The following is a 52,623-nucleotide window of genomic DNA, read 5'->3' as shown; positions in this document are numbered from 1 at the left end:
AACTACTAATACTACTTACCTATAGTCCTGCAAATATGACAACGGAGTAGCATTCCCTTTTTGTGTTGTGCGCATGCGCGCACATGCTCAGAAACAACGGGTAGGATGGTTTACGGGGTAGGAGAAATTCCCAGAACACCGGACTTTTTAAAAATCAGCTTTGGTGTAAAGTGAAACGCTGTTTACAACATAAAGTTATAAATCCAGAGGGGTGAATTTAGGCAAAGTCAGCAACATGTTTACATCAGTGAACAGCTGCAAAGAGAACGTAAGCTAACGTTGGTAAGCTAGTTAACATACCGCTCTCTATGAGCCCCCGCTAGATGCGCTACTTCTTCTGATAACTGAACTGAGCATGAACTAGTTGAAGGAATGCTGGAGGAGTTTTGTTTTTGTTTTGATCTTTAAAACAATTTCAGGCTCTACTTTTCCCTTTGTTTAATAATCATGTCGCTCACTGTTTACATGCTTTTGCCGTCCACCATGGTGGACCCACGTGATTATGTGACATCGGAGCAAAGGGTCAATAAGTTCATAGTGTTAGGAGCTAAAGTTTAGTCACATAAACTAGTTTTTGGGAGAAACCCCACCTATTCCAAGGTTGCATTTGAGTTCTTGAAAAGGCCAAAACACAGGTCTTTTTTCCATCTGAAACAATCAGAAGTGATGCTTTAACCTTCATGTTAGTGTTCTGAAACACCTCAGTGGTGCTGCAACCGCTGTGTTTCCAATAAAAGCAAAATCTATGCTGAAATGTTTTGTGCAATGTTAAAGTGCATGTATTGAAAGCAGTTTCAGTAGAGTGTAAACACATCAATCACATATTAAACAGTCTGATAATGACATGCACACGATTGCTGGTTGCACTTCCTGCTTTAATACATCACAAACAGCACGGGGAATTCATCTTCCTGGGAATCTATTCAGACTTTGGAAGAATTTTGATGCAGTTCAATCCAAAATGATGCAATAACTGTATAAAGACATTTTTACACACACACACACACCCGCACACGCGCACACACACACACACACACACAGACATGCTCGCTCATGAAAATAGCACCATATAGCAAGACATACTGTGTTGTTGAGTGTATATATAGAGTCTAATTACATTGTGAGCAGTGGTGATAAATCACTGGAGTCTTAATCAAAGCACTACAACAAAGAGAGTCATCAATCACCTCAAACAGCACAACACAACATCAGCCTGTAGCTTCTCCTTTCCTTGTGGCCAGCAGCGCTGCTCTGCTCCAAACATGAGCCATATCACTGCTGTGACACATTATCATCAGTGCAATCAGTGCCACTTTAAAGTCCTGACAGGAAGCCATCAGAAGGCAAGTGGATATTAAGACGTATGGGACAGAGAAGCCGATAAACCCTGATTCTGCATGACAATGAATAAAAGTGAGATTGCAATATTTTGTTGAACTCTAGGAGCTTGCTTTAGGTCATTTTCCCACTGATGAGGCTCCAGTCTTTTAGTCTGATCTAGAAACGTCTGAGTTTTCTGTCTCTGTGCACTTTAACTGCAGTTGATGGATAGGTGGGTCACTTCAAAGACACAGTGGTGACATTCAGAATGTCTCAACTCAAGATAGGTGGATGACAGATGGCATTTGAGCAGAATCTATAAAAATGTGTCAAACAGGAAGAGTTTTGACATCCAGTCCTCTCCAGTAGTGCCCTACTTTCCACACAACACTCCTTCAAATTATCATCTAGCAACTCGTGAAAAAAAAACTTTGGTAAAATATGAGCAATTTGCAGATTCTGCTTTTCATTTATTTTTTTTAATGAAATGTCATCACTTCCATGTTCTGCTGAGCATGATCATGTAGCTGAGGTTAAATGAAAGCGGACGGCACACATAAGAGAGCAGGCAGTCATCTATGAAGGACACAGCAAGTTATTTGCAAGTTATTTTTAGTTATCATACACTGTCATTTCATCTCATTAAAATACTGACAAAAAGTCTAATCACTATAATTCTGATTATATTAAAAAAATATGTGGAGCCCAGAATACACAAGCCTTCCAATGTCAAATTATTAAGTCAGTCAGCTGTCTGTACATACATTAGCACACTTTCTGGTGACCTCTGCAAAAGATAGCAACTCCACAGTTCCTTTAATAACAGAGGAGGTGTGGACAGACAGATTAATTATCCTCATGCACCCATATGAAGGGACGCCCTTCACTGGTTTATTAATCATTTTGAATTGAGAGATTAAACACAGATTCACTAACTCAATATGGACTCAGTAAATCAGCTGGTCTCCTTAAGGAGGAAGTCCTCTCTGTTAGGTCATTAAACATAATTTTGTGTCTTATTTAAGCTCAGTACATCCTGCAGTTAATTAATTTATTACTCAAAGCAAAAGCTAGGATAATTGTGTGATTGTAGCACATCGAAACAATACTCGAGGCTCAGGTTTAACAGGTTTAATTAAATCTCACTCTCCCAAAGTCCTTCCAGTTGTATTAGAAGTGTTTAGCTAGCAGATAAACCAACAAACACACACGAAAAAATACAACTTTTCACCTATACAGATCAGGTTTCCTTTCCTATTTATGATCATTTGAATTAAACATTGAGATTACTTGAAACTGTCTAAATATGTGTTATGGAGTGATTAGACCCCACTTTGCTTCAATCATGAATAAACTCGACCTGCTGAAATTACCCTAAAAATATTTTCTAAAGAAATTGTAAACTCGTGAACCACAGGGCTGATGAACCTGACACTTGTTCCAAAAGATAAAACTGAAATATCCAATCTGTAACACACATTAAACTAACAAATTAGATTAAAAAAGTATCACCAATGTACTATGGAAGAGGATTATGGCCACTGAAAAGAAAAAAGGAAAAGAAAAGAAAGAGAATTCTGACTTTAATCTCAGATTTCTGAATTTTTTCCTCAGAATTCTGACTTTAATCTCAGAATTTTGACTTTTCCCCTCAGAATTTGGACATTTTTCTCAAAATTCTAAGTTTTTTTCAGAATTCTGATTTTTTTTCTTCAGAATTCTTAAATGCTGATGAATTCCTAGATTAAAGTCAGAATTCTCTCGTTTTCTTTTCAGTGGCCGTGGCCCTAATCCTCTTCCGTAATTGTACAAGTGGAAGAAAGTTTTTTTTTTTCCTGGTCAGTGTGCCCTCCCTCTCTTGCAAGAATGACAGCAAGACATATGAAAAGCTTCTTGTTTTTTGCGGATAATTCTGCCCTCTCTCGGTCTCTTTTTGTAACTACAGCTTGTAAATCCCGCTAATGCTGCTTTCATGAAACTAGGGATTTTGGCTTCTTCAACTCACGCAAATACTAAACTACTGCGTCTCGCGTTTATATCGACTGCGGCAAAAATAAAATAAAATAAATAAACCATCAGATTTTGTTTTACTAACATTAAATTTAGGACTAGTCTCAAATTTCCGTTCACCATGATTTTTGTTCCATCAAGTATTTGTGTTTACCACTGCCAACTTGCGAATTTGAAGTAACACAAACATGGCGGAGATGGATGAGCCGTAAGTAATCGCTGAAGGAGCAAGCACGAAACCGCGAAAGATGCTTTAAAGTCTTGTCAGCCTTTTAAAACACCGCATGACTCAAAATTCGTTTATTCTCTCTTTGTAGGGAGAAGAAAAGAACGAGAGTAGTGGAGCTGACCGAGAAGTTAGTGTTCATTTGGTAGAAGTAGTTTGAGGTTTACAGGAAGAAGGAAGGTTAGCTAGAAGAGAAAACTGAAAGCTGGTTGTAAATAAAGGATACGAATGACTAGTGTAGGTTGTAATGTCTAAGCTTTATTTATTTATTTTAAAGCTCCAAATAGCTGTACATTATTGGCTGGCCATATGTCTTAAAATACGTTTTTAATATTTACAGAAAGCTAATGTTAATGTTTCCAGGAAGAAGAGACGAGGGGTCATTTGTTACATATGTATCACCTAGGCGGTTCTAAACTGAACAAGTATGAGGAGATGGCTCTCATACGCTTGTTTTTTTGTATGACGCCCGAAAACGTTGAGGCTTTCTGTCATTACAAATCTGAAGTTGCCATTTATTCAAACTACCTGTTGATCTGTTTATGATAAAAGCTAAAGGTGCGTTTTGTCTTCAGGATGGTGGTGGAAGGAGGCTGTGGGGGTAGCTGTGAGTGGGAAGGCCGATGGAACCACATCAAAAAGTTCCTGGAGAGATCAGGACCATTCACACATCCTGACTTTGAGCCCGGCACTGAGGTAGCAACTCATGCAAATGATGTGAAGTCAGTGTGTGTGTGCTGACTTTAAGCATTTATCTTTTTCTTTCAACACAGTCCTTGCAGTTTTTGTTACAAACCTGCAGAGTCCTGGTCATCGGTGCTGGTGGACTGGGTTGTGAGCTTCTGAAGGACTTGGTACTTGCATTACTTTTAGAAACATGTCATCAATTTTAAAAACTGTTTAATATTATAGTGGGGTCTAAGCATGACTTTGCTTTCTAATCTCAGGCATTGTCAGGCTTTGGAAAGATTGATGTAGTTGACATGGACACCATTGATGTTTCCAACCTGAATCGTCAGTTTCTCTTCAGGTTAGTTTACCATGTGGTATCATTTCCTGCCAGCTTTAATGTTAATATAAAATGTTAAACAATTCTTTAATATGTTTTTGTTTTTCACAAGGCCAAAGGATGTAGGACGGCCCAAGGCAGACGTTGCAGCTGATTTTATTAACAGTCGTGTACCAGGATGCCACGTGATCCCGTATCCTTCTGAACATGCATGAGTTTTTTAATCCCTGAAAACATAGTTTCAGATAGTAGACAAAGACCACGTGTTTAACCCTCCCACTGTCTTTATAGGTGTAACCCCGCAAGGAAAGTTGACAATTGAGCAGGAATGAGGTCCATGTGGCAGGGGTGAGGTGGTGCTCACTTCTCACCCCTGCCACATGGACCCAAGGCTCCTCACCCCTGCCACGTGGACCTCAAGGGATAAACCATCAATCCTGCTCAATGGTTAACTTTCCTTGCGGGGTCACACCCATTAGGACAGTGGGAGAGTTAAGACAGTACAAGTAGATGAGCATTCTATTTACAGTGTTCTTTTTCTTAATAATTTGTAAGACATTTTAAGAAAATTCAAGATTTGGATGAAAGATTCTACAGACGTAAGTATCTTTGGCCCTTTTAGTTGATACTGTATATACTGTTTATTTATTTTTTTGCATGCCTGGATCCTGTTTAAAATGTTGCTTCAGTTTGGATGACTAAACACTCCATGTTTACTTTTATCTAGAATTCCATATAATAGTCTGTGGACTTGACTCCATAGTTGCCAGGAGGTGGATGAATGGCATGCTGGTAAGCTGTTTCTCTTCCCTGACATACTTTCGATAACAAAGCTGCATCATTCTGATCAACTGGAACGTGTCTTGTAAACATGTTGTTCTGTGCAGCTGTCTTTGCTGGTGTATGAAGACGGCGAAGTGGATCAAACATCTGTTATTCCTCTCATCGACGGTGGGACTGAAGGCTTTAAAGGCAATGCTAGGGTCATTCTCCCTGGCGTGACCGCCTGTATTGACTGTACGCTTGAACTCTACCCTCCCCAAGTAAGTTAGCTCTGTTTTCATTGTTAACTTCTATGAGTAGCTTTTTTGAGTGGGAGGCTAACATCCACCTGTTCTTACAGATCAACTTCCCCATGTGCACAATAGCATCGATGCCTCGTTTACCAGAACATTGCATTGAATATGTTAGGATACTGCAGTGGCCTAAAGAGATGCCATTTGGAGGTAAACAAACGGCCACACTGCACCTAATTTATGACTCTTTTTTTCAAAATGATGGTTAAGTATGACATGTTTTTTGTTGTTTACTCGTGTGAATGTGGAGTAGATGGTGTAGCCCTGGATGGAGATGACCCAGAGCACATCCAGTGGGTTTTCCAGAGATCTCTAAAGAGGGCAGCTGAGTTTAACATAACTGGAGTCACTTACAGACTTACACAGGGTGAGCAACCGGAATGTCTGAATGTCGGGAAACTAAGATTTTAGCATGTTTGGGGACAGCAGAAGCTCAGGAGGCAGAGTGGGTTGTCCATTAATAGGAAGGTTGCAGGTTGAGTCCCGGCTCCCACCAGAGCATGCTGCTGTTGTGTCTTTGGGCAAGACACTTAAGTAAGTGAATGGGTCCAACTAACATTGTGAATAAAAACATCCTTAAAATCTCTCAATAGTGATCACAATTCTGCTTGGTGACCTAAATAATCAGACTGACTGCAAGTGAAAATAATTAGTAACATAAAGGAATCACAGGCGCCATTTTAGACTCGGGACTACTTTATGACAAAGCACAGCTGTAAGCCTCCTCTGAGAGGTGCAAGGCAGCCACAACGACACCTGCTTCTGTAAACACATATGCACACTTTGTTAGCAAACTGGCATAGAAACACACACGCGTGCACTCGCGCACGTAATGCAGCTCAAAGTTTCTTTATTTTTTTTTAAAGATTTCTGATAAAATGTGTTAAACAGCAACACCTCTGTTTCATTTTAAAAACGTGATTAGTTCAATTTCACGCATGACACGCATGCAATGAGAGCCTGGGCAAACACAAATGCTTCACCCAAAAATAAACAAAAACCCACTCAGTCTCATAACGCTTGAATGTTTTTGAAATAATGTCCAACAGAAAGTCAGGGATTTAACATGAGTGAGTAAAAAGATGAAAACTACTACTGCTAATAACAACAACTAATAATAACAGTAATACATTTAGGCAGCTGCATCATCCTGTAACGTTGCTAGTTTTTAAGAACACTTGGTGTTTTATTTTTTGTGAGCAAGACATATCTTTTTCAATTCCAGGTGTTGTTAAAAGGATAATTCCAGCTGTAGCGTCTACAAATGCTGTCATTGCTGGTAAGTAGTTAAAAACAGACTTATTCTGTAGAAACAAGGAAGCCTATAGGAGTAATCTTCTCTAAAATAGTGTTTACCTGGATTCATTTGTTTTGCTGTGCTCCTTTTGGCTTTAGCTGCTTGCACAACCGAGGTTTTCAAATTAGCAACGAGGTACGTTTGATGTCTCTTTTGCAACAGTACCACAACGCAGAATTGTTTGCAAACTCTTAATTCCTGTGGTGCCACCTTTTCCCTGCAGTGCCTATGTGCCTCTCAGTAACTACATGGTGTTCAATGATGTTGACGGTCTGTACACCTACACTTTTGAGGCAGAACGGAAGGTTTGTTCTTAAAGTTTAACCTCTAGGTTGCAGTTGTTTAGGGGGGGTTGAGTTGTATTTTGTTCCTCCTGCTGTAGGAAAACTGCTCAGCTTGCAGCCAAGTACCGGTGGACCTGCACTTTCCTCCATCTTCCAAGTTTCAGCAGGTGTTGGAGTACCTGACTGAGAGTACCTCTTTGTATGTTTGCGTACCTTTTTATGGTTTGTTTTCACCAGCCTGCTGGTTCATGCTCACATATATATATTTTTTTCAGACAAATGAAATCCCCTGCTGTAACAGCAACAGTTGAAGGAAAGAGCAAAACTTTATATTTACAGGTAAATTTTGACGTATTTTTGTATTACTGATAAATATTTGTGCAAAAGGTTTTAGTGGGAGATCTTACAGGTTTTGGTTTCACCTTAAGCATGTTTTTTTTTCTCAGTCTGTTGCATCAATTGAACAGAGGACACGCCCAAATCTGTCCAAATCCTTGAAAGGTAAGGTGCATCAGTCGGTAAATTGTTGCTTCACAATATGATGCATTTTGATCGCGCTCCTTCACTTGTGTTATGATCATGTTTATTCCAGAGTTGGGGCTGACTGATGGACAAGAACTGGCTGTAGCTGATGTCACCACACCTCAAACCATGCTGTTCAGGCTTTGCTTTACCTCATAAGACAAACTCAGGCACTTCAACATCCCACGATAATAATGAAATCCCAGTTTACGCCACATCTGTTTAAACTGTCAATCATTATAACCCGTTTAACCGGTTTAATGCAATTATGGACTTAAGTGGAAACAGTGCACTGAAAAAAATGTGTCATATTTTAATGATCTGCTAATGATGGGAATTTTTGAGTAAATGTTTATTACTACGATGTGTGTTATGCACAAACAATATGAGAAAAAAAGGCTTCTCTTTAAAAGATACTTTTTTGGAATGTGCATATTTATTTATTAGTTTCTTGTATAGCTGATTTTGGTCTCTGAATCTGTGTTGGAAATATGAAATAAACAGCTTTAAAAAGTATATTTTTTTTACTATTCAAAGTCATGTGACCTATAACACATTTTTGTATAAAATCATTTTGGTTCTATGCATTTCAGTGCAAAATTGAATAAGTTTTAATGTCGAGCAAACATTTAGGATATTTGCTTTCTTGGTTAAAGCAAATAGTATTTTTATATCTGAACAAAGAACAACTAATTTGTTAAATTGGGATTGGTTGATTTTTGGAATTCTCTTCATGTACCTCGCAAATTGCTCCAAAGCAATGAAATAGTTCAGTTGAATGTTTGTTTTTGAATATAATGAAACGCAGAAGACATATGTTTTAAAGAAAAACGTATCCGATACACAGAAGAGTAAAGGCGACCATTTTAATTGTTTATTTAAACGTTAAAATGAACAAATTACGATTTTTAAGTTATCCGGCGACATTCCGGATCATGACGTCATTGCGCTACGTGGAAGGAAGTAGTGAGCAAGCTAATGCTAGCAGCTAATTGTCAAGAAGGATCAAAACAAACGATGATGGCCGAGCGACGGAGCTGTAGAAAGCTCGGGATAGAAATGGGAATGTTTTAATTTGATGTTTGTGATAGGCTATTGCCGAAACTTCATTTTAAATGACTGGCTTTACAGTGAGTATCTTATTTTGAGGACCAGTTGAGCAATTTTTTGTTAAAAACTCCACAAACGTCGGCTAAGGACAACGTCCAAGTTGTTAAGCTATCCCTGTAGTAGCGACTTAGTTGCAAAGTGATAAAGGGCAGGTCAATTTGTCAACAGGTTAACGTGGGGAAATCAAAACAATGCAGAGGCAGATTATGTGACACAATTGTACTTTGACAGTGTAGCTAACTAGTTAGCCTCAGGATGAGTTGGTTCAACGCCTCTCACCTGTCCACATTCGCTAAACAAGCTTTAACAACTGCGCAGAAGTCTATCGACCGTGTTCTGGACATCAAAGAAGAGGAGCAATGGGGAGACACCGTTGTAATGCCCTATGACGGTAAGCATGTCGGGTGACACCATATGTAATAAGATAAGCTCTATCAAACACATTCTTTAATGCTTTTTCTGTTTTGTCTTCAGATAAAACGCCCGGAAACATTTCATTAAGTGGAGGATGGGGAATGACGCAGTGGGAAGCTCCTGCTGAAGAAAAGGCTTCCACCACTCCTCCCTCTTCAGAGGCCATCACTACTCCTGTCACTCGTACTGTCCTTGAGGAGTCAGAGAACTTTTTCAGTGCCTTCCTATCGCCTGGAGATGTGCAGTCTGTGACCAAAACCAAGGTTGTGTCTGTTCCTCCTGCTAAGTCTCAAATACGGCCCCAGGAGAAGGAGAAAACAGGCGAAACACATGTGCTTGATGGCCAAACGGATGACCAGGGTCTAATACTGATAGGACTTGCAGATGAGATCCCCGAGAGTCAGACGGTGGACGAGAGCCAGTCTGAGGAGATCAAGCCCTCACCAGCATCTTCTTTCACTGACACCATTCTCCTTCAACCAGTTTCTCCAGTTTCTCCTTCTAGTGAGCTTCCTTTTAACACTGATGGAAAAACAAGCTCAGAAACTGATGTGGATTCGTCCGTTTCTGTAGAGTCTAAAAGCGATGAGTTAGAAGCGCCATCCGAACACCAGCTTGAGAAGGATACCATAAATTCTTCTAAACAAACTTCTTCTGAAGCGAAGACCTCTACCCCTGCAGATCACCTGACTTCCAATTCCTCCAAGGAAGCACTCCCAGGTCAAAAAGACTCAAAGGTGGAGGATCGTCAGAATGACACACCCTCTCCTCCAGTCAGCGCTTTCTCCTCAGGAACCTCCACAACTAGTGACATTGAAGTGCTTGACCATGAGAGTGTGTTGAGTGAGAGCTCAGCCAGCTCTAGACAGGAAACAAGTGAGAGCAAAACTGGCCTTCATTTAATGCAGGGCTCCTTCCAGCTCCTCACTGCCTCCACCTGTGGAGATTTCCCCCGACTAGAGGACTACCCCAAACTCACAGAGAGCTGTGGTTCCTCTTCGGATGCGTTTGAGAGAATTGATTCTTTTAGCGTTCAGTCACTGGATAGCCGCAGTGTCAGTGAGGTCAACTCGGATGACGACATCCCTGGGAGTCAAACTCTGGCATCTGTCACTGCAGAGCCTGCTAATTTGACCGTAACTTGTCAGAAGCAGGAGGACAACTTGACAGAGAATGAAGAAAACGAGGAGGAGGCGTACATCGAGACGGCAAGGGAGCAATCAGTGGATGAAATGGAGGAAAGTGGACGGAGTGCAACACCTGTGAACAGTGAGCAGCCTGAAGAGCTGGTGGAACTGGGATGCGATGACGACGTCACCCAGTTTGATCCTGCCTCCGAAGCGGAGGGAAAAAGTGTTGCACCAATTACAGAGGAGATGAAAAGTGTCTCAACTGTCCAGATATTGGAGTTTCAAAAGGTAACTGCAGGCAGCTTCTAAAAGCTGGAACTATTTATTTAATGCACATATTTTTCTTTGCCTATTTTGCAAATGGGTGCATGTACTAATTCTGTTTAGCAAAAGCTTACAAAGCTTTATTTATTCTGCTTAGTGCACAAGAGTTCATTTATAGCATTTTTGGGAAATGGGACAAAGGGCAACTTTAAATATTTTCAAGCTTGTCATTTGCGTTTGAGGACATTTATTGTGTCCTTTTTCAAGTAGCTGTACCATTAATAAAATTGGATTTTCAGTATTTTTTAAAAATGTTGGCTCCAAATAATCACAAAAACAACATATAACAGCCGAATGGTTTTGGGTGAAATAATTTTGTTACATTCTGCTTTGCTAAAATGCCATCCTCTAGTCACGCCTTCAGACTGACAAATGCTTTCGGCCTTACCAAAGTTTTAACTCACAAGCGTTTTGTAGTGGTGATTCAGAATTAGAGTAAATATGTCTGACAAGGTCAATGTGCACAGATGATAAAAGATGCATATAAAAACCACACCTCCATTATATTTAGTAAAAGCAGTGGAACACTGAAAAAACAATTTTATTGATATTTCTGATTATAATCAGTCACTGAGTTTTTCATGCAGGCTGAACATTAAAATAGTCTCCTACACCTATCTCCTGCATTAGGAGTCAGCAGAGAACGTTTTGGCTAGTAGAAGCTAACCGTTAGCTTTAGCAACTCCACCACACAGCAGAACTCCTCCAAGTTTGTGTTATTTGTGGAGATAAAACTTCAACGTTTCAAAGCAAGCAAGGTCAGGTAGTGTCATGTTGCTGTTATCCAATCAGAGGCGAGATGTCCAAATGCCAGGAAATAAGAGTTTTAATCCTGTCATCTCAAGCTCAGCTTTGATGTGGCTCACATCTAGTTCCTGAAAATGGTGCACCAGAGCTTTGTTTCCCTAGACTACAACTTAAGACATTTATTCCTGCTAAAGACCACTGCAAATGTAATGATTAAATGAGTGAACGACGCCTTTAAAGCATCACATGCTGTGTGCCACGGCATCCAGAGATATTTTCTATATAGTTCAGTTTATAAATATTGACTGTGCTAAAAAACACATTTTCATGCAGACTTACACCATGTCACACCTTAGACATTCTGGGTCCTTCTGTGATTGTCTCTGCTTGGGAATCCTAAATCATGTTAGCTTTCCACTGGCTAATTAGTCACCGCTCAGAAGTCCTCGCTTTTCAAAGTCTGATGTTGACCATGGAGCGTTTCTCACATTTTAAACACAAAATTAGGGTTGGTGTGGCCTAAAACTAATAGTATATTTTGCTGTCTTTATCATGGTGAACATTATGTACCACAGTATTTTAAAATCCACCTTTAGCCACTAAATAAATGTTTAATTCAGTTGTACAATCTTGAGTTGGAAATATGGCAAAAATAGAAAATCACAAGTAAAAATTAATCAGTTTTTGACAGATTTTTAACTCAATTGTTTATATATTTTTTCTTAATTAGCAAAAGTCTGCAAATGTGTCCTCTGTTAAAATAAAATAGAAATGATATCAAGTGCAGTTTTGCAATGGATGCTTTTTAGATGAGCTTTGGTAGATTAGTTCTAATCCTTCACCTGCCATTATTGTCCAATCGCCCAATACAACTCTGTTTTTTATCCGACTGTATTTTCTGTAGTACTGAGCCACAGTTTATGATGAACATGTTATAGGTCATTGATGATCTGTCGAGTCGTCTAGAAAAGAGAGAGTCCCAGCTGCTGGGTGTGAGCAAAGACAAGGCCAAGTTAGAGGAAGAGTGTGACAATTTAAAAGAGTGAGTATGCATCTCACACACTCTCATCACTTTAGGTGCTCATAACAAGTCATTCAATACACTATTACAGTGGCTTTTAATATTACTACTAAAATAGTGTTTATACCATGTTCTTGCTCTTAAATGCCTAAATTGTCCAGACAGGGTTTATGTGATGTCACATTAATGACCCTGTTTGTTGTTCAGTGAATTAATACGTTTGAAAGAGGAGAGCTCCACCGTGCAGTCCTTAAAGGACGAGTTCACTCAGCGCATAGCAGACGCTGAGAGGAAAGCTCAGCTAGCCTGCAAAGAGAGAGACATAGCCAAGAAGGTAACCTTAATACTGACTTTCCTCGCTGCTTTTTTAAATACATCGTTTTGGAAGGCCACATAAGCAAATGTGTTTTCTATTATGATGCAGGAAATAAAGGGCTTACGAGAAGAGCTGTCTACTAGATTAAACTCTAGTGATACAATGGAGCTCATCAGAGAGAAGGAGGAACAGATCAGAGGTCTGCTGGATGAAGGTAACGCCTGTTTTCCTTTACCCCAGCAGTCCCAGCCCACCTCCCAACATGGATTCCACAAAAATAAAGATTAATCCGTTAATATGTAATATGTATATAAAAGCTAACAGATTATATATTTTATCACTAGAAATATACATAAAAGAAAACAGGCATGACAGAGACGCCTGTAATCTACAAAATAGAAAATGACTGTGTGAATAACGTAACTGCTGGTGACTGTTACTCAAAGTATGCATTAACCCCACCTTTAGGTGAAAAGCTGTCCAAACAGCAGCTGCAGCAGAGTAACATCATCAAAAAGCTGCGTGTGAAGGAAAAGGACAGCGATGCGAAGATCACCAAGCAGCAGAAGAAAGTCAAGGACCAGGAGGAGGAGCTCAGACATCTGCAGCAGGTCAGAATTCACTAGAAAGTCGAGCATGATTTACAAGTGGATGCATCTGTCCATGATCATCAACACTTATTTAAAATGACTCGATCTTAATATTGAGATTTTCTTCATATAAAACGATGTAGGCAGATAACCCCTCCCCCCACAGGTAATGGTTCTTGTTGGATGTGCGTAGGTTTTAGATGGGAAGGAGGAAGTTGAGAAGCAGCACAGGGAGAACATCAAGAAGCTGAATGCCGTGGTGGAGCAGCAGGAGAAGGAGCTGAGCAAGCTGCAGTTGGACTCAGATGAGCTGCAGGAGAAAAACAGAAGTCTTCAATCTGCCCTCGACAGCTCTTACAAGTAAGTAGTGCTACACTTTTCTGTTGATGCAGGTCACTCCAGACCTGAGCTCCGAAAAGAACCATTCAGTCTGTCCACGCATGCAGATGGATGTTAACTTTGATTACAGATGGACACACAGGTTTTAGAAAAAAGATACGAAAAGTGTTTGAGAAGCTGTGTGAGATTCTGAGGAAACTCCACCACAGTCGTAATGTTTGGTTATTCTGGATACATTTCCTTCCACTAACACTAAAGGCAAACAAAGAGCAGCAGAACATTTCTGTAGAATTTTAAATGTTTTGCTGAAGTTACATAACTTCTAACCCTCCTCCCTAAAAATAAAAAATGGTTTAGCATTAGACAATTTTCACGTGGAGTTTGGCGTCTGAAAGGGAACAGTTTTGTTTTTGTGGTGTAGGTGGGTTACACCTGAAGTCAGACTGGTTCTGGGTGACTGTTCTGCTGGTACACCTGTTTTATTAGATAATTTGGAGATGATAATGCACATTAATGAACACTTAGTCGGTACTTTAAGTAAATTTGCCAGATTTAGCCATAGGTGACTTTCCAGTACATTTAAGACAGCATACGTTTAAACAACAACAATAAAAAGAACAGTGATGGACATTAAACTCCTACACCACTTCCAGCCAACCCTGCAGTAGTGATCTGATTCCTGAAACAGTCAAATCTACAAGTGTAATTGGATTCAACCAATTCTTTTTTAAAAGCAGTGAAGGTGGCAGACTCTCAAATAAAAATTGGAATTTTTATGGTTTTGACACCTTTTCACAGCAATGGTATTTTATCCAATGGTTCTTCTAAAAGGAACCCCAGTCTCCTCTACTGGCTGATCTGGTCCTAGTAGTGTTGTTTTTTCATGTAATAAACTCCTGCAAAGGGGAGGGGCCAAACCACGAAGGGATTTACACACAATGCAAACCCATTTAAAACTCTTCAAGTTGAAACCCAGTTTGGCTTAATTTATACCTATCTTTTAATGTTTCTATAAAACTGAGAGGTGAAATAATAATTAATCTAAGTAGAGTTTTTTTTTTTATCTTTGAACAGTTTAACTTGTGTAGAAAGCCATGTTTGTCTGAACCAGCACACGAGATGTTCTGAACACAAATGGATGCTAAATCCTCGGTGAGATCGCAGAGTAAAAGAAAAACAGAAAGTAAAACATGTTCACATGTGAGCAGTTGGCAGGAAGAGGTATGGCTGCATTAGTCAAAATAATAAAGAACATGGAGATGATTAGTTTTCAACAAATACGACCATTTACAGAATCAGGACAGATTTAGATAACTATTATTAAATACTATTATAATAAAAAAAATTAAAAGGGAGAGGAGGAAATTAATCAATTTAAGGATACTGTGTTATTAATTATGATAAGTAAAGGATTAAATATTATTAATTAATATCTCAATTATTAAAGAGCAAGTCAACCCCTACCAGAGTCTAACTCCACTCCCACTTCATGTTTGAAAAATGCAACACATGCTGTTGCCTGGCAGACCGAGAGGGCGGAGCCGCTAACAAATACACACACAGGCTCACGACAGCATTGTGACATCATAATGTACCAGTTTACATCATAGCATACTTCTTAGCCAATAGCGGTGGCAGATTTAAATTAAAATACAGTGCAGAGTTTTTACCTGACAACGGCACAACACTGACAATTTTAGGCAGAATATTTAAATTTTAACTAAGATGCACTGAAGTGCCAAATTATTGACGACACGTGTCTGCAGCACGATTAGACACTCGTTTATTTAGTTTATCAGCAAAAAAAAGTTTATTTGGGGGTGACTTGCTCTTTAAAGAGTTCCTTTAATAAGAAACCATATTTTACTTATTATTTTTTAAATTGATCGCTCACTCAGAGTTTGTCATGCAGGGTGAATGTGAAAACTGTCCTACACCATCTCCTCCCTCAGATTCTGATAGAAAATAAATGGTGAAACTTTAGGATTTGACAAGCCTGACGGATCTACATCACACTGTCACTTGGACTCACCGATATTGGCTCACGATGGGGAAGACTGTGGTTTGTTTACCGTCCAGAAAAAACAAAACGTATCGGCTAGTAGAAGCTAACTGTTAGCATTAGCAGCTCCATGCAGCAGAACTCCTTCAGGCTTGTGTTGTTTTTGAGATAAAACATTAATGTTTCAGAGCAAATGGAGTCAGCGGTAGAGCCACGTTGCTGTTATCCAATCTGAGGCTAGATGTCTAAATACCAGGGAATCGCCTTCTGAAGCTACTTTCTCCTCCAGCTGAGTTCTCCACGCTGAAACAAATGCATCTGAGCTTTTTTCCCCGCTCCAATACGACTTACAAGTCATTCATTCCTATTACAGAATATGAGTGAAGGACCTCTTTACAGTATTTATGCAGGCTTACAAAAGGGTTATACGTAAGAGAATCGGGAAATCACTCCACTCTGTGAAGACCAAATGGGAGCAGGAGCTGGTTGAAGAAATTCCGCAGGACATGTGGAAAGACCATCATATTATAAACTATTCACAAGAAAGGAGACAGTTTATCTGGAATATTCTTTATTACACCTAAAATTAAACAAAGATACATCAGCCATGTTGGAGACTATACAGTCACACAGACTTAGATCACACACATTTGGGATGAAATCCATTCAACTCCTGTAAGAACTTGGGATACCAAATACCATCAACATGCAAAGTATTGTACCGATGTTTTGTACTTGGAGCGATAACTACAGGGCACCAATACCTGATTAAAATTGCTGCTGCAAAGAATGCTATCACCAAACATTGGTTTAAGGTGGATACACCTACACAAAAACAGTGGGAGAATTTAAGACGAGACAGAAGACATGAAGTAACTGACACATGACTGGAACCAGGGAGGAAACATTTTTAGTAGACTGGAAGAAATATCAGAAATAAAATTGAGCAAATTCAGGAGAACGAATGTTTTGTATCTTTTTTTTTTAACCTGCAAACCCTGTTGCTGTTTTAGTGTAATGTTTGTTGTTCTTGTTACATCTTCTTTTTTATGCATGTTTATGTATTTCAGGGTATCCGCGGGTCCTTAAAAAGTCTTAAATTTGCTTTTCCAAATTTAAGACCTTAAAAATCCTTAAAAATGACAAATAATCCTTAAATACAGTTTCCAAAGGTCTTAAATTACCAAAGACGCAATAAACTAGATTCTTTTATTTCTATTAAAATTTTTGCGAATTTCTAGTTCAGCATTTTTTGTGTATGACGTTGGCGTAAGCGGAACCGTACACATTCAGCTGGTTGTGAAAGGGGGCTATTTTTAGATGAGCACATTAGCTGGTTAAGCTAGTGGGAACTTGCATCATGGGGAAGTGCAAGTTTAATGGTAACTGGATGGCTAATCCCATGTTTGCGACGTGGTTAGCACCGGTTCCAGGCAATGGCTGGGAATTATAACTTAAACTTAATTTTTAAAAAATTGCTTAAATTTGGTCAAAGTGGCCTTAAAAAAGGTCTTAGAAAGTCTTAAATTTGGTTCCCTTAAACCTGCAGATACCCTGTTATTTACTAAAGTTCTAAAAAAACCATGTTTACAAATGAGGACAGTATGGTAACAATGAGCGGGGTGGTCTTTGTGCATCTCTGTTGTCAGGGAGCTGGCAGAACTTCACAAGACCAACGCCAGCAGAGCCAGTGAGGCTGAAGAGGCCGCCCTGAGCAGGGAGACGCAGGCCAGAGAGCAGCTGAGCGTGGCCCTGGAGAAGGCTCAGGAAGAGGCCAGGATTCACCAGGTGGCTCTGGCTAACCAGGTGAACGTCGAACCTTATAAAAGAGCTTTTGACATTATTAACATTAAGTCGATTTGGACGTTACACATTTTCTGGACGAAAATCTCAAAACCATTTTATACTTTTTTATGCTTCATGAATGTCAAACTACATTTTCACAAGCTGTTTCTAGTTTATTGAGCATCCAGAATGCTTTCTTATTCAGTCAGGTCTTTTTTTGATTAGGCACCTGCTGTTTTTATTCAAGCAGCCACAGTAAAAAGGAGATGATAGCAGGGATAGCTCAGCTCTTGGCATGCAGAAGAATCAATATTCATCTTTGCAAATTGTGACAGATCTACTGTATGACTTAAACCTTTACTTACAATAACTGAACAGGTTTTTATGTTCATATATATACACACACACATATATATATATATATATATATTTGTGTGCAGGTGGCAGACCTGAGGCTTGCTCTGCAGAGAGCTGAGCAACAGCAGGCGAGAAAAGAAGATTATTTAAGAGAGGAGATTGGTGAGCTTCAGCAGGTAACGAAACGCTTCAGATATGTAAATTAGCTTTCTGACAAGAATATTTAGTCATGAATGTAAGTAATTAAGACCTTTGACTCTTCCATGTCTCCCTTTAGAGACTACAGGAGGCAGAGATGAGGAACCAGGAGCTCAGTCAGGGCATTACCTCTGCTACGCGGCCCTTACTGCGACAAATCGAGAACTTGCAGGCCTCACTGGCCGGACAAACTGCATCCTGGGAAAAGCTAGAAAAAAACTTTTCTGACAGACTAGGTCAGATTACAGAGCTGATTTGTATTTGTAGCTGCCTAAAAGGAAAACGATCACTAAATAACAGAACTGTTGGGAGAACGTGACGTGTTTGTGCTGATTCTCCCTGCAGCTGAAGCTCAGGTACAGCTGGCTGTTGCTGTGGAGAAGGAACGCTCGGCAACAGAAGAACTGTTATCCATCAAGTCCAAGCTTGCCTCGTTAGAGTCCCAGAATTCCTTGCTCCGCCAAGAAAAAGCCAAAAACCTGGCCCAGCTGGAGGCTGAAAAGGGAAAGCGGGAGAAACTGGAGGATGAGAGCAGCAGGTAAACATCAGGTCTGCTGGGTGGAGCAGTGACACAAATCACTCCACCAATGTCTGGGTTGTATCCATGCAGCTTCCTTTCTCATGTTCAGGTAGAGCTAATATATAGTAAATTACAGTCGCTATTCATTTGATCATTGTTTATCTTCCTCAGAAATTATTTTAAAGACTGTCTAGCTAGCTGATGAGATGCTGTTTTCCTCCTAAACACTTTCTGTTGGGATTTTCCATTTCAGAAATATTTAACATAAATACCAGGAGGATTAAATGCGCCGTTGCTAAACCTGGAAACAGGGAAATGTGATCAAAACCTCTGCTTATTTCTCCATATTTTGCCTCAGCTGACCTACATTGATGTTGTTTTCTGTAGGCCTAGGTACAGAAACTCCTCTGTTTTCTTTGCGTTGGCTTAGGTTAGCAAACATAAAAAATACTTTGAAGTCTCACACTCTCTTTTAAGACTTTTATAAAGGTACCAAAAAAGTTTTGTTCATGGATGATGGAGAAAAATCTAAAGCTAGCCAGCCCCAATGTTTGTGCGATTGAAAGGAACAGCTGTTTCTCCTCCTGCAGAGTTCCGTTTTAGCTTGTTTCTTTTACTGAGCATTGAGTCCTTTTCATTTTTTAACCCACTCCTCTCTGATCTCTGAATTATGAGTATAAAAAGTGGTTCCTAACTAAAGAAACAAACCAGGGCTTTATCTGTACTGAACAGACATGTTTAGGTTGTTTTTAACCACCTGAAATACTGAACAGGAAATCTGGCTGATTTGAAGCTAATGGGCTTCAGCGTGGAGCTGTTATTGCGGAACAAAAATCAGTAAAAATGTGTCGGGTTGGAGAAAACACAGCCACGTCGCTTCCTGGAGTGCTGCGAGCCTGCAGAGCCTTCTCCCCTCCCCCTCCCTTCTTCCCTCCTCCCCTCTGCGGTGGTTCCATGTGGCTTTTGTCTGACTGGTTTATCTGTTGCGTGGAGGCAGAGCTTAGTAACCGGGCCAGTGGCGCAATGGATAACGCGTCTGACTACGGATCAGAAGATTCTAGGTTCGACTCCTGGCTGGCTCGACTTTTTCTCATGAAAGGATTCCTGTCCTTTTTTGTCTCCTATTCACAGAAAGTAATAAAACGATATCTTAAATACATGATTATTAAATTCTTTCCCCCAAAGGAAATGCAGACGTGTCTGACTCAGAGAGAAAGTAGTGGAAGAAACTCGCTGTGTCCTTTTAAAAAAAAGCTTTTCTTGATGCAGGGAGCACGCTGAATTGACAAACCTGCGGGGAGAGCACAGTCGCCTTCTAGAAGAAGCAAAAAAGGAAAAGGTACTTTTAGGCTTTAATTTATTCTTTTGTTGTTCTGTATGAAACAACTTCTCATGTGATATCCTGATGCTTTCGCCAGCTGTTGTTGACCAACCAGCTAGAAATGGAAAAGATGAAAGTGGAGCAAGAGAAGAAGAAATGCTACTTAGCTCAAGAAGCCCTAAAGGAAAAGGTTCAGGACAGTTTTAGTTTATTGACTTTTGACGTTTGTGTCTATTTCATCAAACTAAAGCATCATTTATCTCTTACCAGGAGCGGAAGTCTATGACACACTCTGTTGGAGAGGCCCCTGCATCCTCCACCCCCTCCTTGTCACGCTCCAGCTCCATCAGTGGGACAGAAACTGTAGGGCTGCACAACTCCATTCTGTCCCAGGTACACACTGCCTCTCGGTTTATTAGGATTGATTCCTAACGTAATTAACAGAATTTTAGAGCATTTTTGCAAATGGTTTTGTCTCCACAGGATGACACTTTAGACCACTCACTGGGAACCATGACCATGTCTGTATCTATGAGTGGGACCAACCTGTATGAGGCTGCCCGCTTATCCGGAGGCTCCAGCTTCATAGAAAACCTTCAGTCTCAACTCAAACTGAGAGAAGGAGAAATAGCCCAGCTACAGGTAGGTGATTGTGGGGGTTTAACGACAGTGAATTAAAAACAGACTCTAGGGGTGAATAAAAGCAAGCTAAAATCACTAAGTGGGCCTTTAAAGGGATTCTTTGCAACTTTTTCTAATTTTTAAATCATATTCTTGAGCCAGTTTGTGCTATAATGAACCTTTAAGGGGTTGGATTGGGGGGTTAAACCACCAAATAGTTTCCGAGTGCGGAGAATAAATTTCGTACACACACCTGTGTGTGTGACAACTAATGGGACTTTAACTTTAATTAAATGTCACACCGCCCTCTGTGTCCAGAATAGCACATTTGCAACTTCAGAGTGCTGGGCTGCCTGTTAGACATATCTGGCACTGCAGTCTGCTTCCAGCACGTTTCATGCATGTTTTAGATCGTGAACACAGCTGATGTGTGATTTAGTGATTAATTGCTCATCTAAAAGCTAATGAAGGCTGGGGAGACATTTCAGCTGTTAGATTAAGTTATTAAAAAGACGAACGCACATCGAGGAGATAGGTTCACTTTTGCTTTGACCACAGAGCATTAATAATGGAAACTAGGGGGTGCTAAAAGCAAGCAAAACTGCTTAATATGTCTTTAAAGAAGATCTCCGCCGTTTGTCAGAAGTTGTACATTGATCTTTGTTCTTGCTATTAGCTTGAGATTTCCAGTTTAGAAAGGAGTCGGTCTGTTATGGCAGAAGAGCTGGTCAGACTCACTAATCAAAATGATGAAATGGAGGAGAAGGTGAAAGAAATCCCCAAGCTGATTGTTCAGCTCAAGGTACAAGAACTCTTTAGATGATAAAACACAAACATTACATCAGTAGGGTGTCAGGATTGTTTTCTAATGGATGTCGCTTCTCCTTCCAGGACCTGGAGCAGAGGCACAACACCATCCTGCAGATGTATGGGGAAAAGGCAGAGGAAGCAGAGGAACTGAGATTGGACCTTGAGGATGTAAAGAATATGTATAAAACCCAGATTGATGAATTACTGAAGAACCAGAAATAAAGTTGTTTCTAGAGAAGATGTACTTTTTTGTTCCTTTTTAGGCAATAAACTAGCTGATCAGGTGACTCACAAATGCATCCACAGTAAGATATTAGACAAAAATGTTTAAACACTGTGAATAAATGATTTTGTCTTATTTTATTTTACTCGTTAAATACGTTATTTAACTGACTGTGATGAAATTATTCATGGATATTATCGATTCACTTTGAAGGATGGCATGTTGGTGTGACTGTTCTTGATGGTGAGACTATGTAGTGTATAGAGTACAAACTTATGATGGGGTGAAGTCACCATTTCTGATCTCATTCTGAATGATTTATGAAACGTACATTAAAAGTTACTTTTGTAAAAATTAACGATTGTGTTCTTGATGCTGTACAAATCATAGTGTGGTTTAGACCTGGGAGTAATTTATGAAAGTTCTTATGGTTGGATATTATATGTAAATTGAATAAACACATTAAGAAGACTGAAAACTTGTCATTATTATTAAAACGGTGTAAAAGCACATTGTTTAATGCATTTGGTTTTATTCAGTAGTCTTAAAAATCACTAATCTCACTGCAACAACATCTAGCTTCTAAGGTCCTAGTGCGCATGTAGGCGTTCGCATTTTGCACTATATGTTCAGTTTAGACTGTATAATTCAGGGAGATTTTCTGATTTTTTTCAAACGTATTTAAGAAAATGTTATGTATATTTAGAATAATTGTTCAAAGACTATGTTTTAGGTTCATTTGCTATTTTTCCCCTTAGGTGAAAATGGGGAAATTAAGAGTTGTTTTAATCTAACCAAAATTCACTTTGTAACTTGTCCCCCTATAACTGTGTCTGGTTAGAGTTATTAGTTTTCTCGAAGCTGACATTTTCAAAAAGCTGTCTATAACACCTATTTGAACCTCCTTATAAAAATTGGAACTGCCCCTTTAAGAGACCACAAAGCAAAACCCAAAGAGAATGTGGCGCCATCTAGTGGCTGATGGTGCACAACACATCAGGCAATAGGCAAGATTTCCGGTGTTATGGCGACCACCGGCAACAACGTTTCTTCGGTGTGGGGGAGCAGGCTGTGCTTTTAGGTAACCGGCCCGGCTCTCATTCATACTCTCTAGCTTTTATTAAACAACAATTGGTTCAAGCCTTTTGTCCTAGCGTCGCGAGACGTGAATCGTTTATTTCTGTCTAGTTTGTGATGTCTCGCGACACGGCGAATTTAAATGAATCAGCGGGATTATTAATGAACAACTTGTCCATGATGTTAGCCAGGCTTTTGCCATCGGTAAACTACTTTTTATTTGTTTACTGCCTCTCGACGAAGAAAAAGCGTAAGTATTACGTTATACTTCACCTCTATCTGAAGGTAAATCACCACGAATGTCCCTGCTGCTAAGTTTAAGGCAAATTATATTTAAAGTCACTGACGCAAAGTTAATTTAAAGGTTACTAATAACATTGCATATGTTAATTAGCTGTTTAAAGTGCGTTTGCTCTCTGTCATTAAAACAAACCAAAGCATTTAAATTATTTATTTAATGTGAAACTTGATATTTTAAAACATGTAAATACACCTCAATAATCAGATCATTAGATACAGCCAAAAACTGAAGATTAGTAATTTACTGATGCCTGGGGGCAATATAGCAGCACAATCAAGGCTCTGTGCAAAAGGCAGAAGTCTAAAAAGAATGTGCAATGTAATAAAGTGGTAATCGAAAGTAGGAATTTTAAAATAATGGCAATCAGAGAATGTAGCACTAAAGTCTAAACGTACACAAAAGATCAATTAAATCCTAATAAACAAAATACGTATTGTAATAGAAACTAATGTCAACAAGAGGTAGTGCAAATGTTGGCAGAATACACGTGCACACAGCTACATAGAAATTTCATTTTTGCTTTTCTGTCACACGTAAATGTTTCAGATCAGCAAACAAATTTCACAGAAATCAAGAGCAAATAAAGAAAATACTGATTTCAAAAATACTTTTTTATTATAAAGGTAAACTATCCAAAACACACTGGCCCTATGGGAAAATTGAATTACCCAGTTTGTGAAATCACAAATTAACTGCAATTAACCACAATATTTGGACATTTCTGTTTCGTTAGTCATATTTAGACCTGATCTGTAAAGTTAAAGCAATCACTACAATAGAATCTGTCTGACAACATGTAGCTAAAAGCTGTAAAAATGCAACACAACAGGTTTCAGGTCTCAAGACAAAATTTCCACAGATCAGAAATAAAATACAAAAACCCATCTCACGTTTACCACAGCAAAAACAAATATATTGACGGGACAACGTTCAGCTGACTGAATACTAACTCTGCATTAAAAAACAGCAAAACAAATGCAGACATGGTGGTGGCAGTGTGATGTTCTGGGTCTGCTCTGCTGCTTCAGGACCACTCCCCGTAATAGAACTGGATTCTGCTCTGTAGAAGGAGAATGTCTGACCTTTGAACTTAAACAGCCGTTCATGCTGCAAAACCTCCCAGTGGTGCTCAAGTAAAACACTCTCGTGAAGAAGAGGAGGTCAAGAGGCCCCCACAGTGCTGCCAGTGATCACTAACACTTGATGCCTTGTTACTGCAGAAGGTTTAGGGAGCAATTACATTTCCACATAAGGTCACCTTGACCTGGGTAGCCTTTTTTTCCTGTATCATCATTTAAAAACTGCTTTTTATTAAGGTTATGTTGCTTGAGTTGACATTTGTTCACAGATCTGAAAGAAAAGGTGATCTGTAAAATGGGTTGCATGCTTTTTTCACAGCACTGTATTCAGTGGAGTAAATGTTTAACAACAGCTACCTATCGCTAGCAAAGTTGCATCTTGAAACTTCCTTCCTCCGCCTTTAGATGTGAAAAGTATTTGAAGGTCATTATTTTACATCACCACAGAGGATGCAGCTTTAACAAAGCTCACATAGTAACGATCAACCACACACGCTAAAAATAAAACTTCATTAAGGAAACAGGCTCGTCTGGCTACTGATGGGCTACTTGGTCGCATTAACAGCAGGCAGCAACGATCTCGCTGGCCGTTACGTTTCAGTTCTGATGACTCTGGCAACAGTTACAAAAAGGGTTTGTGTTGTTTCCTGCTATAAAACCTATCCTTATGAGGAGATACTGTCTGCCCGGAGCTGCGTTCCCACACGCCTGCTTGCGCCCACATGTTTTTGCAGTGTGGTGTTAGGCTTTCAACCAAGATTGCAGAGTACAAATCTTGACTCTGTGCCTCTTCTCATCTCACAGGGTGCTGTGAACAGAGGCCAGTGTTTCATGCGTCTGTGTCGTTCTGACTATGCTGCTCTCGCTAGCGCCGGGCATCATTTGGTCTCTTACTCTGGTCAGCACTGAGATTACCAGCAGCAAACCAGCTGCACCGCTGCTTAACTACAGCCGGGTCTCCCTGCCAGCGGAGCACATACCCTACTTTCTCCACAACAACAAGAGGGTCGTCAAGCTGTGCCTCCTGGACCCCCTTTGCCCTTTCAAAGTAAGATGTGGACTTTATTGTAATTATCTCTCTTTATATATTTCTTGGTGTGAGTTCACCTTACTGTTAACCCAATTTACATTTAGTCTTAAATCACATGAATCCATGACTTTGTTTTATTAATAAACTTCTTATGCAGGTGAGAAAATATTCAGCATCTTCTGTGTTTTACTGTTTTTTTCAGCAAAATATGAAAATCTAGCCAGGTTATTTATTCTGATCTTTGTTAGATTTATTTATAATAAATAACAGTCTGTGCCCTGCGATGGACTGGCTCTCTGTCCAGGGTGTACCCCGCCTGATTGCCCATTGACCGCTGGAGGTAGGCCCCCCCCCCCCCCCCCCCCCCGTGCGACCCTACGTGGACAAAGCGGGTTCAGACAATGGATGGATGAATGGAAATAACAGTCTAATGTCATTTTTACTCCTTTCATTTCTTGTATAAAAGAATCAACGTCTACATTTATGAAAACATATGAAGTTTGCTGTAAAACACGTAGCCCTTTCTTACCACCTTCCTCTCTTGCTTTTAAACACACATCTATTCTGCAATGGGACAACTTTTCTTTTTTATTTCCTCAGCAGGAGGCATTGCAGAATCTGTCAATCTGTTGGGGTTATGAGAAGAATTGTGATCCAAAGAACCGCTTCAGCTATCCCGTCTGTACCAAAGCTGATTCTGGATGGTACTATTTCTTCTATCACATTTACAGTAAATTGTGACTTTCAAAACAACTCTTGAATGTGTCTTGGTAAATTACTTCCACTGCTAATTCCAAATTCAAGCGATGATCAGTGATCCGTTATGGTGGTGGTTGGTTTCCTGATCCGTCTAAATCTGTAATCTGTCAGGGCTCGTTCACTGGATGCAGCCCAGGAGCTTTTCTGGAAGCAGGCGGACTTTGGTTACGTCAAAGAGCAAATTTCTGAACTAAAAACACTCTGCAAGGCCAGCAAGCCAGTAAGTCAGCTCATTTCCTTAGTTCGCCTGGGCCTCCTGAGTCAACAGGAAGAACCAACAGGCAGAAATAGATGGACTGCTCAACAAAAGCATCTAAAGATAATTGGCTCCACGTATTTCTGCTACACATTTCCCAGACTTGCTTCAGAGATGAATGCAAAGCAAATATAAACTATTTCCTGTCACACGTTTGTTCATAGGGAGACTCACTGTTAAAATGCAGTAGCCATGCACGATTCTGCAGGGCAAAAAATCTTTACCTTGACTTACGGAACCCACGTCGAAGTAATGAGAGGTCGGTACAGTTAACTATGTAAAACATACTTTGTTCTCACAGATGGGAGTGATTCATGTGGCTCATCTTCATTCCGCAGGTATAAAGAGGACTTCATTCATGCGGGGGAGATTGGTGGACTCTGCAAACTAAATAAGAAAGCTCTTGCTGCTAAAGGAGATCACAAGAGTCCTTTGCAGTCTTGGTGAGGATTTCACATAAACTATTGAATTTACTTTACTTATATGACAAAGTTAGTTTGTACAGTTTAAGTGGTAAAGTTACATTCCCTGACAAAACCATAGACTAAGAAAATAGGAGGTCAGACTCCTAAGACCGTAAGAAATCTAATTATTCTGGCCACAAGTTTCAAGCGTTTGGTCCAGGAAACAACTGCTGCTGTCCAGAGCCCTTAAAACGTAACCTCATTTAAACTCTGGCTGCTGCAGAGCTTTGACCATTCATCGATGCTCGCCTAAAATCGTTTTTGTAGCTACTCCCCTGAACCTGGCCAGGGGTAGTGAGAGTAATGAATCCTTGTTACTGGACCATGAGGGAGGAATTAGCAGCACCTTGTGTGGCCTGGTCAAACGGAAACCAGATGCTTTTTAAACCACTGTGTTTTATCCATGCACCATGCAGTGGTGGCTTACAGCAGGGTTTGTCATAACCGTAATCTAGTCCCAAGTCTAAATCGGCTCCCGCAAATCCTTTGTGCTACTTCTTACTTTTCATTGGCAGTCGACATGATTGTTGAGCTCTCCAGGAATAATTGGTATCATTTTTGACTCATTTGCAATCAAAGTGCTACTAGTTCCCATTCACTCCATTTTATATGCTAGGCAAAAGCAATCAGGAGAATTACTGCGCTGGTTACAAAATGCTTTTTTCTCACTTACCTAACTCTGGGGAACATGGTAATAGACACATTTTCACTTTGGGGTAGAGTATCCCTTTGAAGTAAGTTATTTTTATAGACTGTGCCCTCTAGAAAGGCACCGTTTATAAAAAAAATATTTATCTATTTTGCTTTCTTAGTGCTTTATGTACCAGTGCCTGTATGGCGTTAAAGACAGTAATGCTGTGTTATGTTCCACCACTTTGTCACTTTATTATGGAAACACAATCTGTTGACACTTTGATACAGTGGGGTAAAAAAGTATTTAGTCAGCCACCGATTGTATAAGTTCTCCCACTTAAAATGATGACAGGGGTCAGTAATTTTCATCATAGGTACACTTCAACTGTGAGAGACAGAATGTGAAAAAAAAATCCATGAATTCACATAGCAGGATTTTTAAAGAATTTATTTGTAAATCAGGGTGGAAAATAAGTATTTGGTCAATAACAAAAATTCAACTCAATACTTTGTAACATAACCTTTGTTGGCAATAACAGAGGTCAAACGATTACTATAGGTCTTTACCAGGTTTGCACACACAGTAGCTGGTATTTTGGCCCATTCCTCCATGCAGATCTTCTCGACAGCAGTGATGTTTTGGGGCTGTCGCCGAGCAACACGGACTTTCAACTCCCTCCACAGATTTTCTATGGGGCTGAGGTCTGGAGACTGGCTAGGCCACTCCAGGACTTTCAAATGCTTCTTACGGAGCCACTCCTTTGTTGCCCGGGCGGTGTGTTTGGGATCATTGTCGTGTTGGAAGACCCAGCCACGTTTCATCTTCAAAGCTCTCACTGATGGAAGGAGGTTTTGGCTCAGAATCTCACGATACATGGCCCCATTCATTCTGTCCTTAACACGGATCAGTCGTCCTGTCCCCTTAGCAGAAAAACAGCCCCAAAGCATGATGTTCCCACCCCCATGCTTCACAGTAGGTATGGTGTTCTTGGGAAGCAACTCAGTATTCTTCTTCCTCCAAACACGACGAGTTGAGTTTATACCAAAAAGTTCTACTTTGGCTTCATCTGACCACATGACATTCTCCTAATCCTCTGCTGTATCATTCATGTGCTCTGTGGCAAACTTCAGACGGGCCTGGACATGCACTGGCTTCAGCAGCGGAACACGTCTGGCACTGCAGGATTTGATTCCCTGCCATTGTAGTGTGTTACTGATGGTGACCTTTGTTACTGTGGTCCCAGCTCTCTGCAGGTCATTCACCAGGTCCCCCTGTGTGGTTCTGGGTTTCTTGCTCACCGTTCGCATGATCATTTTGACCCCACGGCATGAGATCTTGCGTGGAGCCCCAGATCGAGGGAGATTATCAGTGGTCTTGTATGTCTTCCATTTTCTGATAATTGCTCCCACAATTGATTTTTTCACACCAAGCTGCTTGCCTTTTGTAGATTCACTCTTCCCAGTCTGGTGCAGGTCTACAATTCTTTTCCTGGTGTCCTTCGAAAGCTCTTTGGTCTTGGCCATAGTGGAGTTTGGAGTCTGACTGTTTGAGGCTGTGGACAGGTGTCTTTTATACAGATAATGAGTTCAAACACGTGCCATTAATACAGGTAATGAGTGGAGGACAGAAAAGCTTCTTAAAGAAGATGTTACAGGTCTGTGAGAGCCAGAGATTTTCCTTGTTTGAAGTGACCAAATACTTATTTTCCACCCTGATTTACAAATAAATTCTTTAAAAATCCTGCCATGTGAATTCATGGATTTTTTTTTTCACATTCTGTCTCTCACAGTTGAAGTGTACCTATGATGTAAATTACTGACCTCTGTCATCATTTTAAGTGGGAGAACTTGCACAATCGGTGGCTGACTAAATACTTTTTTTGCCCCACTGTAAATAAAGCAACAAAAATAATGAATTTTTTTTATTTTCCCAGTCAGTTCATATTGTTTAGCATAAACATGCCCTCTGTTTTCCTGCAGGAGTAGCTACCAACGCACAATGTGATATTTAATAGACTTAAATGCTGATTTTTAAGCGGAAGTATTCCAAGAATTTAGAATACAGTACCAGGGTTATGCAAAGTAACGGAATGCGTTACAAAATACATTTTAAAGCAGGTATTCAGTATTCTGTAACTAAATACATTTACAAAATATTCTCCCCAACACTGTTAACTTGCCATCCTGTTTTGTTTAATTGTGTTACATTTTCACAAATCTGTGATTTCCTTCATATTTTCATCAGAATTACCACAAATGTTTTTCAGATAAAGGATTAATACATTTCAGAGAATTCAGAGGTTATAAATGCATTCTTTACGTTTACATTTAACACATGTTTATGTTTTGTAGGTATGCTGAACTGCAGACATTCTCAGAACTGAACTTCCATCCAATAGAGGATGGACACTGCGATATTACCGTCGATAAACCAACTATTTTTATGAAGCTTGATGCAGGTAATAATAAAGATTTGCCTGACTCAGTTTAAAGTCTTGCTGTCTAAACAACTTTAATTCGTAACACTTGTCTAAAAGAAACATTATTAAGGAATATTTAAAATCAAGTGAAGCTAAATGAATCCACACTAAGTAATCAGTTACTTTATTTTATGTTTTACGGTATGTTTGAAATATTTTTCCACTCAAATGGGACTTCATGAGAACCTTCTTAGAACACTGTGTTGCTTAATTTTCAGTCGAGAGTTTATTATAACAAATAGACATGAGTTCAGCCCTTGAATGCTTTTTATTTCAGGTTGTTCTGGTGATGATTGTATTTTCTTATAGGGGTGAACATGTACCATCATTTCTGTGACTTTGTTAACCTCTACATCTCCCAGCACATAAATAATTCTTTTAACACAGACGTCAATATTGTCATGTGGGACACGGTGAGTATGGTTAATGAAACTTTGAGTGGCTAATAATATTCTGGTGAAATAGTTATCCTGCTGTTTGTTTTTCTCAGTGTCTTTTATGACTTTTATCAGAGTTTTTATGGTTACGGGGATCTGTTTAGTGAAACGTGGAAAGCCTTCACAGAGTATGACATCATCCACTTGAAGACCTACGACTCAAAAAGAGTAGGTCCAACTTCATTCCCTGTGTTGTAGTTTGACCCTCATGAGGAATTTGTTATTTAGTAAAAACCTTTAAATGTTTATTTTTTTCATGTTCACTTGAAGTTTGCACTGTAAAAACAAATGTTTTCAGATATCCTTTGATAAATGTCTGCCTTGTTGATTTCTTTACATTTGTTGATAGGTTTGTTTCAAAGATTCCTTCTTCTCCCTTCTTCCAAGAATGAGATATGGGCTTTTTTACAACACACCACTCGTAAGTTATCCCTCATACATTCCATCTTTCAGTTCTTTTTAAAACACAGAAAAGGTTTATTTACCTGCAACTTTTCGTTTGCGGCTGCAAACTTCATCAGGCTGACGCTGATGGTGGCGTCACTTCCTTTGTTTATCCGCGGGCAGCAGAGGAAGTTGTCGCCCTCTGCTGCCCGCTCTCCCCTCTCCAATGATGCAGTCCCATGCGCGATCTAACGAGTAAACTCCATGGTCTCTGTTCATGGTCTGACATCCACGTCTCCTTATCTCGATTGCTTCTTTTATCCATCTTTTGTATTTTTGTTGTTCGGTGTTTATGATCCTTGTGTTGTCCCAGTTTATTACATGGTTTTCTCTTGTGCAGTGATCTGTTACGGCAGACTTCTTTATTGTGCTTTCTGCTTCTTCTTTTGCTGCTCTTGTGTGTCTTCGACTTGCCTCTCTCTCACACTCCTTTCTATGTTCTATTGTTTGTGTGTTGAGTTGGCGTCCGGTTTCTCCTATGTATGTTTTATTGCAGCGTTTGCATGGGATTTCGTAAATGACTCCACATTTAAGTCCAGCTGGTATCTTGTCTTTTGGGTGTACTAGTCTGTTTCTAACGGTTGTGTATGGTTTTGTTGGTGTGTTTATGTTGTGTTTTTTCATTGTTACTCTTATTTTTTCTGTTATGCCTCTGATGTATGGTAAGGTTATCACTTGTTTTGGTTCTTGTCTTTCTGGGACAAGAACAAACAGGAAACCAACACACAGAGAAGACATCAGAACACCCCACCATACACAAAATGTCAGTAATCAGAACATTATATCACAGAGCAAACATGATAATAGAAGAAAGAGACTGTAAACAAGAGGACAAACACATACAACACACTTTAAAGACCTGCGGATACTCGACATGGGCAATAAATAAAGGAAAACAACAAACAACAACAGAAAGAAAAAAAAACAACCAAAGCAAAGAACCAGAAACCCAGAAAGACAAGAACCAAAACCAGCGATAACCTTACCATACATTCAAGGCATAACAGAAAAAATAAGAGCAACAATGAAAAAACACAACATAAACACACCAACAAAACCATACACAACAGTTAGAAACAGACTAGTACACCCAAAAGACAAGATACCAGCCGGTATCTGGTGCATTTAATATTGTTTTTATATTGAGTTTTTTTGTATGTGAGAGACTTTTTAACATGGAAAAATTAGTCTCCTCCACTTTTTTTATGCGCTCGCCATCTATAAACCCACATTTCTCGTAATTTCCATCCACAAATAAAACGCTTGCTGCGTGTCTTTTCACTCCTCCAGTCACAGGTGAATAAAATGTTCATATATTTAGAGTTTTTCCACAAAGTTTTCTTCAAGCTGCTCCATGTCTGCAGCTAGATATCATGAGTTGTCTTTATGTTTGTGAGGGCACAATGGGGTGCTGTTGATGAAAGCGGCATCCTTACCAATCACAGGCTTGCATTCTCCATTCTTCATTGGATTATGTAACGTCACAAAGCAGCAGACTCAAATCCCTTTAATATTGGTTTTAAAAATCAGTTTTAGTTTCATTCTCTTGATCATATGCACACAGTTTGATTTCATGTTTGACATTCGCTCAAATGGAGCAATTTTCTCTGATCGTTACTTTTTTCCATATTAGTATTCATTGGTCTGCCCTCACCACAAGCACAATAATATGAAGTTTCATCAGAAATCTGCAATTTATGTCCAATATTGATGCAATGTGTTCAAAACATCAGCAGCTGGCTGTGTGCTTAGGTCATTTAAATGATAATTCCAAGGCGACACCTATAAAGATGATACTGTATGAATATGTGTTGTCCCGTGGTTCCAGCCTTTAGGTGTGAAACATTGCTGGGTCAGTCTCCAGCTGATGCTGATTATCCGTGCAGGAAATGCCATGTTTATATTCATGTGTTCACATTTAGAACTCCTCTGCAGGAGTCTGTGTGAGAAGTTCTCAAACTGGGAAAACACTCGGGTTCATTTAATACTCATTTCATGGAGGTGAGGAATTATGTCGACACTTGTCTAATTCTCCACTCCTGAATATACAGCGCTCAGCATAAATGAGTACACCCCATTTAAAAGTACAAATTTAATCAGTAGCTCAATGAACAAAAGAACAATTTTCCTGAATTTTCACAAGGCTGGGTTTTATTGAACACTTGTTTAACTCCATAACATGAAATTAAAGTTTATAATATAACTTTGATCACAAAATCTTCTGTTTTACTAAAATTGGTTGAAGCAAAAAGTGAATACACCCCCCAACATAATCTACTACATCTAGTATTTTGCAACACCACCATGATTTTCAAGGACCGCACCAAGTCTTCTAGGCATGGAATGAACAAGTTGGCGACATATTGCAACATCTGTCGTTTTCTATTCTTCAAGAATAACCTCGTTTAGAGCCTGGATGCTGGATGGAGATTGGGGCTCAACTTGCTGCTTCAGAATTCTCCACAGGTGTTTGATTGGGTTCAGATCAGGAGATATACTTGGCCATTCAAGCACCTTCACCCTGTTCTTCTTCAGAAATGCAACAGTAGCTTTAGATGTGTGTTTTGGATCATTGTCGTGTTGGAAAAGTGCACTAAGTGATGGCAGCATCTTCTCCTTCAGAATAGAGTAGTACATTGTTGAGTTCATGATACCAGCACCCCAACACCAGCAGCACTCGTGCAGCCCCACATAAGGACACTGCCACCACCGTGTTTCACTGTAGGCACCATGCATTTCTCTTTGAAATCCTCACCTTTACAACAGCACACAGTTTTGAAACCATTAGTTCCAAAAACTGATCTTTGTCTCATCACTCCAGAGTCTAGAGTCCCAGTAGTCAATCTTTTTCAGCATGGGCCCTAGCAAATCTTAGGCAAGATTTTTGTGCATGGGCTTTCTTCAACCCTTCTCATCAGAAGATGATGTTAAGAGATGTTAACTTCTGCACTTCCATCTTTCTTAATTTTTGGATCACTTTGCTACAGTATTTTGACTGATAAGTAAAGCTTTGTAGCCCTCACCCTTTTTTGTGTAAAGAAATGATTTCTTTCTCAGATTTTGTGGCATTTCACTTCCATGTGGAGTCATTGCTGACAGCATGAAAGGGGAAGGGCTTTTCTTCATTAAGTAAAGCCCTTTTATCCAGACTACCTGTCTGCTGGACACCTCTTAAACGAATCATCAGACTCACCTGCGGTTGAGTCCCCGTTAATTCAAATGAACAAGTGTGGCTTTTCTCGTAATTGCACACATGAATGGATTAGTTAGAAAAATCCCTTTTTTGTGTGTGGAAATGAACAAATCCTGTTTGCAATCATTGGCCCACATTTGTGGGAGTGCTATATGGTATCTCATATAGATAATGTTGATTCTGAAAGGAAACCAAAGGTTTTCTGACAAATGTAATGGGGTCCACTCATTTATTCTGAGCCGTGTGTATTTCACCAACGTTGGATGGAGTTTTGGGCTCTTGTTTAAAATCATAGAGTAAATTTAACAAATGTATACTTTTTCGTGACTGTTTCTGTATTTTCATACAGGTTAATGCAACATGGGCTTGAATGGATTTGCTAGGAAAATTACTTGAGAGTGACACGGACCGCTAACTTTGTTGATTGCAGGTTTCTGATTGCTACACTGAAGGAATGTTTCGGGCTTTTTCTCAACACGTTCTGCATCGGCTAAACGTCACACAAGACAGACCAAAGGTAGGTTTTATCTGGAGGAGGAACATACCTGCAGCTTTTGTACAGTGTCTTGTGAAAATGATCTCTCCTTTGGGGATCTTTTTGAGCAAAATCTGACAAAAATAACAAGCCTTTGATTTTAAAGGTGTAAAAACATTTGAACTGAAATAAAGGGCAAGAAAGAAAACACAAAAACCTCAGTGATTAGTAATTACCCTTACAAACAGAATAATCCACTTTTATTTATTTTTTTATTTAGCAAATCTATCCCAGGGGAGTTATGCTCACTCCTCAAAAGTCATGGTTCAATCAGTACTTCCTGAGAGCGACTCAAATCGATTCAATCTTGTTGGACAGGATTTCCAACAGTAACAAGAACTGGACTGCCGCCTACTTTCCAGTACCTGCTTTGATGTGGTTCCAAGTGTCCTCAAGTCGGGAGAAAATGCTAATTCTGAGACAGTCGGTCGCTTATTGACTAGAGGCTGGTGTCACTGGTAGCTCGACAGTTTTGTAGCTGCTGCCTCGCTGCTCTGAGCGTTTTCAGAGACAGACTAAGCAGAATGTTCTACATCACCACCATGTCAGCCATTCTTGCGTTCTATTGGGTTTTTGTGTGACTTACACACCACCATGCATTACTTTTGTGTCGGGTACAGATCACCTCATTCTCACTGGTGCCATAGTGAGCTCCCTCCCTTGCTTTGAGCACACCCACTAGAGCTGCTCCTCAGTTGAAGTGGAACACAACCTGAAGCGTACAGTGTTGAGTTGAATCACGTGGAGCTGTGCTGAGGAGGTCCAAATGGAATTGCTGCAAAAAAAGTAAAACTACCTCAGATCATTCAAGCAGGCTACAGAAACCTGGTTCTCGAGGATCTTGTGTGTATACATAGTTTTCCTGCTCTAACACACCTGATTCAACAAAGCCCTGAAGTTCTAATCAAGCACTGATTCAAACACCTAAAAAAAGAACATCCTGAAACCCCTTAATTATCTTTTAAAATACTTTTTTAAAGTCTCAGTCTCAGAGTGGGCTTTAAATGGTTGTGCTTAATTTACTGTTGAAAAGATTAAAAAGAATTACAAGAAAATCCTTTATACAGTTAAAAAGTGTGATCCTCTCTTCATAGAGGCGATTTTGGGTTGGTGGGGTTTGCCAGGGCAGCTCTGGCTCAGAAGTGGATGTCTGCTAATCAGAAGGTTGTCTGTTGGATACCGACTTCCTGCCACACATTGAAGTGTCCTTAAGTCCGATTCAGTTCCCCATATCTCTGAATTTAGTGTATGAATGTGTGTGAGTGTGTGCATGGTGGTACAGCTTGTAGCTTTGCTTTCAGCAAGAAGGTTGCAGGTTCAACACCTGGCCTGTATCCTCTGCACAGAGTTTACATTTTCTTGTTGTGCATGTGGGGGTTAATTGAACTAAATAGTCAGTAGAGTGTGTTTGCAAATGTTTGTTAACCTGGTGCATCTCTGTGTCCTTGTGATGAATTTTCGACCTGTTCAGGGTGTGACCCGCCTCTAGCCCAATGACCTCTGGAGACAACAGATTAATATGTGATCCCGAAAGGTGTTTATCATTTGGAACATATTTATTTTTCTTCTGAAGATTATTGTAATATTATTGTAAACTATAAACAACACGAGGGATCAGCGGTGGATCACTACTCTTGGACTTCTCAGGGTTTTGTGTGAAAACCTCATCAGTAATTTGTGTTGATAGAACCCATCCATAAGTAGGCTGTCATGGTGATGCACAGTCCGTCCTTCTCATTTTCTTCACAACTCCTCAGTGATGCTTTACGATACCCAGTTTAAAGAGATTGTATCTCTATGAGCGGTAAATCCTGGCAACCTATTTCTCCTCCTGGAGCAGCTCATTGGTTATTCATGTCTTTCTCTGGAAATATGCTAAGAGGCTTTTGAGCGAGACAAAGGACTGGTGCTGATACCAGACCAGAGGTCTCCTCGGTCCTGACCCTTTCCTCCTTCATCTCTAGATTAATGGCATCAACCAGAGACAGTAGAAATAGACTCATGCTGCTCTGTTGTGTTTAAGCTTTATAATTTTTCTCATCTTGTTATCTCTCATCAATCTGGTTTTATTAATCATGAAACAGTTTTTTGTCAGAAGTGGAAATTATACAAGTAAATAAAAAGAAATATACGTGTAGCTAATATATTTTATGGTTTTGCACCTACGTGTCTGTAATACGAGTAAAACATGAGAGTTTTACCTGTAAGTGTATGTCGATACACATACACTAACTCTTTCTGGACACATGGTGGCAGCAGAGACCACAGTAACTAGAGTAATCTGTTTTATAGGAGATCATTAGAGGAGAAAAGTTAGTTTAGAAAAGACTTTAATGCAATTTCAGTGGTTTTTGTCCTCCCGCTGTATGTGAGAGACATTTGATGCAGTAAGCTTTAGGTTGTTGTGAATTAGCAGCGGGCTTTCAGAACGGCCTGTCTTTTCCGCCCTTGGCTGATTGATTATTGGGTTCATCGTTGTTTTCAGGAGGGGCGTGTTCGTGTCACCCTGCTGGCTCGCAGCACAGAATACAGAAGGATTCTAAACCAAGAGGAGGTGAGTTCAGCCTTGTTTTTTATCACCTAATTCACACTCCATCTCCACCTCCTTATATTTACTCTTCTCTTCCTCTGCACCTCCCCCTGTCATTGATTTGCTGCCCACTTCTGTTAAGCACCTATTTAAAATCTTATTTGCTATAAACAGAACAAGTACAAAAAGAGAATGATTTATAGAGTCACTGCCTGTATGTGTTTGCTCTCTCATTGATCACAGAACATGTCCCTTGTTGGTTTTTTCACAGCTGCTAAATGCTCTCAAGACGGTGCCTTGGCTGGAGGTCAATGTGGTGGACTACAAATACAAGTGAGTCATGGATCTCTTGAAGCCTGAGTTAGTTATGTCCTTCTGTGTGGACTTGGTGTTATGTTTCTTTTCAACTCCACGTGTGTTTTTCAGGGATGTTCCCTTCCTGGAGCAGTTGAGGATCACCCACAACTCTGATATTTTTATCGGGATGCACGGCGCTGGTCTCACTCACCTCCTCTTCCTCCCTGACTGGGCCGTCATCTTTGAGCTGTGAGTGACATGGTTATTTATTTATTTATTTTTGCGTGTGTGACTGAATGTCAGTGGAGGCTCTGGAGCAGGGAGAAGAGCAAATGCTCTGGCAGCATCCTTGCTCCAAAGTACCACTCAGCCACTTGATGTACGAATGTGAAACGCTGCCTAATTAATCAGGCGTTCGTCACACCTGGCAGGCCTTGGCAGGGAGGCTCATAGGGATGTGAGCAGCTGCTCATGTGGCAGAGACTCTGTGTGGTTTTTTATGAATGACATGTGAGATGGAAGCACAGTGGGCATGAGTACAATAAGAGAGTATTGGGGGGGGGGGGGTAGATAGAAAGAGGCAGAGAGAGGAGAATCAGATATGAGTGTTTGTATTTGTCCCTTCCAGATATAACTGTCAGGATGAGAGCTGCTATCGGGACTTGGCTCGTCTGCGGGGCGTCCGATATGTGACCTGGCAGAAAATGGACAAAGTGCTCCCAAAGGATAAGGTAGGGAAGATGAGCCCATCTTTCACACATTTACCAGGGTTTGCTCACAGATAAAAAGTCATTACTTGTAATTATATAAATTGGAAGCTTTATAAAAGCTTTTAAATGCTTTTTGAATATATCCTGATTTTCTACAGCATTAATGACATTTACTTGTTTATGTTTATACCTTCGTTTACTGACTAATCTGCTTTTTCAGAAATGTGCTTTGACATAAATTTGTTCATTTTATTGTGGCTGTGTCTGAGAACTTTAATCAGTCAATCAATCAGATTTTATTTATAAAGCACTTTTCAAGCAAAGTGCTTTACAAAATGACCCCAAATTCCCATAGCAGTTTAAAAACGTTAACAGACATACACACACACTCACACACACACAAACACACACACACACGCGCGCGCGCGCCCGCGCGCACACACACACACACACGCACACGCGCGCGCACACACATCAGTAAAAATGTATATTTGGCTGAGTCCACATGAGTCAAATAAAGTAAGGCAAGGAAACGTCATCAGAGGAGCCGTCTGCCCCGGCAGCATCAGGTCTTCCACACTAAGTCAGGGCGCTCAGAGGAGGGGGAGCATAGACCCCCACCTCCATTTAAACACTACCTGTAGAGCGCCCAGGAAGCAACAGTGGACCACCGTCCCCGGGGCAGAGGGCCCCTACAGAGAAAACACTGGATTAAAATGAGTAAAAATATGAAAATAAAAGAGCTAATATAAAGGACAAAAGTAAGAAAATAAATAATAAATAAAATCATATGGACAGTAAAATTATAATATTATGAAATAATAAAACTGTGCTAAAATGTAATCATATAAAACATGCAAGGCCCGTAATAAAATATAATCATTTAAAATGAGAAATAAAACTATAGTAAGTAATTAGATAAAAGCTAACCTAAATAGATGGGTCTTGAGCCTGGACTTAAAAACATGAACGTTCTCTGCGGCCCTGAGGTCCTCCGGCAGCTCGTTCCAGAGTCGAGGGCCGTAACACTGGAAGGACACTTCGCCGTGAGTGTGTTGTCCTGACTTTAGGGATGATCAGGAGACGCCTGCCAGAGGAGCGCAGAGGCCGTGAGGGTTCATACGGTAAAAGCAGTTCTGAGAGATAAGAAAGCCCAAGACCATTAAGACACTTAAAAACCAGTAGAAGAACCTTAAAATTGATCCTGAAACATACAGGGAGCTAATGCTGTGTAATCACAACTAAACACAGTTCACTGTGTGCATTTAAAGGTAAATGACTAAAAATGTAGAATGACATTCAGATTTTACTCTTCATCTTCATCTTCTACCCTTACCTGCTGCAGCCTGAAAACTCAAACCAACTTCTAGTTTTATGATGAGGTTTGTTTATTTTGCTCCTAGGGTCATCATCCTACCCTCGGGGACCATCCTAAGTTCACCAACTACTCCTTTGATGTGAAGGAATTCATGCTTATTGTGCTGGAGGCAGCTGATTACGTCACGCATCATCCCAAATGGCAGCGTGGCATCCACCATGATGAGCTCTAGAACACACATGTGTGTGTGTGTGTGTGTGTCTGGTGGACACACACATCCCTCTGCTGTTTTTAACTTGAATATTAAAAACTTCTTCATATTGGCAGAGCAATTTGAACCATATTCTTAAAAGTAATCTCATACACCATTTCCTGTCATAGTTTGATGGATGTAGATGAAGAAAGCAGTTTGGCGACACCTCATGTTTGAATAGCTTTCACTACCTTTATTAGTGTCAGCTCAGTTAAAGGGTGTGAGCAGTGGAAGCAGCTGGAGAGTAATAAGATGTCTCCTATGTTTCTTCATTACCTCCACCACAGCCACTTCATCTCATGTCGTCAAAGTTAGTAAATGAGCAGCTGTTGCGGCGCACCTTCACACGCGACGTGTTGTCCGACTCCATCAGCATCAGCGTGATGGGAGCCTCTTGAGGACTGTTGACACACTGGAGTTTGTGGACTCACTCAGCATTAACCAGTTCAGTGTTATCTCCTTTCGTCAGGCTGGATTCACACACACGAAATTTAACAAACAAGCGAGAACGACCAAAAGGTCTGACATGATTTAAGTATTTAATTAAATTAAAGCTTATTTAAACCACTGAGGGTATGCTTTACATAACTACAAAGAAAAACACTAAATGGGAAGTGTAAAGGGAAAAAAGGAGGATAAATATTTTCTACATGTGTTGACTGAAACATAACCGGGTAATATTTTAATAGGAATGAACACAGCATTAAATATATTTTTAGTGTTTTGGTTATTGTTGGCACTTCTTCCTGACTTATTTAAAGTTTTAAGCTCATTTAAAGCACTTAACTTAAAACTGTTGAAGTTAAAGGGTGACTTTACCACCTCTAAAGCCAAGAAGGCTTTTCCCCAATGTATTAATGTCTGTGTGGTAAATTATGAGTTCTGTTAGTATTTGCAAGCAAAGTTAACACTCCAAAAATAATTATATTTTATTTGTTTACTGATTTCTGGTTTTCTAAATTGTTGTTTTTTTGTGTGTTTTTTACTTTTGACATTGATCTTATTTACCGTTATAACTCCTTTTGTCTCAGTAAAAGATTTTTCTACAGATGCTTGTTAGGAATAAACTGCTTTTGTATTTAGTTAAAAGAAAAATGTAAAGATGGTAACACTTTGTATAAACTCGTGGACGTAGTTTTGACTTTAGAAGGTCTTTACAGTAAGTTCTAATGGGAAACAGGTTTTAACACAAGTGGTTATTTTCTACTTGGTCCTAGCACTCGACCAGTGTATATCTAATATAGCTTAATAATGTTTTTGGATTGTAAAAAGAGCAGGGGACAAAAAGTGTGTATGGGGGTGGCATGTCCCCCCAAAACTACGTCCATGTGTAAACTAATAACTTGTGCATCTCACTACAAACTAGACTGAACAGGAACCGTTTACATGAGTGTTTTTGGATCATTTGTTCTGGCTGAGGACGATGTTTTATTTATCAATAAAACAACCCAGTCTGACTAATTTCATCAGCTTGTTTGAAATAAAAACTCGGAACTAAATGCTGAACCTTGCATTTCTCTTTTTTCATTAGAGATTTAATTCATCCTAATTTAATCAATCATCTTTTGAAGTCTGACCTTGCGGAGGGGGAGACTGAAGCTCCTATCTTTGCCACTTCCTGCTGGTGCTTCAGCTCTTTGCTGCAGGTTTCATTATGTCAGTGAGCTCGGGTGTGAGGAGGAAAGAAGGCTCGTAGCAAAAGGGCACTTGCTCTGCTTTTATTGCCACCATGATAAATCTAGATGACCTCATAAAAAGAGCCTTTTCTGGCACGACAGTGACGAGTCCCAGCCACATGGAGGCAGTACAACACCACACATGCAGCCAAATCTGGATCCTGCGCTGTGACCATCCTGGACTGTTCTCTTAAAACAATGGATTCACAAATATAACCCAACAATAGGTCACAGGAAGATGATGTTTGTTTCTAAAACGGGTTTGCTGTCAGCAGCTACGCTCATGTTTGCAGATGTTGAGTCTGAACTTTCTGAGCATTGACATACACCGAGCCTGTCTGGGATGGACACTATTTATGGCCCTACTTGGGTTGCTGCCTGTGACCTCGTAAAGATGTGATTCATCTTTTTTACTTCAGATCAAAAACAGAAAATAACTTTGATTTCATTAATCTTCTTGGTGTGCAAATGTGGAGTTTGTGGCAATAAAGGTATGGTATAGAAAGGTCTGACAGGAAAATTTGGCTTTGTGGAGTGTGGTTTTGAACCAGAAAATGTTGCTTTTATTGCTTTAAGGTGCATGATGTGTGCACATTTGCAATTAGTGCTGCCTGTTTTACATTTTACTCAAAACAGGCCTCAAATTTCTTGCTTCAAGCTTCGGCTCAGTGTCCCATGAAGGGTTAACCCCCAGGGCTGTCATTTTTTTCATGTGTACATCCGGCTTAATGGTGTATTTTCTTCTGCAGCAATGTAAAATTATTAAACACTGATATCAGTCAGATGAGCTGACTCCTACAGCTGTAGCCCCAGTCCTCTCCTTGTCTGAGGAGTCAGTCACATTTCAGATTAAGGGAGCAGTTCACACCCTGTTCAGGTTTTCAGATTCCTTTTCTCTGACTTCCTGTTTCTAGTCTCTTTTTATTTAATTAAATAGTTGACCCCAGTCATTTCTCTTTGCCTTCACTGTCGTTTACACTGCCGTTATCTAATCTAACTCTGAAAACTTCTCACCGCCCTTGGATTGGCCCTTTACAATCTTCTCCCAAAGTCAGGCAAACAGTGGACTTAATGCAGGATTACTGATCCAAGAGCAAGGAATATACCCCAAGAGCAGATATTCCTTCTGATGGTTTTCTCCAGAGTGACAGCTATTGGTGAGATAAATCCAGATCAGAATGAGAACCCCAGCCTTGAGTCCTACCCTAACCTCAACATATAGCACGCTGTTTTAACATGCAGTGCCCACATAAAGGTAAACTACTGATGGCTCTGTGGAAAAACGACCTTATAATGGGAAACAAGTAAATGAAATTTCACATCGCTCAGCGGTGCCCAGAAAAGTGTTTGCGCCTCATGACGCGGTTTCCTCCGGCCCTTCTGACATGGAGTAGATAAGTGCAAGGGGTTGTTGCTTCCATTAGCTGCCTGTTTTCAGATGAAAGGCCGCTGATTCTTCTGAGAAATACAGATCAGGTTCAGCTTTGCAGAAGCAGTCCGAATGTCAACTTTATCCGCTTCTGTCCTTGTTTCTCTGGGTTAGGGGTTTTGGAGCTGTCCGTGGTGCTGAAACTAGGACGTTACCTTCAGTTAAACGCTTTTGTCTAAACCCTCCCTCTGAGACCTGCAGAGGACTGCATGCACCTAACTTCTAGCACACCTGCATCAATGCCTAATCCGTTCTCACTTCAAAGCCAGACGGATCAATTTATAATAGATTCGAGCAAAGATTAATCGGTGGAAAACCAAACACTCCCCCCCCCCCCCCCCCCCTTTTTTTTGGCTTTCATTTTACTCGCAAGTAATTGCTGCGTGGGGGTTGAACGCAGATGTTGTTCAGGAATACAGCACGTGCTATTATTTTCTTTTCTTTGCTTGGTTAAGTTTAGGACACTGGGGTGAACCTTTGACACCGGACGCATCCAGTGCTGGCAACAGGAGTACAAGAGAGACATCTGAACGTATCGGATACCCCTCACCTCGGGTCGTTAGTGGACATCGATCTCCTCTAAGTCTTAATGACTGCAAATACTGCGCAAAACAATCAATCGCCATCAACACACTAGAATGTTCTGGGATGGAATAATTGATAGGCTGTCTCCTGGTGCGTAACGGAGAGGCTGCGGTGATTAAATTCAGTTTAACATGTCGGTGGTGGTCCTTGTGCGTGCGTTTGTGTGTGCGTGTGTGTGTGTGTGTGTGTGTGTGTGTGTGTGTGTGTGTGTGTGTGTATGTGTGTGAAAGAGGTGAGATATCTTACATCATCTTCGCGCATCAAGTGTTGATATCCACACGTCAACACGTCCGAGGAATGAAATGGATGGGCCTCCAAATCACGCACCTATCGGTCTCTGCAGGGACAAAGATCCGACAGTCGTCATCACCCCCCCCCCCCCCCCCCCCACACCCCACACACACACACCCCACACGCATCTACCATGTGTACAGTCTGAGGTGGTGCTGACTGGTCAAACACCCGTGCACGAAAAGATAAAAACTTTAAGATTCACCATAATGACCTGGATCTATATATTTGCATTAAGCAACTTTGCACTTTCTGTTACGCACAGCAACTTTGAAACGAATTGCTTTATAATAGAAAATAATTAATTAACTTGTCCGCGAACTCTCTTCCACATGATCGTGAGACATTTTTTATAGTCCTGTTGCAAACTACATGACATCAGAAAGAAGTGTGTGTGTGTGTGTGTGTGTGTGTGTGTGTGTGTGTGTGTGTGTGTGTGTGTGTGTGTGTGTGTGTGTGGGAGTGTGGGAGTGAGGGGGGTGGGGGGTCAGCTGGGCGGGTGCTGTTGCACGTGTTCTGAATGGGTAGGACAGGGATGGCATCGCATTCCTCATTTCCAATCGATCCCTGCCCGGTAGAAGTGACGGGAGAGCCAGTATCCCTCTCTCATCACTATACCATCACTCTCATCTCTCCGGCGGCTAAAGCGCCTCTTCGTGACAGACTCCTTTGGGGAAGAGAAGAGGAGAGGGAATGGACTTGAGTGGAGTGTCCGCCTGGAACATCAGCAGACGCGTTAGAGGGGATTACGCACTTCTCGTGACTTTCTCATTCAGAGCTTGAGACGCGACTTGAGAAGGTGATGGCACATTGGGCCATGTCGTTACTGTGCGGACCCCGGTTCTGGAAGGCTGTTTCTGCGGTGTAGGTGCAGCTCTCCACTTCTGTTTTTCTTCTTCTGCCCACTATTTTTGTTTGTGTTGGATGAAGACAGAAGGATCAAAAGGATTGTCTCTCCAGTCTGGGAAGCAGGAACAGTGAAGTTGGAGCAGAAAGTGGTATCACATTTTCCTGTGATCATGCCGTCGAGGTTATAGATTTTGGTAAGGTTTTTTTACTCTTCACCTTTTCATTAAAGACTGATGAAACCAAACAATTTACTGACAGATTTTCCAAGCAGTGAGTGGAAATCACGTTGAGATGCAACTTTAAGGAAACAAAACGTTCAGTTTATGGAAGATTTATGTCATAAAATCATGGATTTGAACCGGAAATCTGTGATTTTTTGTTTTTTTGTGAGCGTTCCTCTTGCTTAAAAACGGAACACACGATGAGTCCATGGACGCGGGGTCTCTTAGCGGAGACAGGAGAAGGGTTGATGTGAGGCTGATGTGGTGTTTCGTCACTTGAAGAGGTTAAATAAGCGATCGGTAATGCGCAGCACCCGCTGAGACCTATCTGCTGACCGTGCAGTTTTCACGCGCAGTGCTCAGTCGCTCAGCAGGACTTGTGATGGACTAGGGCGTAGGAGAGAGGCGCGCGCTAAAAGAGAGAGGGTGGAAAGAAACAATCAGGTGCCGCCGGGTTCTCCGGGCAGATTCCGCACGGAGCCTGGGAGGTGTGATGCAGAACCAAGCCGTCACACTCTATTGGACAGAAGCAACAGACAACCACCACCTCTCTCTCTCTCTCTCTCTCTCTCTCTCTCTCTCTCTCTCTCTCTCTCTCTCTCTCTCTCTCTCTCTCTCTCTCTCTCTCTCTCTCTCTCTCTCTCTCTCTCTCTCTCTCTCTCTCTCTCTCTCTCACACACACACACACACACACACACACACACACACACACACACACACACACAGAGAGAGAGAGAGAGAGGCAAACATTACTTGGTGCATGTTAATGGACGCAGTATTGAGACACAACCCCTATCTTGTTGTAATTGTTGGTCATCCTTGTCTCCCCCTCCCTCCCTGTTTTTGCTCATATCCATCCCACAGCTGCTGAAAGAGTGTAATTATTTACCCATTGTTTTTTTTTTACAAGACAACTCTGGCACTTTCTACAAAAAGTGCTGTTATTACAGTAGACAGGGAAGGTCTGTCTGTGTGTGTGTGTGTGTGTGTGTGTGTGTGTGTGTGTGTGTGAGTGGGGTATCTGTCCCTGGACTTAATTCTCATTGGCAGTCACATTAACACTGGAGCACCACTCTTAATCCTGGGGAGATTACGCTCTCCATCCCAATGCCCTCTCACCCAGCCTTTCATATGAGTCACACACAGACAAACACCTGTATGAGGAGGATGGTGTGTGTGCGTGTGTATTGGGGTGTGGGGGTGTGGGGTGGGGGAGGGTGGGGGAGACACTCAGATCTGTGTCTCCTTCACACACACACACACACACACACACACACACACACACACACACACACACACACACACACACACACACACACACACACACACACACACACACACACACACACACACACACACACACACACACACACACACACACTGCTTACTCTCATCCATCCTACTGAAGCAGCAGTATCCTCAGGTTGCCTGTTTGGCTTTATGTGCCACCGAACTTCCCGCTCCACAGAGGACTGTTGGGGATGACTGGCGGGGGAATGAATCGCGTGAGCATGTGATTGTGCACGAGAACACAACAAGCAGAGACTGACGGCTCTGCAGGCAGAGGAAAGGCAGAACGAGTCAAGCGAAAGAAATGAGCAGATCTATGTGAGAGATGAGGTGATGGAAAATAACACTACGATGGAATCCTGTCAAATGTGTGTGTGTTAGAGAAAAAAAAAACATGTGTTATGTGTGACTGACACATGTTGTACCAGATTAATGAACAGGCATGTGTGACTGGTGAGGTGACAGCAGAGTGACAGATTGGAGAGCACCTACACACATACTGGCATTAACAGACATACCGTGATCAGGAGAGGAAAGAAGATAAGAGTTGTTGTTTTGTAGCACTGGATGAGAGTTGGAACAAAACATTTGATTTCCTGAACAGCTTTCCATGCCACTCAGCTTCTGGAAGTATTGAGTCACAGAGGGCATACATTGGTGGAAAATATCAGTCATCTTCGTGAAATCAGAACAGGAACACACCGATGTGTTTGCACACATGAGATCTATGACTCTTAATGGAGGAAGGAGAGACCAGAGATCAATGAGTGTGAGCTGGGTGCGTGTTGGTTTCTTGTCACAAAGCAAAACCACAACTGAACAGAGGTCGTGACCTGTGGGAAGAAAGAGTAAAACATTTGATACTGTGTTGACCAAGTGTGGCTGTTTGGATCAGATCTACAGAGTTTAGACCTTTCTGATCAAAACAGTTCTTATCTGTTCCTCAGAGCACCTGCATGGATTCTTCTGTCAGTGTGTGTGTGTGTAAGCTTGTTTACATCACTGTAAAGAAATCAACATGACTGAAGTCTTCTCTGCAGATTTGTGTAGGATTTTTCATTTTTCCATTTACTCATAAATCATTTTGTCAGAGCGGGTTCCAGCGCATCCAGACAGTAGAGTTCTCAATTTGATTGTGTGTGTGTGTGTGTGTGTGTGTGTGTTTTCAATCCTCAGTCGGGGAGTCAGTGACAGCAAGGCCTTGGTTTTCCCACACTGCCACTCAGACCCCGTCCTGTCCAGACAGGAGAAGACGATGACAGATGACTTACAGTAAAACAGAAATTAAAGATTAAATTTATTCAAATGTTTTGGCAAAATAACTTTTATCTCATAAAAAATTTAGTTCTCTTTAGATTTTCCTGGAAGTTTTGAGTCTCTGGATCCTTACTTTCCAAAAACTATAAACACCATCACTTCACATGCCTCAAGGTGATTTTCTCTGCCGCTCCAACTCACTTTGACCATGACAAATCTCCCTAAGTGATAGTAATGATTGTAATTGAACGGGCACAGTTCCTTCCCACCGTGCTTCATCTATCACCTTGGATGCAATCTGCTACCTCTGCTTGTATTTTAGTGTGCACGTTTATGCGTGTCGCTTCAAGAACCGGTGTGTTCCACACCCCACCCCACCCCTTCGCCCAGTCCCCGTCCCTTTGGCAGCTGGCAGATGTGCTGGTGTAACCACAAGTGACAGTGCGTTTGTGGGATTATGAAAAGCCCTCAGTGTGCGGCGCTGGGACGGCAGCATGGCGGAGGAGCCTGAGGCGGTCATTACAGCAGCCCTCAAAACAAAAAGAGAGAATGGCGATAACTTAGCGGGACGCAGTGTGTAGATCGGGTGGAAAGATGATAATAATGGAAAAATAAAAAATGGAGATGGAAAACTGCAAGAAACAAACGAAACAAAACAGAAAAAAAAATGGGGAAGTGTGTCAGCTGAATGGAGAGCAGGACTGCATGAGTGTGAGAGAGAAATGTGTTCCACAGAGGAAGCAGTGTGGGTATCAGGGCTGAGCAGTAATCTGTCAGAGGAGTGTGTGGGTGTGTGTGTGCTGGAGGTGATGGCTTTGTAATGAAAACAGTGTGCGGCCGTTGGCTGAGGGTCCCTCATCGTGGCTGACTGATGTCAGTCACCGGCTTACAACAGCCCCCCTCCAAGGATACCGCTCTGATGAATGACTTGTGTGTGTGTGTGTGTGTGTGTGTGTGTGCGTGTGTGTGTTTGTGTGTGTGTGTGTGTGCGTGTGCATGGTTTTGCAGGTGGTCATGAAAACAAACTTTTCTTTATACATGTTTGACCTTTTTCACTAGTAAACTTTTGTTTGACCCTTGGCTCTTTAGCTTGGAGGTCACCCGCTTGGTAAAAACACATTTTAGTCCTTATATGTGACTGAAGCTTGAACTGAATTCAACTGAACTAAAGACGTTAGTGAACTAAAAAAATCTACAAAATATGGAGACGTTTGAATAAAAAGTTAAACTTCATCACCTTACATTCATATTAACTTAATAGTAGATGATTATCATGAATAGATGAAATGACCATTTCTGAACACTTAAAGTCTTGATTTACCAGAAACGGTTTTAAAAATTGGAAATTTACTAAAAAACAAAAGTAATAAAAAGATTAACAAGTAAAAATTATTTAATAAATTTAAAAAGTTTTTAAAACAAATTCAATGTTTTCAGGTATTTCACTGAGTTCTTTTAAAAGAGTAATTTATATCAGTATTACTATTTTTGTATATCTTATAAAAATGTTAGCTTTTATTGTCCCAAATGAATAAATACCATAAAAAAGAAAATTCTTCATTGTTTTTATTTCTTTGTGTGGAAGCTGAAGGGTTAAGTTACGTGTACTAAATTATTTCATGTTGGTTAAACACCACTGAGGTTCTTTTAAACAGAGACACGCTGTAGACTTTGAGGAAAAACCTCCGCGTCGACAGATCTGTTTGTAAAATTTGAGCCGGATCTCTGTTTGGAATTGCTTTTTGAGAGCGTGAGAGAGGGTTAGAGGCCCAGCTTGTCTTCGGGGAGCAGAGTGATGGTGTCATGCTCCGCAGACTCACAGACAAATTAATTCACTTATTGACACTGCTGACACGTCTCAGTGACTTTGTAAAATGAACAATTGATCAAGCTTCCTCACTCTGCTCTTTCTCACTCTATTTTCCTGACTTCCCCTCTCTCGTTCTCTTCCTCCTTTAGCTGAGCCCACTTCCTCCCCTTCGCATTCTCCGTCTGCATCACATGAGTTTCCTTGTTGGTCCTTTTTTAATTGACGTGGAGGTTCTGGGTTTACAGCTGCTGTGTTGGGCTGGTCCAGTTTAAATAAAAACACCTGTTTAATTAAAAGGGCTGGTGGCTTTTTTATGTGGATATGCGTGTTTATAGGAGTTGTTTACCTGCATCATGATGAAATTCATCCACCTTGTGGAACTTGTGACCCCCAAAGTTGGGCCTACAAGTATTGGTCTGGTCTTGTTCTCTGGGCCAAAGCCAAGGGGGACGCTGGAGCTTGCAGAACATCAAAACAGGCGCCGCATCAAGGTTGTCCCTGCTCCATGAATCATAATTTGGCAACAGAACAAAATGAATTACCACTGATCCCAGGAGAGTCTTTATCATGAGCTTTTTGTTTGGCTCCAGTGAAGAAGAGTCCACTCAGAGCTTGCATGCTGCTGCTGTGCACACGTTGTTCCCGACTGACTCTCTTCTTATTCTCTGCACAGACAGGAGTTAGGGATCAGTCGCTCGGTGTGCAGAAACATCTTTTATTAGCAGGTTAGGCCGTGCCGTCTCCCTCGTGTCCTGCTGTGGCTCACCACTTTCCCTCCTCTGTGCTCCTTCTTGTTTTGATCTCTGGTCAGAAAAACTCAGAAAACAAGCAGGTGAGGAGAGGGAAAGATGGGGGAAAAAAGCGATTTACTCCAAATCAACACATTCTTCCGCATTCCAGATTTGACCTGTGATCATGATTTGTTGGACGGATCAGTGGTTAAGAGAGAGCTTACTGACTGAGAGGAAGAAAACTGGTTAAAACATGAGCAGGTGTCACCCTAACGTGTCTCCATCACCATTTGTCTTCCAGCGCTGAGGAATGCTGACTTTTAAATACCTCTTAAAGCATTATTAGAGCGCTGCAGATTTACGGGCCGGACCGTGCCTCTGTCTTTCACCAGCGCTCGGGTGGCCAGCGGGGAACCGGTCCTCTACACATTCATACACTTTTTATGGAATGTTTCAACAAACCACATTTTAAAATCAAACATGAAGGATGTTACAAAGCCATTAGTCCCATAATGTAACACAAAGGAAACTGTTCAACAATGAAACTTTATGCATCATTGTGTTGATTTATCACAGAGTTTGGAGAATTAAAGCTGTTTGTCTGCCTCTGCTCACAGATCCTGCTGCTGTGTTTGCACGAATGTGACAGAGGTGAGTCCAGACTCCCGGGGGTGGCGGGTTGCCGGCTTCAACATGTGAAACACACGCCGGGAGTCTGATCACTTCAGACTTTTATCCATGAACATGACAGAGGGGAAGGGGAACAGAAACAAAATGGAGAATTAGATAGAAACCTTGAAAAATGTCCAAAAATACAAAAATAGATACATTTTCTAATCTCTGCTGTCTCCCTCCTCTAAAACAGACACACACGCACACACACACATTTCTCAGTCACCAGATCCTGAGACGATGGTTTGTGCAACAAGGTGGGATTTAGACTTAAGTGCAGGCGGATCAATCAAACTGTAATGGTACCTTAGTGCCAAGGCCGCTCTCTGAACCCTGAAGTCAATACCACAGCCATGTAATGGTCCTGAGTTCAGACTTTCACTCACAACCCATTTTCCCTCTTTCTCTAAGCCAAAAGGACATCTTTCACTTACTGGCTTCTTGTTTTAGTGGAATAAACAAAAAAGCAGTGGAGGGTTCCGGTATGATGACCTCTCACAGGCTTTCTCAACAGTTTTTATTTTTTTTTATAAATGTTTACATAATTGTCACAAAATATAGCTTTTTAAAATTGTTTCCTTCTCTTTTAGTAGATAAAAAAAAATACAGTCAGACGTGTTCAGACAGGCCAAAGTAAGATGGAAGAGAACAAAAGTTAAAGAGAAACAGGAGCAAGAAAAGCATCAAGCTGAACACAAGGGGACAGATTAAAGCAGGGGGCTGTGACTTAAGTTTGTAAGATGTTTTTGTGTGATTTAGTGCATTTCTTCATTTGAGACACACCTGCGTAGCGACCCCCCCCCCCCCCCCCAAAAAAAAAATAATACAGCGAGGAGCAACATGCTGTAATGGATTAGCACTGGGAGCAGGCAACAAGCCACATGTTACACACCCCGACTGAATGTTGATACCGTGCATATCGGGAGAAATCGAAACGCTCCACATGAGGCTCCGCCGGGCTTTGTGTTTTTGCCCATTTCATTTTCAATATCTTTCCATGTTAGGGAGATGCACTTTATTTTACACTGATGTGATTTTTGTCTTCTCGGTTTGTGTCTGGGCAGAGAAAACCAGCGCAGATATACTGGTGTGATGCTTGTGTGTGGTCTGCAATCTTATTCCCTGGATTTATTTTCTTTACACACACTCACAGCCTGGAGCTGAGGGGCAGAACTCTGTTTGCAACTGGGTTCTGTGCATTTGGTATCACATCAAAACCATAAAAAAAAATAATAATTATATATATATATATATATATATATATATATATATATATATATATATATATATATATATATATATATATGTTTTTTTCAGTACTGAAAACCTTTCTTGTAAGCATAATGTTGAGTATTGTATCTATGTGTACTATTTGGGGTGCAGATTTGAAATAAATCCATTTAAAAGTGAAAAGTTAAATGTAATTTTTTGGAAAAAAAAATATAAATATTAAAAGTTCTACCTTAAATATTTAATCCAAGTAATGAATACAACTACTTAAATATACAAAGGGATATCTAAATGTGGAAATCTGAATTCAAATATTTTAGTTTTATTCTAAATATTTAGCTAAAAATGCTAATTCAGAGTGCTGGGGAGAGGAAGTAGCCTATCAAAATAAAAGCAGGACAAAGAGATCTATCTAGGATCTTAACCATGTGAACTCAAGAGTTTGTGACACAGCTGTTGTTCTTTAAAAGCAGGCATCATTTTCCAGTGTGCAGGGAGAACCATGGTGGAATGGACCCACATAGTCCAACCACCAATGGGGTACTGGGATTTTAGGGTTAGGCTTTTGAGAGTCTCAATTTTTATGTTAACTAATTATTCAGTTATAACCTGCCAGACTTATATCAACATTTCAATATTTAGATGTAACTTTATATATCAGCGCTGTCAGGCCAGGAACCTCCTAACTCTAAAAAAAAAGGACTTTTCAGGAGTTTCAGAACATATTATTTGTGTTGCAACACTTTTTGTTGGAAACAAATCAATAAAACTACCAAATAAAAAGGGGCACATATGCACAGTGCAAAAAAAGTATAAAGAATATTTCATAATATTTTCAAAGACAACAAAATTACAAAAAACAATTTGTGGTGCAAGGTATGGATTGTTACCAGGAGAGAGGGAGCTTAAGGGAGAGCTAAACTCTACAGAACACAAAGAAAAGGCAACACATGAATACTTGAACAGATGCATAAATATAACAGTTCAAAAATGATATGAAAAAGTATAATTATTACAGGATGTTAAATACTCAATGAGTTTTAATGTTGATACTGATGGCACAGTGTAAGGTGATATTTCTTCCCACTAAACATAAATTATTGCGCACAATAACACAAGTTAAACAGAGGTAGGCCTCGATGAGCATTCACTTCATCCTACTTGCCTGAAAAAATATTGATGTAATTGCAAACATCTATAAAGTCCTAAATATA

General features: G+C 40.6%; 4 protein-coding genes and 1 non-coding gene across 8 annotated transcripts in view; all 5 read left to right on the top strand.

Annotated features, from left to right (window-relative positions):
- The first annotated feature begins 3,473 nt into the window (after nt 1-3,473).
- uba3 (ubiquitin-like modifier activating enzyme 3) lies at nt 3,474-8,260 on the top strand. Of its 2 annotated transcripts, XM_070549904.1 has the most exons (18): nt 3,474-3,538; nt 3,648-3,686; nt 4,132-4,252; nt 4,330-4,410; nt 4,504-4,586; nt 4,678-4,758; nt 5,121-5,164; nt 5,293-5,357; nt 5,453-5,608; nt 5,689-5,791; nt 5,895-6,008; nt 6,867-6,920; nt 7,037-7,073; nt 7,162-7,243; nt 7,321-7,421; nt 7,498-7,561; nt 7,669-7,723; nt 7,815-8,260. In XM_070549904.1, exons 1-18 carry the CDS (start codon nt 3,519-3,521, stop codon nt 7,901-7,903), a joined length of 1,389 nt encoding a protein of 462 aa, XP_070406005.1. In that variant the 5' UTR covers nt 3,474-3,518; the 3' UTR covers nt 7,904-8,260. The 2 variants fall into 2 exon arrangements, with proteins under 2 accessions (XP_070406005.1, XP_070406006.1); XM_070549905.1 differs by lacking the exon at nt 3,648-3,686 and having other exon boundaries at nt 3,499-3,538.
- Nucleotides 8,261-8,888: 628 nt separating this feature from the next.
- On the top strand, nt 8,889-22,050 carry tmf1 (TATA element modulatory factor 1). The gene is made up of 17 exons (XM_070549900.1): nt 8,889-9,245; nt 9,329-10,686; nt 12,408-12,511; nt 12,698-12,824; nt 12,915-13,020; nt 13,275-13,417; nt 13,590-13,756; nt 17,387-17,543; nt 17,963-18,055; nt 18,157-18,313; nt 18,423-18,615; nt 19,867-19,936; nt 20,016-20,108; nt 20,189-20,311; nt 20,402-20,560; nt 21,216-21,341; nt 21,431-22,050. Exons 1-17 carry the CDS (start codon nt 9,110-9,112, stop codon nt 21,569-21,571), a joined length of 3,453 nt encoding a protein of 1,150 aa, XP_070406001.1. The 5' UTR covers nt 8,889-9,109; the 3' UTR covers nt 21,572-22,050.
- trnar-acg (transfer RNA arginine (anticodon ACG)) lies at nt 19,607-19,679 on the top strand. Its single transcript has one exon. It is a non-coding gene; the product is annotated as a tRNA-Arg (tRNA).
- Nucleotides 22,051-22,548: 498 nt separating the features above from the next.
- On the top strand, nt 22,549-39,524 carry eogt (EGF domain-specific O-linked N-acetylglucosamine (GlcNAc) transferase). 3 transcript variants are annotated; one of them, XM_070549903.1, is made up of 16 exons: nt 22,549-22,653; nt 24,834-25,077; nt 25,663-25,763; nt 25,930-26,038; nt 26,239-26,333; nt 26,413-26,517; nt 29,524-29,630; nt 29,961-30,064; nt 30,164-30,256; nt 30,438-30,509; nt 34,156-34,242; nt 36,746-36,814; nt 37,062-37,123; nt 37,217-37,336; nt 37,716-37,818; nt 39,201-39,524. In XM_070549903.1, the coding sequence occupies exons 2-16, from the start codon at nt 24,883-24,885 to the stop codon at nt 39,345-39,347; spliced, it is 1,569 nt and encodes a 522-aa protein (XP_070406004.1). In that variant the 5' UTR covers nt 22,549-22,653; nt 24,834-24,882; the 3' UTR covers nt 39,348-39,524. The 3 variants fall into 3 exon arrangements, with proteins under 3 accessions (XP_070406004.1, XP_070406002.1, XP_070406003.1); XM_070549901.1 differs by having other exon boundaries at nt 25,660-25,763; XM_070549902.1 differs by lacking the exon at nt 22,549-22,653 and adding an exon at nt 22,780-22,899 and having other exon boundaries at nt 25,660-25,763.
- A 4,367-nt stretch (nt 39,525-43,891) lies between these two features.
- Nucleotides 43,892-52,623, top strand: part of tafa4b (TAFA chemokine like family member 4b) — a 47,657-nt gene continuing 38,925 nt past the window's right edge. The window contains exon 1 of the mRNA XM_070549899.1: nt 43,892-44,392. The gene's annotated coding sequence lies outside the window, so the exon portion shown is untranslated. The remainder of the gene's footprint in view (nt 44,393-52,623) is intronic.

This window comes from Nothobranchius furzeri, chromosome 3, assembly GCF_043380555.1.
Source record: "Nothobranchius furzeri strain GRZ-AD chromosome 3, NfurGRZ-RIMD1, whole genome shotgun sequence".
In the NCBI taxonomy this organism is placed as follows: Eukaryota; Metazoa; Chordata; class Actinopteri; order Cyprinodontiformes; family Nothobranchiidae; genus Nothobranchius; species Nothobranchius furzeri.
This window is presented reverse-complemented; position numbering and strand designations above follow the sequence as displayed.

What these genes read in the sequence shown, in the direction of transcription:
- eogt (XM_070549901.1), top strand. Translation starts at nt 24,883, where the DNA reads ATGCTGCTCTCGCTAGCGCCGGGCATCATTTGGTCTCTTACTCTGGTC. An exon ending in CCACGTCGAAGTAATGAGAG is followed by an intron (nt 26,334 to 26,412) that starts GTCGGTACAGTT and finishes TTCATTCCGCAG; the next exon opens with GTATAAAGAGGACTTCATTC. An exon ending in TGGGCCGTCATCTTTGAGCT is followed by an intron (nt 37,337 to 37,715) that starts GTGAGTGACATG and finishes TGTCCCTTCCAG; the next exon opens with ATATAACTGTCAGGATGAGA.
- uba3 (XM_070549904.1), top strand. Translation starts at nt 3,519, where the DNA reads ATGGCGGAGATGGATGAGCC. An exon ending in ACTTTGAGCCCGGCACTGAG is followed by an intron (nt 4,253 to 4,329) that starts GTAGCAACTCAT and finishes CTTTCAACACAG; the next exon opens with TCCTTGCAGTTTTTGTTACA. An exon ending in TTGAACTCTACCCTCCCCAA is followed by an intron (nt 5,609 to 5,688) that starts GTAAGTTAGCTC and finishes CTGTTCTTACAG; the next exon opens with ATCAACTTCCCCATGTGCAC.
- tmf1 (XM_070549900.1), top strand. Translation starts at nt 9,110, where the DNA reads ATGAGTTGGTTCAACGCCTCTCACCTGTCCACATTCGCTAAACAAGCT. An exon ending in GCCCTCGACAGCTCTTACAA is followed by an intron (nt 13,757 to 17,386) that starts GTAAGTAGTGCT and finishes CTCTGTTGTCAG; the next exon opens with GGAGCTGGCAGAACTTCACA. An exon ending in AAACTTTTCTGACAGACTAG is followed by an intron (nt 18,314 to 18,422) that starts GTCAGATTACAG and finishes TTCTCCCTGCAG; the next exon opens with CTGAAGCTCAGGTACAGCTG.